The sequence below is a fragment of the Coregonus lavaretus genome, assembly GCF_964263955.1.
Source record: "Coregonus lavaretus genome assembly, contig: HAP1_SCAFFOLD_255, whole genome shotgun sequence".
Classification (NCBI taxonomy): Eukaryota; Metazoa; Chordata; class Actinopteri; order Salmoniformes; family Salmonidae; genus Coregonus; species Coregonus lavaretus.
Window position 1 is genome coordinate 169,459 of NW_028157546.1, and position 63,070 is coordinate 232,528.

Here is a 63,070-nt window from a genome sequence, read left to right on the forward strand (position 1 = left end):
AGTCAAAAAGGGTTTGGTACTGGTCTGTTTACAAAATCTTCCCCTACAAGATATTTGATGTTATGACAATTTCACATAGGCTTGGCAAATACTGATTTATTAAAAATTGCATTTTGAAGTCTCTGTGCATCACTTGGGTTGATTGGAGTTGTGTTGGGAATCAAGGACTGACATTATTCTGTAAAATTAAGATAATTAGGTGCTTATAGAGCAAGGGGGTTTATGGGAATTGTAGTGTTGTAGGATTAGAGGGCTTTGTTTTTAGGATTGCTGTGAAGTTGACTACTTGTATTCACTTTCCGGATGGGTTATGGTAAGATAGCCACTAATTGATAAATTGGCAAGATAGGATATAGAAATAAAAAATTGGTTTTAATTATTCATAATTTTTAATTGATTTTTTAATTGATTTTTTATTTTAGTTAAAAATATTTTTTGAATAAAATTTTAAATTGAATTTTTTAAATATTCATATTTTTGTTGATTGATTTAAAAAAAATAAAAAAATTGGGGGTTGTTTAGTTTATATTAATAATTAAAGGGGGGAAGCCATAGGCTATATAGTCTAAAATAAAATAATTCACAATAAAGGAATATAAACGGGTTGTTACAATGGGGAGAAAGGACAGCAAGGCTATGAAAGTCATTACACCGGTTGATATAGTTGAGAATAGTAATCCTTTAGTTAAGGGTATTGCGAGGTTATCCGGCAAATGAAACAAAAGTTGCCCTTCATTCTCAAACAAAAACTGATAAAAGATTCCAGCGATAAGATAAACAAAGGTATAGAGAAAATGCTAAAGGAAGAGAAGGCGACAGAAAAACTAATGGCAGAAGTTTGTACACCTTTCTCACATACGGATTCAGCAAAAAGACCCCCACCTTATGAGAAGGAAGTAGAGCTTAGGGATGTTTATCCTCAGCTTCCAGTGATCATCCAGGAGGGTGATTATTGCATCAGAGATGAAGATGAACGAATAATAGATAGAGAACAAGCAGAAACGACCAGAAAGATGAATCCAAAACTCCAGAAGGAAGAAAATGAGATGTCTGGAAGAGAAGAGTGAGGTTAAGGAAGATGGAACTTGAAGAAGATGATGAAGATGAAGATCAGAGTGATTGAGAAGAGATCATGGGTGGATATGACTCTGTGATCAGAAGGAAGTTGGCAAGAGAGGAAAGAAGAAGGATACTAGAGATTTGATCTCTGATGGAAGTTGAAGGAAGAAGGATACAAGAGATTCGAGTTCTGATGAAAGTGATGAAGATTTGGAGATTAAAGGTGCTTCATGTTCAAGAGGATTTTATCCTACAATGACTAGCAAAGAAGAAATAGAGATATAGACCGATGCGTATCATGCCTGGATAAAGCAAATAGTTTAGAAGAAGTAACACAGCTGAAGATACAGAAGAGAAGAAAAACTGCTGAGAAAAGAATCCCAGGAATTGGAGGAGAAGAATACATTGAGGCCAAGGAAAAAGGCCACTAGTAAGAAGATGATGGAAGATGATATTTCGAGGACAGAACTTAGAATATAACCTTTTGAAGAATACTGATATGTCAACAATCACTGCCACAGCTTCAACAGGACCAGTTCCAACCGCAATGGTACCAGCCACCAATGGGGGTACCAGTTGTGTCATATCCACAGACAGGTTCTGGACAGACGCAGAATTGGAGAGGAAGAGGACGAGAAGGCTTAGAAGGAGGAGGAAGATTCCAGCTACACTTCCAGCAACTTTCAGAAGAGTGTTATAATTGTGGACAGATTGGTTACTTTACCTGTGACTGCAATGCGCCAGGAGGAAACAACAGAGGACATTTCTAAGGAAGATAAAGGGGCCAGTCAAGATCATCTGGAGGACAGGTGAACCCTAAGGATTCTAGAGCCTAGAAGATACGAAGGGGGGTGTCCGCTGATAGCACCGATTAGAGAAGAAGGGAAAATATCCAACAATTGAAGTGAAAACAAAGGACTATGAGAAATGATGGTGAATAGTGGAAAAGCTTTTATCTGTGTTCAGCCTAAAGAGGTTAAACATCTCACTATGTACAATTAACTAATTAGGATAGGGATTTGAGGTAGTAAAACAGTTAATTACTCTTAAGGAACCAATTGAGCTCTGCTATAAAAATCAAAGAGAAATTAAAATAGACATACTAATATTAGAACATATACCTATTGCATTGTTGGAAAGAGATGCATTGTGTAAATTGAACTGTACAATAAGACGTACACTAGACGGCTGTCTGGTAGAAGATTTTAAAAAGAATAGGGTTTTTGGGAATCATATTTGCTTGAAAAGATAATATCATAGGAAGGATGATAATCTATTAGACTGCCTATTAGACAATATGTCTGAAAAATAAAGTTAAAAGGGGTGACTGTTATTCTGGGTTACATTCCTACACCAAGAGATTTCAAACTAGGCTAAAAGGTGTTTAGTCGTTTGCCAAGTCTGTGTGTAAAGAAGTCAGAAGCAGGTGGGGACTTCCCAATCACATATTCTAAAAATTAGTGGTAAAGGATTTTGTGAATAAATCAGTGGAAAAGGTTTTTAAAGGTTAGGAGAAAAGATTAGATTAAAAAAAGTTAGGAGAACTAGGGTTGAAGGAACTCTAAGACAGTAAACTAAGTTTCAAAGTTAGTAGTAAGAGAGAAAGAACAGTGGTGAAGGACATTTTAGAGTTTAGTGGGAAGATAGATATGGTAGGAGTTTAGATCTGTTAGGAGCAGATGCGTTGCTGAATGATAAGAGAAGATTGAGGGTGATTGAGTATCTATACTTACAGTTCCCAGCAGGAAGATCAAGGTAATTGTGGGTGTATTTTTTATAATCAAAAGTTTGAAAGTCAGGGATTAGAGGTAGGACTGAGAGTTTAAAAAAAAGTGACACTAGTGGTGATAGAGGGAAATACAAGTAAGGAGTTAAAAGTCTTAGGGAAAATAGATGAAGTAACAACAATGACATTAACACTTCAGTATATTAAAACAACAGTGAGAAGCAATTTAACTCTTTCAACATTGATAGTTATTAAAGCCATAAATATATCGCAATTGATTATAAGGGAACCAATAGCTCCAGCACCAATTTTAGGGGAACGCTGTTTTTATGGTACGGATGGAGAGTGCTGTCAATGGTAGTAAGGATAGGGTTAAAATAGGAGAGCAGATAGTGGTAGAGAACAATATAGATTCATCTGAAATAGTGAAGGATACTATCATGGAGGTACAGGATGAGGTCTTTGATTTTAATGACAGACAAGGAGAGGTATCTGATCAGTACCGCTCGTTAGGGAAGAGAGAAACTAAATGCATATGGTTTGATTCTTCTGTTGTGAAAATTCAAGATGGATGGGCAGGTAGGAATCTTTGGTTCCAGCAGCTAGCTCATTCTGTAAGATCAGTGAGGAATCTTGAGGGTCCATGTCTGTTGAGAATTCCAGCACCAAACATTTTAGAGACGGTCGCTCGACCTCTATCAAGTATGTGTCAATCTTATGCTTTGTCATGGCTGTTGTATCAGCAACGAGCCTTGACAGATAAAGTAATGTCGTTGTCAAAACATTTGTTTAAACCTAGGTTTAGGTGTTCTTGGTTAAATGAATTACCCTATGTGAATTTGTTAGATGGTAAGGAAAATCAGGTAACAGCGAACCCTGAAGCATTGGAGGTGAAAGCAGTGAGGGCTAAAAGTTGTTTTTGTTCTAATAAAATATATGATGGAAAGGGTATGTTCATGGGAATATCAGATTGTGATGATTATATGATAACTTTGGGTATGCATGACCTTAAGGGTAGTAATGAGAAATATAATGTTACTTTTTATGTTCCAGGTAGTAAGAACAGCAAGACTTTGATGGTGAAAAATTAGCTTTTGCCTGACAATGTGACAATTGGGAATTTTAGAGATATTTGGAGGGTTTGTGGTGATAAAGCGTATATATTCTTACCCTATGGATGGACAGGATGTTGTTACATGTCAACGTTGAAGCTTCCATATGAGGCTTTTACCATTAAAAGAGGAATAGCACCGGACACAGATAAATCTAAATCTAGGTTTGGAAATAGGGTGAAAAGAGACATGGCGACATGTCATAGTCTTCAGCCTATCATTGGAGGATAAGGCTAAGAGAGAAGGGGGGACTTTTTCCATGGTATGGTGTAACATTTTTGGCAGATCATATTGATAATATTAGCTATACTTTGATTCCAGATAGTTCAGATAGTATCACTATGCGTTGAAGAATATAAGGGATGCGTTTGGTAGATCTGAAGGAGCTGGATGGTCAGCGAAGACTTGGTTGCAAGATCAGTTAGGCCCAGTAGGAGCAGTGATGGATCAGATTTTAATAGCAGCTTTGATAGCACTGTGTGTGATGTTTGTGATTTGTTACTGACCTTTGCGAAAGCTATGATATTAAGATGGGTTGGAGTTGTGATGCCTGGAGACAACACTCAGATGCCGTTGTTGACTGTTCCTGATCTGGATGAAGATGGACAAGGGGGTCTGGATGGAGTATTAATGGATAAATATCCTTTTTGATTATTTGATCATTTTTCAAATTTGTTTTCAATAGTAGTGTGATTTTTAGTATGATTTTATGAATCAAAGGGGGGAATGGGATAATGTGATTCATACATCATTTATATATCATTTTTATATTCTTAGTTGATCTTGATGTTTAATTTGAAAGTGTTTGTTTTGCAAAAGATACTGTTTGGTCTTTTCTTTTCTTCCAGAAGCGTTTGGGGGAAAATGTAAAGATTGAAATACTCAAAGAAAGGACAATATGAAAGGACAATGACTGGAGGAGATGGAACCAGGAAGGAGTGGAAAGGTTCTGATTCCATCATCAACAATGCATTGGAAGTCGAGACTACGGGGGAGATGAAGTGTAGTGGACTACATTCCAGTGTCTGCAATGAAATATAGACATATTTGCATGTGTAATACATAATTTGTGTCATAGTCTTAGGTATTAATTTTTGTAGAAGGATATTTGATGTTATTGAATACATGTGGGGATCTTAGATGTTTTTGTTTATTTCGTGAATGCTTAGGGACAGGGAGTCTAGGCAGGGAGAGGTCCACTGTAGGATCCGATGGGTTGACCAGCCTTAGAGTGGACATTTTTTGGATAGTATTTTGTTTGCAGGGGCTTACATGTGTATTTAATTGCATCATAGTTTCAAATGCATTGATAAGGATTTATGAGTTTATCTGGAGTATCTAGGTGGTTGCCTGGGGCAGAGGGACCGTGAGAGAATTTTACTGTCTTGATTGATGGATCTGGAAAGATGGCTGCCAGACAGTTTTTCGCTCTCACACTGTTAGGCCTACTGCTGCTAGGTAGCTCTCTCTCTGCTCTCCCCCTCCCCTCTGTCTGTCCTTGATTGCAGGAGTGAAGTCTGGTGTGCGGGAGTCAGGGTTCCAGCTGCAGCTCATTCACCATAATCACCTCAGCCTTTAAGACCCGGTCAAACTTGCCACTCATCGTCAGATCATAGTCAAGATGACCATGTTAGTCTCGCTGTCGACTCAACCTGTTTGTTTTCGCTCTTTGTGTTTTTGGCCTGTTCTATTTACTTTTCTCCTGTGCCACAGATTGTTGGAACCTGACTCCTGCCTCCGCTTCACTCCTGCCACCACCATCCTGCTTTCCACTACCGGACCTCCCTTTTGGACTCACCACGGACACTAGGACATTACGGTACCACACCTGCCCTGACCTGGATCTGTCACCCTCCCTGTAACCTGGACTTGCTCTTCCCCTATTATTGGAAACCTGGACTAATTGAACATTGTAAATAAACCTGTTAAACCTTCTCTGGCTTGGTGTAGTTGTCTGCATTTGGGTTCAAAACCTGTTAAATCATGACAGTATGATCTGACCAACATGAACCCAGCAGACAGTAGCTCGGATACCACCCCAGAGTGCACTCAAATTTGGACTGCCATAGCCAATCAGGGCATTTTACTTGGCCAACATGATACCCTGTTTAAGACTATTGCTGAGAACAGTCAGGTGCTGCTTAATCAGGTTCAATTACTCACCAATCAAGTGTCTGCCCTTACTACCCAAGTTAATAATGCACCCCTCGGGCATGGCATACAAACTGCTCCTTCTCCTGCTCCACCTGTTTTTCCTACCCCTTCAGCCCAGATCAGAGAGCCTTTTGTTCCTGCTCCAGAGCGCTATGACGGGAACATGGGAACCTGTGGCGATTTTTTTGACTCAATGCTCGTTAGTGTTTGAACAACAGCCCCTTACCTACGCCTCAGAAAGAGCCCGTATTGCCTACCTTATCAACTCTACTAGCGGTTCCGCTCGTGCCTGGGGATCCGCGGTCTGGGAGAGTCAGTCGGACATTTGCAACGCTTACGTTGCCTTCACCACTGAGATGAGGAAGGTTTTTGACCACCCCGTACGGGGCAAGGAGGCTGCGAAACGGTTGTTTTCTCTTCGGCAGGGGGCTCGCAGTGTGGCGGAGATGGCAGTGGAGTTTCGGACTTTAGCTGCAGTGAGTGGTTGGAATGACGAGGCATTACAAGGAGTGTTCATCAATGCTTTGTCTGAGACTTTAAAATATGAATTGGTGTCATATGATGAATCGCCTACGCTGGATAATCTTATTTCACTCACCATCAGGTTGGATAATCGGATTCGGGAGCGCCGCCGGGAGAGGAGTGTTAGTTCCAAGCAACCTGTCTGTCGTCAACAAACTCCTCCCCGCATCTTCCCTACGGAGAAAGCCGTGTCTTCCCGAGTCGATACGAGGAGCACTGAACCCGAAGCCATGGAGGTGGGTCGTGCACGGTTGTCCTCAGAGGAGCGTGCACGTCGTATTCAGGCTCGGGTCTGCCTGTATTGTGGAGAAGCTGGTCATTTCGTTCCTTCCTGCCCAGTTCGTCCGGGAAAAGGGCCGGCTCATCATTATTGGGAGAAGTTTTGGTGAGCCGAGCAGCGGATTCTTCCTCTTCTCCCCGCATTCTGCTCCAGGCATCCCTCCAGTGGCAGTCCCAGAATTTCTCTGTTAGTGCGCTGGTTGACTCTGGTGCCGATGAAAGCTTTTTGGATAGAGAGTGGGCTCAACAAATGGATTTGGAGACTGTTCCTATGGACTGTCCGCTGCAGGCTAAGGGTCTAAATGGACAATTGTTGACCCGTATTACTCATCAGACTGTTCCTGTTTGTCTCAGAGTGTCGGGTAATCATCAGGAGAACATTCAATTCCATATAATCGACTGCCCACAGACCCCCCTGGTCCTTGGTATCCCCTGGCTCATAAGACACAATCCACACATTGATTGGGTGACAGGTAGAATTGTTTCATGGAGCACATTTTGTCATGTGAATTGTTTGTGTTCTGCTCAGACCCCTGCCAGCACTGTGCCTCAACCTCCACTGGAGTCCATGGATCTTTCTGCTGTCCCTGACGTGTATCATGACCTGGCATCCGTTTTCTGCAAACACAGAGCTACTTCTCTTCCTCCTCACCGGCCTTACGACTGCGCCATTGACCTCCAGCCAGGAGCCCCGCTCCCCAGCAGTCGCCTGTACAATCTCTCCCGCCCGGAGACGGAGGCTATGGAGAACTACATTCGGGACTCCTTGGCGGCAGGTATTATTCGTCCTTCCTCGTCACCTGTAGGAGCGGGATTCTTTTTTGTTGCTAAGAAGGATAAGACCCTCAGACCCTGTATTGATTTCCGTGGACTTAACAACATCACCATTAAGAACAAATATTCTCTGCCATTAATTAATTCTGCTTTTCCCCTCCTTCATGGTGCAACTATCTTTACCAAACTGGATCTACGAAATGCGTATCACCTGGTGCGCATTCGTAAAGGTGATGAATGGAAGACTGCCTTCAACACACCCTTGGGACATTTTGAGTATCTAGTTATGCCTTTTGGGTTGTCCAATGCCCCTGCTGTTTTTCAGGCACTAGTCAATGATGTCCTTCGGGACATGTTGAATCGGTTTGTTTTTGTCTATCTGGATGATATCTTGATTTTCTCAGAGTCCTCCCAGGAACATGAACTGCATGTGCGCCAGGTGTTGCAAAGGTTGTTGGAGAACAAACTGTTTGTGAAGATGGAGAAATGTGAATTTCATGTGTCTGAGACCTCTTTTTTGGGTTACATCATAGCTCAGGGGGAGTTGCGGATGGACCCAGCTAAGATCTCTGCTGTCACGGACTGGCCAGCCCCCTCCACCCGCAAACAACTTCAACGATTCCTGGGGTTTGCGAACTTCTACAGGAGGTTCATCAAGGACTACAGCCGCATTGCGGCGCCACTCACCGCTCTCACCTCCATCTCACAACCGTTCGCTTGGAATGAAGGGGCCGAATCAGCGTTCGAAGAACTGAAACATCGCTTCGCCTCGGCTCCCATTCTGATGCAGCCGGACCCCGACCGCCAGTTTGTCGTGGAGGTGGATGCATCCGACACTGGGGTAGGTGCGGTGTTGTCACAACGTTCTCCTGAAGATGACAAACTGCATCCCTGTGCTTTTCTTTCAAGGAAACTTTCTCAGGCAGAGAGGAATTATGATGTTGGCAATCGTGAACTGCTCGCCGTTAAGCTGGCTCTCGAGGAGTGGCGACATTGGTTGGAGGGGGCGGAACAACCCTTCATCGTTTGGACGGATCATAAGAATCTGGCTTACATCCAGTCAGCGAAGCAGCTCAACCCCCGTCAAGCCAGGTGGGCACTATTTTTTGGGAGATTCAATTTTTCTCTGTCTTACCGTCCTGGGTCACGCAACGTCAAGCCTGACGCCCTGTCTCGAGTTCATTCGGCTGTTGATACTGGTAGTAACCCTGAACCCATCTTGCCTCCTACCTGCAGTATTGCGGCCATCACATGTGACATCGAAGGGATTGTTAGACAGGCTCAACATCATCAAGCTGACCCTGGGAGGGGTCCTCCTAACCGGTTGTTTGTCCCTGAGTCTGCTCGCTCCCAGGTACTTCAGTGGGCTCACTCGTCTCCCCTTACCTGTCACCCTGGAGTTTCGCGGACCCTTGACTTTGTGCGAAGGAAGTTCTGGTGGCCCACGATGGAGGCGGACACTCGAGCCTTCATTGCTGCTTGTACGGTATGTGCACGAAGTAAGAACTCCACCCAGGCCAGCGCTGGTCATCTACGACCTCTACCTATACCCAGCCGGCCCTGGTCGCACATTGCTATGGATTTTGTCACTGGACTTCCCCCCTCGTCTGGTAAGACTGTCATTCTTACTGTGATTGATCGTTTTTCGAAGTTCGCTCATTTTTTGGCCCTACCTAAACTGCCCACTGCCAGAGAGACGGCTGATATTTTGGTTGAACATGTGTTCCGCTCTCATGGTCTACCCACGGATATTGTCTCTGACAGGGGTCCCCAGTTTGTCTCCCAGGTATGGAAAGCTTTCTGTAAAGCTTTGGGCATCACATCCAGCCTGTCCTCTGGATATCACCCCCAGACCAACGGGCAAGCCGAGAGAGCGAACCAGGAGATGGAGACCGCTCTCCGCTGTGTCACAGGGTCTAACCCTGGGTCATGGAGCTCCATGCTCCCCTGGGTGGAATATGCTCATAACACCTTGACTAACGCTTCCTCTGGTTTGTCTCCCTTTCTGTGTGCTCTGGGTTATCAACCACCCCTGTTCCCTTCTCAAGAAAGGGAACTGGCGGTACCCTCGGTGCAGTCCCACATGCGCCGCTGCTTCAAGGTCTGGAGGAAGGCCAGGGTAGCTCTGTCCCGAGCTTCGGCGTACATGCAGAGGCAAGCCAACCGTCACCGGTCCCAGGCTCCCGGTTACTCTCCTGGTCAAGAGGTATGGCTTAAGTCACGTGACCTTCCATTGAAAGTGGAGTCTAAGAAGATGGCGCCTCGTTTCATAGGACCGTTCAAGATACTGTCTATTGTTAACCCCTGCGCGGTTAAGCTACAGCTTCCTGCCTCCCTACGGGTTAATTCCACCTTTCATGTTTCCCAGATTAAGCCTGTGTCGGTTAGCCCTCTGTGCCCGCCCTCTCGTCCCCCTCCTCCGCCCAGGATCGTGGGTGGGGGTCCGGTCTACACTGTCCGGCGACTTCTGGATGTTCGCCGCCAGGGTCGTGGTTTCCAGTACCTGGTGGATTGGGAGGGTTATGGTCCTGAGGAACGTTCCTGGGTGCCCAGGAGCTTCATTGTGGATTCTGCTCTGGTCCGTGAGTTTCATAGGTTACATCCTGATAAACCCTGTCGGCCGCCAGGTGGCGTCCGTAGAGGGGGGGGTACTGTTAGGCCTACTGCTGCTAGGTAGCTCTCTCTCTGCTCTCCCCCTCCCCTCTGTCTGTCCTTGATTGCAGGAGTGAAGTCTGGTGTGCGGGAGTCAGGGTTCCAGCTGCAGCTCATTCACCATAATCACCTCAGCCTTTAAGACCCGGTCAAACATGCCACTCATCGTCAGATCATAGTCAAGATGACCATGTTAGTCTCGCTGTCGACTCAACCTGTTTGTTTTCGCTCTTTGTGTTTTTGGCCTGTTCTATTTACTTTTCTCCTGTGCCACAGATTGTTGGAACCTGACTCCTGCCTCCGCTTCACTCCTGCCACCACCATCCTGCTTTCCACTACCGGACCTCCCTTTTGGACTCACCACGGACACTAGGACATTACGGTACCACACCTGCCCTGACCTGGATCTGTCACCCTCCCTGTAACCTGGACTTGCTCTTCCCCTATTATTGGAAACCTGGACTAATTGAACATTGTAAATAAACCTGTTAAACCTTCTCTGGCTTGGTGTAGTTGTCTGCATTTGGGTTCAAAACCTGTTAAATCATGACACACACTCCATAAAGATTTGTTCATATTTCATAGTAATGTATTCACACTTCATAAACATTTATTCATATTTCATATAAAGGTATTTACACTCTAGAGGGAAAGTTTTTTTGGTTTAATGTTAAAGATACTCAATAAGATGAATTGTTACTTGTCATAATCCTATTCTGTTTGTTTTCGAGACTGTTTAGTCTCGAAGGGGGGAATGTCGTATATGAAGATTATGACGTTGTTAATGTTTTAAGTGGAATCGGAGAGAATGTTTATTTTAGTTCAAAAGTAGCCAGTTGTAGGGTGACGCCCCAGGGGAGACAGGTGATTGGACAGCAGAGGGAGCAACCCATATTTTTACATTGTTTATAAGTATATGCTGGAGGAAAAAGAGGTTAGAGCAGCCATTGCAATCTGGGACGTTGCTCTCCGGGTGATCTTGACACCTGTAACTCATGCTGAAAGCTTGTGATATGAATAAACTTATGATCAAAGGTTCAGTATGAGCAGACTCCTTTGTTTGACAGCAATGAGCACCAGCAGCGACAAGATACGACATCATCTTATTCAATTATTTTATATATATTACATGTAATCACTGGCCACTTTAATAAATGGAACACTAGTCACTTTAATAATGCCACTTTAATATTTTTCTTATTTTATTTAACCTTTATTTAACCAGGAAAGCCAGTTGAGAACAAGTTCTCATTTACAACTGCGACCTGGCCAAGATAAAGCAAAGCAGTGCGATAAAAACAACAACACAGAGTTACATATGGGGTAAAACAAAACATAAAGTCAAAAATACAACAGAATATATATACAGTGTGTGCAAATGTAGCAAGTTATGGAGGTAAGGCAATAAATAGGCTATAGTGCAAAATAATTACAATTAGTATTAACACTGGAATGATAGATGTGCAAGAGATGATGTGCAAATAGAGATACTGGGGTGCAAATGAGCAAAATAAATAACAATATGGGGATGAGGTAGTTGGGTGGGCTAATTTCAGATGGGCTATGTACAGGTGCAGTGAGCGGTAAGGTGCTCTGACAACTGATGCTTAAAGTTAATGAGGGAGATAAGAGTCTCCAGCTTCAGAGATTTTTGCAATTCGTTCCAGTCATTGGCAGCAGAGAACTGGAAGGAATGGCGGCCAAAGGAGGTGTTGGCTTTGGGGATGACCAGTGAGATATACCTGCTGGAGCGCATACTACGGGTGGGTGTTGCTATGGTGACCAATGAGCTAAGATAAGGCGGGGATTTGCCTAGCAGTGATTTATAGATGGCCTGGAGCCAGTGGGTTTGGCGACGAAAATGTAGTGAGGACCAGCCAACAAGAGCGTACAGGTCACAGTGGTGGGTAGTATATGGGGCTTTGGAGACAAAACGGATGGCACTGTGATAGACTACATTCAATTTGCTGAGTAGAGTGTTGGAGGCTATTTTGTAAATGACATCGCCGAAGTCAAGGATCGGTAGGATAGTCAGTTTTACGAGGGCATGTTTGGCAGCACCTAGGTATTTGTAGTTGTCCACATACTCTAGGTCAGACCCGCCGAGAGTAGTGATTCTAGTCGGGTGGGCAGGTGCCAGCAGCGTTCGATTGAAGAGCATGCATTTAGTTTTACTAGTGTTTAAGAGCAGTTGGAGGCAACGGAAGGAGTGTTGTATGGCATTGAAGCTCGTTTGGAGGTTTGTCAACACATTGTCCAATGAAGGGCCAGATGTATACCAAATGGTGTCGTCTGCGTAGAGGTGGATCTGAGAGTCACCAGCAGCAAGAGCGACATCATTGATATACACTGAGAAAAGAGTCGGCCCAAGAATTGAACCCTATGGCACCCCCATAGAGACTGCCATAGGTCCAGACAACATGCCCTCTGATTTGACACATTGAACTCTATCTGAGAAGTAGTTGGTGAACCAGGCGAGGCAGTCATTTGAGAAACCAAGGCTGTTTAGTCTGCCAATAAGAATGCGGTGGTTGACAGAGTCGAAAGCCTTGGCCAGGTCGATGAAGACGGCTGCACAGAGTACTGTCTATTATCGATTGCGGTTATAAATATGTTTACATATCTTGCATTAGCCATCTCATATGTATATACTGTATTATACACAGTGAGGGAAAAAAGTATTTGATCCCCTGCTGATTTTGTACGTTTGCCCACTGACAAAGAAATTATCAGTCTATAATTTTAATGGTAGGTTTATTTGAACAGTGAGAGACAGAATAACAACAAAAAAATCCAGAAAAACGCATGTCAAAAATGTTATAAATTGATTTGCATTTTAATGAGGGAAATAAGTATTTGACCCCCTCTCAATCTGAAGGATTTCTGGCTCCCAGGTGTCTTTTATACAGGTAACGAGCTGAGATTAGGAGCACACTCGTGCTCCTAATCTCAGTTTGTTACCTGTATAAAAGACACATGTCCACAGAAGCAATCAATCAATCAGATTCCAAACTCTCCACCATGGCCAAGACCAAAGAGCTCTCCAAGGATGTCAGGGACAAGATTGTAGACCTACACAAGGCTGGAATGGGCTACAAGACCATCGCCAAGCAGCTTGGTGAGAAGGTAACAACAGTTGGTGCGATTATTCGCAAATGGAAGAAACACAAAAGAACTGTCAATCTCCCTCAGCCTGGGGCTCCATGCAAGATCTCACCTCCTGGAGTTGCAATGATCATGAGAACGGTGAGGAATCAGCCCAGAACTACACGGGACGATCTTGTCAATGATCTCAAGGAAGCTGGGACCATAGTCACCAAGAAAACAATTGGTAACACACTATGCTGTGAAGGACTGAAATCCTGCAGCGCCCGCAAGGCCCCCCTGCTCAAGAAAGCACATATACATGCCCGTCTGAAGTTTGCCAATGAACATCTGAATGATTCAGAGGAGAACTGGGTGAAAGTGTTGTGGTCAGATGAGACCAAAATCGAGCTCTTTGGCATCAACTCAACTCGCCGTGTTTGGAGGAGGAGGAATGCTGCCTATGACCCCAAGAACACCATCCCCACCATCAAACATGGAGGTGGAAACATTATGCTTTGGGGGTGTTTTTCTGCTAAGGGGACAGGACAACTTCACCGCATCAAAGGGACGATGGACGGGGCCATGTACCGTCAAATCTTGGGTGAGAACCTCCTTCCCTCAGCCAGGGCATTGAAAATGGGTCGTGGATGGGAATTCCAGCATGACAATGACCCAAAACACACAGCCAAGGCAACAAAGGAGTGGCTCAAAAATAAGCACATTAAGGTCCTGGAGTGGCCTAGCCAGTCTCCAGACCTTAATCCCATAGAAAATCTGTGGAGGGAGCTGAAGGTTCGAGTTGCCAAACGTCAGCCTCGAAACCTTAATGACTTGGAGAAGATCTGCAAAGAGGAGTGGAACAAAATTCCTGCTGAGATGTGTGCAAACCTGGTGGCCAACTACAAGAAACGCCTGACCTCTGTGATTGCCAACAAGGGTATTGCCACCAAGTACTAAGTCACGTTTTGCAGAGGGGTCAAATACTTATTTCCCTCATTAAAATGCAAATCAATTTAAAACATTTTTGACATGCGTTTTTCTGGATTTTTTAGTTGTTATTCTGTCTCTCACTGTTCAAATTAACCTACCATTACAATTATAGACTGATCATGTCTTTGTCAGTGGGCAAACGTACAAAATCAGCAGGGGATCAAATACTTTTTTTCCCTCACTGTACTATCTATTGCATCTTAGCCTGTGCCACTCTGATAATGACATTGCTCATCCATATATTTATATATTCTTATTCCATTCCTTTGCTTAGATTTGTGTGTATTAGGTTTTTGTTGTGGAACTGTTAGATATTACTTACTAGATATTGCTGCACTGTCGGAACTAGAAGCACAAGCATTTCGCTACACTCGCAATAACATCTGCTAACCATGTGTATGTGACCAATACATTTGATTTGATTTTTTGATTTGATTTGATAAGGCCACACATAATTACACACCTGTGACAATCTGAAGTACCAAAAGGGCCACTAGATGTGTTGTGATAGATTACATAAAATCCTTGAAAGATACCACATTTCTGGTAGTTTAGTGCTAAACTTTGAAAGTTTCCAGTGATATACCCTCCTTTACCAACCCTAGTTATGGGTCTCTGGGATATTGCGGCTTAAATATTGTCATATTAAGTCTCCTCTTCCTTGTCGCATTCATCCCATCGCCATGGAAACCATCTCCCAGAAGTCCCCTCTCTGTACAGAGAGAAGAATGATAATTGTGAGCTAGACTCGGCTGGAAGCAAAGAACACCCCTCTCCAGGTTTCCTAGACTCATAAAACTAACTTCAAGGTTTCATTTGATTAACTGAGTAGTGTTGTCTTTTCTCAACATTCTTCCCCAGTGTGATTATCCATAGGCTACAATGACTGTGGGGACTCCATACTGTTTCGCTTCTTCTATCTATCTATTCTATCTAAAGCACGACAGCAAATAATGAAAAGGAAATGGCATAAAAACAGCAGAATGGCTGTTTAGATAGCAACCCCACAGATAGTAACTTGTGTTATGTTCATAGGTCCTTTGAGGTGAATGCTGTCTGTCGTGTTCATTTATGATGCTGGTTGAGAAACATATGGCCTTCATAAAGATATTCCTTCTACGAAAATGCACTCACTGTTGGATAAAAGCATCTGCTTAAATGGTATATATTATCTTCCCTGAAGTAGCTATGTTGAAGTAGCAAGCACGCGCAGGGTTAAAAGCATACCTGACTGGTATATCTTCACTTCCATGTTGACTGATGCCTTTTGCACATACTGTCCCTACAAGAGAGATCATGAAATATAACTCATATTCCCCACTACTATTAACCTTTCGCCTTTCCTACAGGTGTTGGATCTTAATTTGATCACCCTGTTGCAGGAGAACTTTCCTGCAATGCAGGACATCTAAAACTTGTCGTGTATTTGAGGTTTAAAAAGGTTTCTGAAGTTTGTAATTTCCACTTTGAAATTTCAGACTTGATTTTCACTTAAGAAAAATGTATCAACCCCTACAAACATTTTCATAAATTATAATCCACACAATAATTCACATTTCCTGTTGCTGCAGAAATATTTTCCTGCTGTAGCAAACTGGCTAAAATGAAGATCCTACATCTGAATGGAACCACTTTACATGTAAATGTATATGGCTTCTATAAGTGTTCAGCAAGGTTTAGCATCGTGACTTTTGTTATTTGACCCGGCATTATAAAGGAACATTTTCAATCGTGGGCTTTTCTGCACATGGCCCTCTGGAGAACAAATGAACACTGTGTGTGTGTGTATGTATGTGTGTGTGTGTGAGACTGTGCACATATGCATATGTGTGTGTGTGCGCGTGCGTGTGTGTGGGTGTCACACAGCTATCAGTCAATCTCTTAGATTATTATCACTAATGGCCATAATAATAAAAGAGAAACGGAATCATAGAATATGCAAATGACTCACAGTGGAGAGAATAGCAATGCAGGGGTCATCTCTCTCTCTCTCTCTCTCTCTCTCTCGCTCTCTTCCTGAGTAATGACGGAGGAAAACAGTCCTTAGAAAAACAGTTTTAGAGAACAGTTTTTTCCGTTTAGTTATAATCATGTTTTGTAAGATTGTACCAGTGACCATGCGTCGCTAATGGCAACCAACTGGTACCCAAGGGAGTTGGGAATAGCTAAAACCTTATTTGAAAGATGTATAGTCATATTTATAAGACATTAGCACTCACCACTAGGGAGAAAATTTGAGAAAATGGAATTGTTGATTCACCCAAACATACTGTACAGGTGGTACAAGGCTAATCATTTTAAATATATATATACAGTGGGGAAAAAAGTATTTAGTCAGCCACCAATTGTGCAAGTTCTCCCACTTAAAAAGATGAGAGAGGCCTGTAATTTTCATCATAGGTACACGTCAACTATGACAGACAAAATGAGAAAAAAAAATCCAGAAAATCACATTGTAGGATTTTAAATGAATTTATTTGCAAATTATGGTGGAAAATAAGTATTTGGTCAATAACAAAAGTTTCTCAATACTTTGTTATATACCCTTTGTTGGCAATGACACAGGTCAAACGTTTTCTGTAAGTCTTCACAAGGTTTTCACACACTGTTGCTGGTATTTTGGCCCATTCCTCCATGCAGATCTCTAGAGCAGTGATGTTTTGGGGCTGTCGCTGGGCAACACGGACTTTCAACTCCCTCCAAAGATTTTCTATGGGGTTGAGATCTGGAGACTGGCTAGGCCACTCCAGGACCTTGAAATGCTTCTTACGAAGCCACTCCTTCGTTGCCTGGGCGGTGTGTTTGGGATCATTGTCATGCTGAAAGACCCAGCCACGTTTCATCTTCAATGCCCTTGCTGATGGAAGGAGGTTTTCACTCAAAATCTCACGATACATGGCCCCATTCATTATTTCCTTTACACGGATTAGTCGTCCTGGTCCCTTTGCAGAAAAACAGCCCCAAAGCATGATGTTTCCACCCCCATGCTTCACAGTAGGTATGGTGTTCTTTGGATGCAACTCAGCATTCTTTGTCCTCCAAACACGATGAGATGAGTTTTTACCAAAAAGTTCTATTTTGGTTTCATCTGACCATATGACATTCTCCCAATCCTCTTCTGGATCATCTAAATGCACTCTAGCAAACTTCAGACGGGCCTGGACATGTACTGGCTTAAGCAGGGGGACACGTCTGGCACTGCAGGATTTGAGTCCCTGGAGGCATAGTGTGTTAATGATGGTAGGCTTTGTTACTTTGGTCCCAGCTCTCTGCAGGTCATTCACTAGGTCCCCCCGTGTGGTTCTGGGATTTTTGCTCACCGTTCTTGTGATCATTTTGACCCCACGGGGTGAGATCTTGCGTGGAGCCCCAGATCGAGGGAGATTTTCAGTGGTCTTGTATGTCTTCCATTTCCTAATAATTGCCCCCACAGTTGATTTCTTCAAACCAAGCTGCTTACCTATTGCAGATTCAGTCTTCCCAGCCTGGTGCAGGTCTACAATTTTGTTTCTGGTGTCCTTTGACAGCTCTTTGGTCTTGGCCATAGTGGAGTTTGGAGTGTGACTGTTTGAGGTTGTGGACAGGTGTCTTTTATACTGATAACAAGTTCAAACAGGTGCCATTAATACAGGTAACGAGTGTAGGACAGAGGAGCCTCTTAAAGAAGAAGTTACAGGTCTGTGAGAGCCAGAAATCTTGCTTGTTTGTAGGTGACCAAATACTTATTTTCCACCATAATTTGCAAATAAATTCATTAAAAATCCTACAATGTGATTTTCTGGATTTATTTTTCTCATTTTGTCTGTCATAGTTGACGTGTACCTATGATGAAAATTACAGGCCTCTCTCATCTTTTTAAGTGGGAGAACTTGCACAATTGGTGGCTGACTAAATACTTTTTTCCCCCACTGTATATAGTGCTTCGGGGAGTATTCAGACCCCTTGACTTTTTCCACATTTTGTTAGGTTACAGCCTTATTCTAAAATTGATTAAATTGTATTTTTTCCTCATCAATCTACACACAATAAGAATTCAGACCCTTTACTTAGTACTTTGTTGAAGCACCTTTGGCAGCAATTACAACCTCGAGTCTTCTTTGGTATGACGGTACAAGCTTGGCACACTTGTATTTGGGGAGTTTCTCCCATTCTTCTCTGCAGATACTCTCAAGCTCTGTCAGGTTGGATGGGGAGCGTCACTGCACAGCTATTTTCAGGTCTCTCCAGAGATGTTCGATCGGGTTCAAGTCCGGGCTCTGGCTGGTTCACTCAAGGACATTCAGAGACTTGTCCCAAAGCCACTCCTGAGTTGTCTTGGCTGTGTGCTTAGGGTCGTTGTCCTGTTGGAAGGTGAACCTTCGCCCCAGTCTGAGGTCCTGAGCGCTCTGGAGCAGGTTTTTATCAAGGATCTCTCTGTACTTTGCTCCGTTCATCTTTCCCTCGATCCTGACTCCCTGCCACTGAAAAACATCTCCACAGCATTATTCTGCCACCACCATGCTTCACTGTAGTGATGGTGCCAGGTTTCCTCCAGACGTGACGCTTGGCACATCTGGAGTTCAATCTTGGTTTCATCAGACCAGAGAATGTAGTTTCTCGTGGTCTGAGAGTCTTTAGGTGCCTTTTGGCAAACTCCAAGTGGGCTGTCATGTGCCTTTCACTGAGGAGTGGATTCTGTCTGGCCACTCTACCGTAAAGGCCTGATTGGTGGAGTGCTGCAGAGATGGTTCTCCTTCTGGAAGGTTCTCCCATCTCCACAGAGGAACTCTAGAGCTCTGTCAGAGTGACCATCGGGTTCTTGGTCACCTCCCTGACCAAGGCCCTTCTCTCATGATTGCTCAATTTGGCTGGGCGGCCAGCTCTAGGAAGAGTCTTGGTGGTTCCACATTTCTTCCATTTAAGAATGATGGAAGCCACTCTGTTCTTGTGGACCTTCAATGTTGCAGAAATTTTTTGGTGCCCTTCCCCAGATATGTGCCTCGACACACTCCTGTCTCGGAGCTCTACGGACAATTCCTTCGACCTCATGGCTTGCTTTTTGCTCTGACATGTACTGCCAACTATGGGACCTTATATAGACAGGTGTGTGCCTTTCCAAATCATGTCCAATCAATTGAATTTACAAAAAATCTGAAAACCTGTTTTCGCTTTGTCATTATGGGGTATTGTGAGTAGATTGCTGAGGGTTTTTATTTATTTAATCCATTTTAGAATAAGGCTGTAACGTAACAAAATGTGTAAAAAGTCAAGTTTTATTTTCTTTTATTGGCCTTCAGTTAATAAATAAATAAGTAAATAGGTATATAAAATATTCACAGTTGAATCCGTAGCAGTTTATTCAAGAGCACTCATCCAAACTTATAAAAGTTATCTAGACATTATGGTTAAATTATTTAAATAAAAATCTGTATTCAAATCGCTATCAAGCTCTGTAACTGAAGTTTGAATGTAGATGATCTAACTGTTGACTGTTCAGTAAAGGTTATAGATTAATCCTTTATGGTGGAACGGCACACACACATACACACACACACTTTGATACTGGTAGGGACAGTTCAGGGATCCTTCTATCTCTCTTTTCTGTTTCCAGGTTGAGGTTTGGGGTTGGGTGGGGGACTAGGGTGGGGGGGGGGGGGTTGACATTGTAGTTCACCTTTTCTTGTCGTTCTAAACTTTTATTAAAACAAACTTTATTGGGTTTAAAAGATGTAATGAATAAAGAAGATATTGACATAAAAGTGGGGGTAGGTTGGGTATAGGATACAGACCCGATTTAGGGTTTAGGTTTGGGGGTAGGGTTGGGTTGGGTTGGGTATAGGATACGAACCCAGTTTAGGGTTTAGGTTTGGGGGTAGGTTTGGGTTGGGTATAGGATACGAACCCAGTTTAGGGTTTAGGTTTGGGGGTAGGGTTGGGTTGGGTATAGGATACAAACCCAGTTTAGGGTTTAGGTTTGGGGGTAGGGTTGGGTTGGGTATAGGATACGAACCCAGTTTAGGGTTTAGGTTTGGGGGTAGGGTTGGGTTGGGTATAGGATACGAACCCGATTTAGGGTTTAGGTTTGGGGGTAGGGTTGGGTTGGGTATAGGATACGAACCCAGTTTAGGGTTTAGGTTTGGGGGTAGGGTTGGGTTGGGTATAGGATACGAACCCAGTTTAGGGTTTAGGTTTGGGGGTAGGGTTGGGTTGGGTATAGGATACGAACCCAGTTTAGGGTTTAGGTTTGGGGGTAGGGTTGGGTTGGGTATAGGATACGAACCCAGTTTAGGGTTTAGGTTTGGGGGTAGGGTTGGGTATAGGATACGAACCCAGTTTAGGGTTTAGGTTTGGGGGTAGGTTGGGTATAGGATACAAACCCAGTTTAGGGTTTAGGTTTGGGGGTAGGGTTGGGTTGGGTTGGGTTGGGTATAGGATACGAACCCAGTTTAGGGTTTAGGTTTGGGGGTAGGGTTGGGTTGGGTATAGGATACGAACCCAGTTTAGGGTTTAGGTTTGGGGGTAGGGTTGGGTTGGGTTGGGTATAGGATACGAACCCGATTTAGGGTTTAGGTTTGGGGGTAGGTTGGGTATAGGATACAAACCCTATTTAGGGTTTAGGTTTGGGGGTAGGGTTGGGTTGGGTATAGGATACGAACCCAGTTTAGGGTTTAGGTTTGGGGGTAGGGTTGGGTTGGGTATAGGATACGAACCCAGTTTAGGGTTTAGGTTTGGGGGTAGGGTTGGGTTGGGTATAGGATACGAACCCGATTTAGGGTTTAGGTTTGGGGGTAGGTTGGGTATAGGATACAAACCCGATTTAGGGTTTAGGTTTGGGGGTAGGGTTGGGATGGGTATAGGATACGAACCCAGTTTAGGTTTGGGGGTAGGGTTGGGTATAGGATACGAACCCAGTTTAGGGTTTAGGTTTGGGGGTAGGTTGGGTATAGGATACGAACCCAGTTTAGGGTTTAGGTTTGGGGGTAGGGTTGGGTTGGGTATAGGATACGAACCCAATTTAGGGTTTAGGTTTGGGGGTAGGGTTGGGTTGGGTATAGGATACGAACCCGATTTAGGGTTTAGGTTTGGGGGTAGGTTGGGTTGGGTATAGGATACAAACCCAATTTAGGGTTTAGGTTTGGGGGTAGGATTGGGTTGGGTATAGGATACGAACCCAGTTTAGGGTTTAGGTTTGGGGGTAGGGTTGGGTTGGGTATAGGATACGAAACCAGTTTAGGGTTTAGGTTTGGGGGTAGGGTTGGGTTGGGTATAGGATACGAACCCAGTTTAGGGTTTAGGTTTGGGGGTAGGGTTGGGTTGGGTATAGGATACGAACCCGATTTAGGGTTTAGGTTTGGGGGTAGGTTGGGTATAGGATACAAACCCGATTTAGGGTTTAGGTTTGGGGGTAGGGTTGGGATGGGTATAGGATACGAACCCAGTTTAGGGTTTAGGTTTGGGGGTAGGGTTGGGTTGGGTATAGGATACGAACCCAGTTTAGGGTTTAGGTTTGGGGGTAGGTTGGGTATAGGATACGAACCCAGTTTAGGGTTTAGGTTTGGGGGTAGGGTTGGGTACATGATAGGAACCCAGTTTAGGGTAAGGGTAAAGGTTTGGGGGTAGGGTTGGGAATGGGATACGGACCCGGTTTAGGGTAATGGGTTTGGGTTGGAGGAGATAAATAACTTTATTAAAAAAGGAGTAGAGAAGAAGTACATTAATGTAGATCCCCCCCATACATGTCTATTATATACAGTTGAAGTCGGAAGTTTACATACACTTAGGTTGGAGTCATTAAAACTTGTTTTTCAACCAAGTCCCCTGTAGCTCAGTTGGTAGAGCATGGCGCTTGCAACGCCAGGGTTGTCGGTTCGTTTCCCACGGGGGGCCAGTATGAAAAATGTATGCACTCACTAACTGTAAATCGCTCTGGATAAGAGCGTCTGCTAAATGACTAAAATGTAATGTAAAATGTAATTCCAGCGGGTCAGAAGTTTACATACACTAAGTTGACTGTGTCTTTAAACAGCTTGGAAAATTCCAGAAAATGATGTCATGGCTTTAGAAGCTTCTGATAGGCTAATTGACGTCAATTGGAGGTGTGGATGTATTTCAAGGCCTACCTTCACACTCAATCCAATGCCTCTTTGCATCATGGGAAAACCAAATAAATCAGCCAAGACTTCAGAAAAAATATTGTAGACCTCCACAAGTCTGGTTCATCCTTGGGAGCAATTTCCAAACACCTGAAGGTACCACGTTCATCTGTACAAACAATAGTATGCAAGTATAAACACCATGGGACCACGCAGCTGTCATACCGCTCAGAAAGGAGACGCGTTTTGTCTTCTAGAGATGAACGTACTTTGGTGCGAAAAGTGCAAATCAATCCCAGAACAACAGCAAAGGACCTTGTGAAGATGCTGGAGGAAACAGGTACAAAAGTATCTGTATCCACAGTAAAACGAGTCCTATATCGACATAACCTGAAAGGCCACTCAGCAAGGAAGAAGCCACTGCTCCAAAACCGCCATAAAAAAGCTTTTTGGAGAAATGGCCATAATGTTTGGCCATAATGACCATCGTTATGTTTGGAGGAAAAAGGGTGTGCTTGCAAACCGAAGAACACCATCCCAACCATGAAGCACCGGGGTGGCAGCATCATGCTGTGGGGGTGCTTTGCTGCAGGAGGGACTGGTGCACTTCACAAAATAGAATGGCATGATGAGGAAGGAAAATGATGTGGATATATTGAAGCAACATCTCAAGACATCAGTCAGGAAGTTAAAGCTTGGTCACAAATGTGTCTTCCAAATGGACAATGATCCCAAGCATACTTCCAAAGCAAAATGGTTTAAGGACAACAAAGTCAAGGTATTGGAGTGGTCATCACAAAGCCCTGACCTCAATCCTATTGAACATTTGTGGGCAGAACTGAAAAAGCGTGTGCGAGCAAGGAGGCCTACAATCCTGACTCAGTTACACAAGCTCTGTCAGGAGGAATGGGCCAAAATTCATCCAACTTATTGTGGGAAGCTTGTGGAAGGCTACCCGAAACGTTTGACCCAAGTTAAACAATTGAAAGGCAATGCTACCAAATACTAATTGAGTGTATGTAAACTTCTAAACCCACTGGGAATGTGATGAAAGAAATAAAAGCTGAAAGAAGTAATTCTCTCTACTATTATTCTGACATTTCACATTCTTAAAATAAAGTGGTGATCCTAAATGACCTAAGACAGGGAATTTTTACTAGGATTAAATGTCAGGAATTGAGTTTAAATGTATTTGGCTAAGGTGTATGTAAACTTCTGACTTCAACTGTACATGTCTATTCTTTATCAAGTCCTTCTCCCACTGTTCTATGCATTATTGCATATATTACAGGACCACAAAGGCATGTAATTCTAACCACTGGGAGAATAAAGCATTGTTGGCGGCTCTGTGAATAGATTTCCACCTGGTGTGTGTGTGTGTGTGTGTGTGTGTGTGTGTGTGTGTATGTGTGTGTGTGTGTATGTGTGTGTGTGTGTGTGTGTGTGTGTGTGTGTGTGTGTGTGGGTGTGTGTGTTAATATCTGCCTGGAGCGGATCAAGTCTCCGTTACCTAGACAAAGAGAGAAGTATTGCACTGAAGGTATTTCCCTGTAACATATCCCCTGAAGGTATTTCCCTGTAACATATCCCCTGAAGGTATTTCCCTGTAACATATCCCCTGAAGAGGTCACAAGAGGTGTAGTGGAGTAGACAATGCTGTGTCCCGAATGGCACCCTATTTCCTACATAGTGCACTAATTTGGACGAGGGCCCATAGGGTGCCATTCGGGCTACACACAACACCTCTGCCATCCTCAAATACTATACAGTTGGTGGTGTCCCCCCCCATACACACACACGTTTTTCTTCTACAGCTCACTTTGATCTATTTCCCACTCCACCCAGTGAACCACAGTTGGACGCCTCACATAAAGGAATGTCAAGTGATGATGAGGTGTTGAGAGGGAGAAAACAGAAGGAGAAACTTCCTCCTCATGTGTGTGTGTGTGTGTGTGTGTGTGTGTGCGTGCGTGTTTGGGGGGAGGGGAGGGTCTTGTTGTTGTTTTCTTGTGTCTCTGAACTAAGAGTTAAACTTGGAAACAGATAAAGTATGATAAGCATGATGGAAGTTTCCAGAGTTAGATAAGCATGATGGATGTTTCCAGAGTTAGATAAGCATGATGGATGTTTCCAGAGTTAGATAAGCATGATGGATGTTTCCAGAGTTAGAACTTGACACATTCCAACAAACCCAACCCAGTGGGTCATTCACAAGAACAGAACAGCCCGCTAGAACTGCCTGTTTAATTCCTATGACTTCTGCTCTACCCCCATGGTGATCCCCTATATGGTGCACCCTGTGTGCGTGCGTGTGTACGGATGTGTTATTGTGCGTGTGCCTGCGTGCTTGACTGTGTGTGTGTATGCATTAGAACACCCTCTTCAATTCCTCCTACAAGAAGAACCTCAGGTCGACCCCCACTGTTCCACCTTGATGGTGTCCTCCCCCGCTAATCACCGCAGCAACAAACAACGGCAGATAATGCTACCAGACAGTAACCAGCAGATCATGCTACCTTTAGGGCCATTTGCTGCCTGAAAGGCCCAGCCAGACGTGAGGGGACACGAATGGGAAGGTTTTTTGAAAATGCATTAGAACTTTATCTCATGAAAGAAAGATGAACCGGTGACCTCGACCCCCTTCGTTCATCCATCCCTCTACTGATCGATTTGAGGCACTCTTGTAAAAAGCCTCTCTCACAGCAGGTCACACGGACACGCCCGCAAGCACTCACACACACACTCACACACACACACACACACACACACACACACACACGGCGGGTTGCTCATCCACTCTCCGATCTCAGCAGTGGACATACTCCAGCCGTCTAGCATTAAATAAAAATTAAACATTATCTGGTAGAGTTTATATCATTGATAGAGGGTATAGGGCTACTTAATGGCTGCATCCCTATGGGCCCAGGTCAAAGGTAGTGCACTTAATAGGGAACAGGATGCCATTTGGGATGTAGACAATGTCTATTCTGTTTGTTTCAGACTTTGCACTAATGTCATAGCATTAACAAAGGTCCTACTTAGCCAAAATACAGATACCTATAGATCACCTATAGACTGATATTACCCATCGGCTACAAGCACAGCAGACATTGTTATTTTCTGTTTTGTTTACTCATTGAAAGTGAGTGCATGTCATAGCATTAGTAAAGGTTATGCTACTTGAAACCTAATATGTTAATGTCAAACTTTCCACTAATGTCTTAGCATTAGTAGCAAATGTTCTACTTTGACCGAAACAGCCTATGCACTGACACTCCCCATGGGCTAAAAGCACAGCACTGTTATTTTTTCTCCTTGATGGAAGTTGATGTGTTTTGTTTTTGTTTTTCCCACAGAGGCAGAATTATTGAAGCACCCATGCACCTGCTCTGAATGCATATTTCAATGTTGATATACACTACATGGCCAAAAGTATGTGGACACCTGCAGGGACTTGCTTCCATTTAGCCACAAGAGCATTAGTGAGGTCGGGCACTGATGTTGGGTGATTAGGCCTGGCTCGCAGTCAGCATTCCAATTCATCCCAAAGGTGTTCGATGGGGTTGAGGTCAGGGCTCTGTGCAGGCCAGTCAAGTTCTTCCACACCGATCTAGACAAACCATTTCTGTATGGGCCTCGCTTTGTGCACGGGGGCATTATCATGCTGAAACAGGAAAGGGCCTTCCTCAAACTGTTGCCACAATGTTGGATGCACAGAATTATCCAGAATGTAATTGTATGCTGTAGCGTTAAGATTTCCCTTCACTGGAACTAAGGGGCCTAGCCCGAACCCCAAGACCATTATTCCTCCTCCACCAAACTTTACAGTTGGCACAATGCATTCGGGCAGGTAGCGTTCTCCTGGCATCCGCCAAACCCAGATTCGTCCGTCTGACTTCCCGATGGTGAAGCGAGCTTTACACCACTCCAGACGACGCTTGGCATTGCGCATGGTGATCTTAGGCTTGTGTGCAGCTGCTTGGCCATGGAAACCCATTTCATGAAGCGCCCAACGTTCTTGTGCTGACGTTGCTTCCAGAGGCAGTTTGGAACTCAGTAGTGAGTGTTGCGACCGAGGACAGACGATTTTTACGTGCTACGCACTTCAGCACTCGGCAGTCCCCTTCTGTGAACTTGTGTGGCCTACCATTTCACAGCTGAGCCGTTGTTGCTCCTAGATGTATCCATTTCACAATAACAACACTTACAGTTGACCAGGGCAGTTCTAGCAGGGCAGAAATTTGACAAACTGACTTGTTGGAAAGGTGGCATCCTACTGTATGATAGTGCCACACTGAAAGTCAATGAGTTCTTCAGTACGGACCATTCTAATGCCATTGTTTGTCTATGGAGATTGGAGGGCTGTGTGATCGATTTTATACAACTGTCAGCAACGGGTGTGGCTGAAATAGCCGAATCCACTAATTTGAAAGGGTGTTTATTTCCCCATTGCAATTTTCCGCTTCTTTATTTGTCTTCAGTATATTGATTTGCTACACCTTATTTAATTGCTTTTTGCTAACCATGGAGCTTATGGCATAGTTTTTCATTACTTCATAGTTTAATCTAACGTTTTATTTACTTTCATCTGTTTTGGCAGCAGCATGAAATCCGATCCGGGTTCAAATAGTGTTTAAAACTTTTTTTGAGCTGGGCTTGATTGAACTTGCCTGGCGCAATGGAACCAATAGAATAGTCGCAAAAGAGCACACCAAGGTCATCTGGCACTCCAGGCAGGCTAAAGCAAATCCAAAAGTTTAGAAAGATTTCAAATAGTATCTGAATCCAGGTCTGCCTGAAATCCAGATCACATTTGTTTAATGATAGTGACACAGCAGTGACTCAGATATCCAAATCAAATAACTGAACGTGTTAACACGTATTTACACCCATCACGTTTCTCAGAGGGCTGTCATTTACTGCATATGATGCATGTTATGTTTCTTGGTCAAACATTTAATAATAAGCAGACAGCTAGCAGAGGGAGTGGAGGTACAAAGGTTGGTTTGTTGACACGGTGCAACAGGAAGTAGATCGTCTGTCTACTGACCAGACATTGGTAAATACGGTTGGCCAAAGACCTCCAGAAGTGGAGAGCCTTTGTTGCTTACTTATTTCCCTCATTAAAATGCAAATCAATTTATAACATTTTTGACATGCGTTTTTCTGGATTTTTTTTGTTGTTATTCTGTCTCTCACTGTTCAAATAAACATACCATTAAAATTATAGACTGATCATTTCTTTGTCAGTGGGCAAACGTACAAAATCAGCAGGGGATCAAATACTTTTTTCCCTCACTGTATACTTGGTTTGACCTGCATTATGTACCAATTTCAGTTCAACAAAGGCTTTCTGCAAAGAAATTAAGGCAGATTGAAGCTCTGAAAGAGCCTGGTCAACCGTGGGGGCAATAGCATACACAACAGTGTCATCTGCATACAGGTGTATGTAAAAAAAAAAAAAAATCTGATAGACCAACATTGTTTATATAGGCAGTAAAAAGAACAGGACCTAAAATCGATCGATGTGGGACACCTTTCATAATATCAAAGAACTTATTGCAGACAATCTTTGAATCAACAAAGAGCGGTCAACAGCATCGAAAGCCTCCGATAAATCAATAAAGAGGTCAGCATAATGCTTCCTCCGATCCATACCCTTTATCACATAATCACATAACCCTTTATCACATCATTTAACACCAAGGTTCCAGCAACCAGACTGGTGAACACTTAGAATATGTCTCGTAACTGGGAAGGATCTAAGCTGACAGTTGTTTGCTAGGCAAGACGATTTCGAGATAGGGCGATACTTATTTAGGTCGGAGGTGTCACCACCTTTGTGGAGAGGGAGCACAAGGGACCTCTTCCAAACCCTGGGGAAAGCACACAAGTTATTTGGCAAAAGTGTTTTGGAAACCTGTTCTTTCTCATTCAATATTGAAATCAAAACATCTTACCTGCATATGACTCTGTAGGAGGACTTGAAGAAGTCACCTTTTGGCGCTTCGGACAAAAAAATGACTTGTCCTCTTAAAACTGCCATTTACACAAATGATGTTTGTGACATCAAAATTCTAACAACATACGTGTGTTAAATCAAATCAAATTGTATTTGTCACATGCTTGGTAAACAACAGGTGTAGACTAACAGTGAAATTCGTACTTCCAGGCCCTTCACAACAATGCAGAGAGAAAGAACATAGAGAAAAAATAGAAAGGTAAAACAAGTAATAATACTGTAAATACACAATGAGTAACGATAACTTGACTATATACACAGGTACCAGTACCGAGTCAATGTGCAGGGGTACGAGGAAATGAAGGTAGCTATGTACATATAACTAAGAATAAGTGACAGATAGTAAACAGTAGCAGCAGCGTTATGTGATGAGTAAAAAGGTTAGTACAAAAGGGTCAATGCAGATAGTTTAATAGTTAACCAAATAGCTACCTGGACTAACTATTTAGCAGTCTTATGGCTCGGGGGTAGAAGCTGTTCAGGTTCCTTTTGGTTCCAGACTCTGTGGTAGCAGAGAGAACAGTCTATGACTTGGGTGGCTGGAGTCTGACATTTTTTAGGGCCTTCCTCTGACACCGCCTGGTATAGAGGTCCTGGATGGCAGGGAGCTCGGCCCAAGTGATGTGATGTACTATTGTTAAATAGACTTATTTAGGAAAAGTCAAGGGTGGAGTGGGGTATGACTTTAAAAATGGCAGAGATATTTCAATTTTAAATTCATATGCAGTCAAAATGACTGCCTTGGCACTTCTGGTGTTAAATATTCAGAAACAGTATCAACAGCATCTGCCAGTGCAGCAGGGGGGCAGTAAAACCCCTATGGCACAGCCAGGAGGGGGGCAGTAAATCCCTATGGCACAGCCAGGAGGGGGGCAGTAAAACCCCTATGGCACAGCCAGGAGGGGGGCAGTAAATCCCTATGCCACAGGGGTGCAGCTGGTTGTTTTAACAGGGGCAGTAAATCTCCTATACCACAGCCGGGCGCTACGAGGATGAGTGATGAGCCTTTCGGAGCTGTCAGTGTGGGAGCTTGAGGGAGCAATGCTATTCAGTTGGCTAATTAGAGAAATATAGGGAAATACAGAGAAAATAAATATGCCTACACGTAATTCAATGATGACTCAGTGCATTCGGAAAGTATTCAGAACCCCTCCCTTTTCCCACATTTTGTTACTTTACAGCCATATTCATGTGCCTTTTACTGAGGAGTGGCTTCCGTCTGGCAACTCTACCATAAAGACCTGATTGGTGGAGTGCTGCAGAGATGGCTCTCCTTCTGGAAGGTTCTCCCATCTCCACAGAGGAACTCTAGAGCTCTGTCAGAGTGACCATCGAGTTCTTGGTCACCTCCCTGACCAAGGCCCTTCTCCCCCGATTGCTCAGTTTGGCCGGGCGGCCAGCTCTAGGAAGAGTCTTAGTGGTTCCTGTCACGTACGTTGAATGACGGGTCAGACCAAGGCGCAGCGTGATATACGTACATGTTTATTAACTTATAAACACAATGACAAAACAACAACCGAAACGAAACGTGAAGTCTAAGGTAGAACACACAACATACCTTACAAGGAACAAGATCCCACAACTAGACAGTGCCAATAGGCTGCCTAAGTATGGTCCCCAATCAGAGACAACGAGCGACAGCTGCCTCTGATTGGGAACCACACCGGCCAACATAGATCCACACATACTAGATCGACAACATAGAATAAACACAACAAAGAATATACACACCCTGACTCAACATATACGAGTCCCCTGAGTCAGGGCGTGACAGTACCCCCCCCCCCCCCCAAAGGTGCGGACTCCGACCGCACAACCTTCACTTAACAGGGTAGGGGCCGGGTGGGCATTCCGCCTCGGAGGCGGATCCGGCTCCGGGCGTGACGACCTCATACTCTCCGCCTCCCTGTTGTGCCCCTGGTCTGGTCTGGACCTCGGCGCGCTGCTTCCCCTCTCCTTCCTCCCACGATACGCCAGGCCCTGTCTGGACCCTGGTGTGGGAGACCCCGAACCTGGAGAGGGGCTGACGTCATGGACCGGAGCTGGACCGGGCACCGGTGGAGCGGAATGCTCAGGCTCCGGACTGGAGCCGCTGACCGGAGCTGGACTAGGCACTGGTGGAGCGGACTACTCTGGCTCCAGAGTGGAGCCGCTGACCGGAGCTGGATCAGGCACCGGTGGAGTGGACTGCTCTGGCTCCGGAGTGGAGCCACTGACCGGAGCTGGATCAGGCACCGGTGGAGCAGACTGCTCTGGCTCCGGAGTGGAAAAGCTGACCGGAACTGGATCAGGCACCGGTGGAGCCGACTGCTCTGGCTCCGGAGTGGAGAAGCTGACTGGTGCCGGACCAGGCACCGGTGGAACGGGCACGGGCCGTGCCGGACTGGACAAACACACCACTGGTCTGGTGCGAGGAGCAGGCACGGGCCGGACCGGACTAGGAACACGCACCACTGGCTTGGTGCGAGGGACAGGAACGGGCCGGACCGGACTGGCGACGCGCACCACTGGCTTGGTGCGAGGAGCAGGAACAGGCCGGACTGGCGACGCGCACCACTGGCTTGGTGCGAGGTGCAGGAACAGGCCGGTTCGGAATGGCGACACGCACCACTGGCTTGGTGTGAGGAGCAGGAACAGGCCGGGCCGGACTATGGAGGCGGACTGGAGGTCTGGAGCGGAGAGCTGGCACCACCCATCCTGGCTGAATGCCTACTTCCGCACAGTATGTGTGAGGCATCAGCACAGGACGCACTGGGCAGTGCACGCGCACTGGCGATACAGTTCGTAGAACTGGCACAGGATATGCGGGACCGAGGAGGCGTACTGGAGACCAGGAGCGTTGAGCCGGCACACCCCGTTCTGGCTGGATGCCCATCTTCGCACGGCACGTCCGTGGTGCAAGCACAGGACGTACAGGACTGTGCCGGTGCACTGGCGACACAGTACGTAGCTCCGCATAACACAGAGCCTGCCCAGTCATACGCTTCCTCGCGTGAGTACGGGGAGTTGGCTCTGCTCTGACACTAGGCTCCGCCAACCACCCCGTGTGCCCCCCCCAAAAAAATGTATTGGGGCTGCTTCTCGGGCTTCCTCTTCGACCGGCCTCCTCCGTGTTGCCGTTGCACCTCTCCTGCCTGGGCATCTACCTTAGCCCATGGTCCTCTCCCCGCAAATATCTCTTCCCATGAACACAAATTTCCCACCTGTGACAGGGCTATTCGCTCCGCCTGGGCACGCTGCTTGGTCCTCGTTTGGTGGGATCTTCTGTCACGTACGTTGAATGACGGGTCAGACCAAGGCGCAGCGTGATATACGTACATGTTTATTAACTTATAAACACAACGACAAAACAACAACCGAAACGTGAAGTCCAAGGTAGAACACACAACATACCTTACAAGGAACAAGATCCCACAACTAGACAGTGCCAATAGGCTGCCTAAGTATGGTCCCCAATCAGAGACAACGAGCGACAGCTGCCTCTGATTGGGAACCACACCGGCCAACATAGATCCACACATACTAGAATCGACAACATAGAATAAACACAACAAAGAATATACACACCCTGACTCAACATATACGAGTCCCCTGAGTCAGGGCGTGACAGTTCCAAAGTGCTTCCATTTAAGAATGATGGAGACCACCGTGTTCTTGGGGATCTTCAATGCTGCAGACATTTTTTTATTATTTTTATTATTATTATTATTATTATTATTATTTGTTATTTTTTTTGGGGGGGTAGATCAGCATAATATTGCAGATAGATTGTAACTTCCATCAATGTAATTGTCTGCATCACCTCCAATCCCCCATGTTTTTTTAAATATATATATATATATATATACACATATATACACACATATACATATATATATATATATACACATACATACACTGCAGAAATATTTTGGTACCCTTCCCCAGATCTGTGCCTCGACACAATCCTGTCTCGGAGCTCTACGGACAATTCCTTCTACCTCATGGCTCGGTTTGTGTTCTGACATGCACTGTTAACTGTGGGACCTTATATAGACAGGTGTGTGCCTTTCCAAATCATGTCCAATCAATTGAATTTACCACAGGTGGACTCCAATCATGTTGTAAAAACATCTCAAGGATGATCAATGGAAACAGGATGCACCTGATTTCAATTTAGAGTCTCATAGCAAAGGATCTGAATACTTATGTAAATAATGTATTTATGTTTTTTATGTTTAATACATTTGCAAAAATGTCTAAACAAGTTTTCACTTTGTCTTTATGGGGTATTGTGTGTAGATTGATGAAAGGTGCAGCTTCCTACCAGTTCTAAGCCTATTATTCTCTCAGAAAACCGTTCCCAAATTATTGTTTATCAAATTATTGTTTATCCAATTAGCTCTGTTTCTCGCTGAGTCTCTAACCTGGCAAGCGAGGTAGGCTACGGAAAATTAATTGTCCACACACACACGCGCGCAGCGTACGCAGCACACACACATACACACACTGTAGACCCATAGTCCCTGACTGCATATAGTGCAGCTGGTGAAAATGAATACTCACTCTCTCTCTCTCTCTCTCTCTCTCTCTCTCTCTCTCTCTCTCTCTCTCTCTCTCTCTCTCTCTCTCTCTCTCTCTCTCTCTCTCTCTCTCTCTCTCTCTCTCTCTCTTTCTCTCTCTCTCTCTCTCACTTTCTCTGTCTTACCTTTCTCTCCCTCTCTTTCACTTTCTTACCTTTCTTCCTCTCTCTGTCTCACCATCTCCCTCTCTCTCTCTGTCTCACCATCTTCCTCTCTCTGTCTCACCATCTCCCTCTCTCTCTGTCTCACCATCTCCCTCTCTCTGTCTCACCATCTCCCTCTCTCTGTCTCACCATCTACCTCTCTCTGTCTCACCATCTCCCTCTCTCTGTCTCACCATCTCCCAATCGTAATTTAAACCCCGGTCTGAATCACTGAGCTCCAATCCTCTCGCTGCTTGTGAGGCAGGATAAGGAGAGGGAGGGTGAAGAGAGGAGAGGCAGGATAAGGAGAGGCAGGGTGAAGAGAGGAGAGGCAGGGTGAGGAGAGGAGAGGAGAGGCAGGGTGAGGAGAGTTAGGATAAGGTGAGGCGATACAGGATGAGGAGAGGAGAGGCAGGATGAGGAGAGGAGAGGCAGGATGAGGAGAGGAGAGGCAGGATGAGGAGAGGCAGGATGAGGAGTGGAGAGGCAGGATGAGGAGAGGAGAGGCAGGATGAGGAGAGGCAGGATGAGGAGAGGCAGGGTGAGGAGAGGCAGGATGAGGAGAGGAGAGGCAGGGTGAGGAGAGGCAGGGTGAGGAGAGGCAGGATGAGGAGTGGAGAGGCAGGGTGAGGAGAGGCAGGATGAGGAGAGGCAGGATGAGGAGTGGAGAGGCAGGATGAGGAGTGGAGAGGCAGGATAAGGAGAGGAGAGGCAGGGTGAGGAGAGGCAGGATGAGGAGTGGAGAGGCAGGATGAGGAGAGGAGAGGCAGGGTGAGGAGAGGCAGGATGAGGAGTGGAGAGGCAGGATGAGGAGAGGCAGGATGAGGAGTGGAGAGGCAGGATGAGGAAAGGAGAGGCAGGGTGAGGAGAGGCAGGATGAGGAGAGGAGAGGCAGGGTGAGGAGAGGAGAGGAGAGGCAGGGTGAGGAGAGTTAGGATAAGGTGAGGCGATACAGGATGAGGAGAGGAGAGGCAGGATGAGGAGAGGAGAGGCAGGATGAGGAGAGGAGAGGCAGGATGAGGAGAGGCAGGATGAGGAGTGGAGAGGCAGGATGAGGAGAGGAGAGGCAGGATGAGGAGAGGCAGGATGAGGAGAGGCAGGGTGAGGAGAGGCAGGATGAGGAGAGGAGAGGCAGGGTGAGGAGAGGCAGGGTGAGGAGAGGCAGGATGAGGAGTGGAGAGGCAGGGTGAGGAGAGGCAGGATGAGGAGAGGCAGGATGAGGAGTGGAGAGGCAGGATGAGGAGTGGAGAGGCAGGATAAGGAGAGGAGAGGCAGGGTGAGGAGAGGCAGGATGAGGAGTGGAGAGGCAGGATGAGGAGAGGAGAGGCAGGGTGAGGAGAGGCAGGATGAGGAGTGGAGAGGCAGGATGAGGAGAGGCAGGATGAGGAGTGGAGAGGCAGGATGAGGAAAGGAGAGGCAGGGTGAGGAGAGGCAGGATGAGGAGTGGAGAGGCAGGGTGAGGAGAGGCAGGATGAAGAGAGGCAGGATGAGGAGTGGAGAGGCAGGATGAGGAGAGGCAGGATGAAGAGAGGCAGGATGAAGAGAGGCAGGATGAGGAGAGGAGAGGCAGGATGAGGAGAGGCAGGATGAGGAGAGGAGAGGCAGGATGAAGAGAGGCAGGATGAGGAGTGGAGAGGCAGGATGAGGAGAGGCAGGATGAAGAGAGGCAGGATGAAGAGAGGCAGGATGAGGAGAGGAGAGGCAGGATGAGGAGAGGCAGGATGAGGAGGGAGAGGCAGGATGAGGAGAGGCAGGGTGGAAGCAGAAGAGCAGCATACTCCTGGATGGCCTGACTGCCAACACTAAGGCCACATACTGTACATAACAAGCTTATTGGGATATTTCTAGAGAATAGCAGAAAGCGATAGGGCTAGATACTATTTGTATGATTTCATTTGTATGTCTGCACTGTCTTTATGATATAGGCAAATCAATGTGTCAAGGATGAGAAGGTAAGGCAGCACAGCAGACTCCTGATCTGACTGGAAACTCCCTAAGTACCACACACTATACCATGCATGAACATATTACAAGGCATATAGTGTGAAATAGGCTGGGGATGTTCTACAACAAAGACACAGCTATATGTGATTTCTAAGGAGGGTTTATGGCTATAGGCTACTTGTTTCTATCTGATTAAATCAATATGGAAAGTAATGGAAGACAACACAGCAGCATACTCCTGGGTTGACTGGAAACCCCCAAGACTGACCACCTACAGACCACACAGATAATACTGTATATAACAAGGTTAGTTTAGTTTATTAGGATCCACATTAGCTACTGCATATGCAGCAGCTACTCTTCCTGGGTCCACATAAAATACAAATACATGACAAAGTACAGAACAGTTCTAGACAAGGTCATTCAATCCCAAATATAATTAAAAAAAATAAAAAAATAAAAAAATAGAGATTTTAGATTATATACAGAATATACACTATTACTAGGGTTTTGTACAGTATGCCTTTGCTTTCTTTGGGAATCAATGTGGAAGGCAGGGCAGGCAGGGAGCACAGGTTTGGTCTGGAAACCCCCGACAAGAACGCCAAGTCCCAACACACATAACAAGATGTGTGTGTGAGATTTTTTATTTACACAATACAGTTGATAGTTTTCCATGATATTTCATTGTTAAACATTGCCACAATATAAGAGATGCTTACATCAGACTTCCAAACACACTTGCAAAGCACGCACACACACACTCCTTCACACAAAAGCTCTCTCTCTCTCTCTCTCTCTCTCTCTCTCTCTCTCTCTCTCTCTCTCTCTCTCTCTCTCTCTCTCTCTCTCTCTCTCTCTCTCTCTCTCTCTCTCTCTCTCTCTCTCTCTCTCACCTTCCTCCCCCTCTCTGTCTCTCCATCTCTCTCTGTTAACTTGCCTTGTTATTCAGTGTGAGGGAGGCTGCCATTTTACCAACTAAACAGCCACTTCTAAACTGGGTTCAAATACTATTCTAAATCATTTCCAATACTTTATCTGTGCTTGATTGAGCTTGCCTGTAGCAATGGAACCAATTACAAAGCCTCACATGTGCAAACCCCACCCACCTGGCACTTGAGGGCAGACTAAAGCAAACGCTCAAAGTATTTGAAATATTTCTAATCGTATTTAAACCCAGGTCTGAGTCACTGAGCCCCAATCCTCTCGCTGCTTGCCTTCATTAATTTGACTAAATGTCAATGGCTGCCGGCGATTAAAGACGGCGATCATTTACCGGCCATGATTTTGATAAGGGCAATTAGCCCACAAGCTGCTGGAGAAAATCAATGTGGAAAGTAAATGCAAGAAAGAGAAGACAGGATGAGGAGAGGAGAGGCAGGATGAGGAGAGGAGAGGCAGGATGAGGAGAGGAGAGGAGAGGAGAGGAGAGGAGAGGAGAGGAGAGGAGAGGAGAGGAGAGGAGAGGAGAGGAGAGGAGAGGAGAGGAGAGGAGAGGAGAGGAGAGGAGAGGAGAGGAGAGGAGAGGAGAGGAGAGGATAGGCAGGATGAGGAGAGGCAGGGTGGAAGCAGAAGAGCAGCATACTCCTGGATGGCCTGACTGCCAACACTAAGGCCACATACTGTACATAGCAAGCTTATTGGGATATTTCTAGAGAATAGCAGAAAGAGATAGGGCCAGATACTATTTGTATGATTTCATTTGTATGTCTGTACTGTCTTTATGATATAGGCAAATCAATGTGTCAAGGATGAGAAGGTAAGGCAGCACAGCAGACTCCTGATCTGACTGGAAACTCCCTAAGTACCACACACAAAGGCCATGCATGAACATACAATATTACAAGGCATATAGTGTGAAACAGGCTGGGGATTTTCTACAACAAAAACACAGCTATATGTGATTTCTAGGGGGGGGTTATGGCTATAGGCTACTTGTTTCTATCTGATTAAATCAATATGGAAAGTAATGGAAGACAACACAGCAGCATACTCCTGGGTTGACTGGAAACCCTCAAGACTGACCACCTACAGACCACACAGATAATACTGTATATAACAAGGTTAGTTTAGTTTATTAGGATCCACATTAGCTACTGCATATGCAGCAGCTACTCTTCCTGGGTCCACATAAAATACAAATACATGAACAGTTATAGACAAGGACATTCAATTCCCCCCCAAAATGTAAATTAAAACACACACAGATATATATATATATATATATATATATATATATATATATATATATATATATATATATATATATATATATATACAGTGGGGAAAACAAGTATTTGATACACTGCTGATTTTGCAGGTTTTCCTACTTACAAAGCCATGTAGAGGTCTGTAATTTTTATCATAGGTACACTTCAACTGTGAGAGACGGAATCTAAAACAAAAATCCTGAAAATCACATTGTATGATTTTTAAGTAATTAAAATGCATTTTATTGCATGACATAAGTATTTGATCACCTACCAACCAGTAAGAATTCCGGCTCTCACAGACCTGTTCGTTTTTCTTTAAGAAGCCCTCCTGTTCTCCACTCATTACCTGTATTAACTGCACCTGTTTGAACTCGTTACCTGTATAAAAGACACCTGTCCACACACGCAATCAAACAGACTCCAACCTCTCCACAATGGCCAAGACCAGAGAGCTGTGTAAGGACATCAGGGATAAAATTGTAGACCTGCACAAGGCTGGGATGGGCTACAGGACAATAGGCAAGCAGTTTGGTGAGAAGGCAACAACTGTTGTCGCAATTATTAGAAAATGGAAGAAGTTCAAGATGACGGTCAATCACCCTCGGTCTGGGGCTCCATGCAAGATCTCACCTCGTGTGGCATCAATGATCATGAGGAAGGTGAGGGATCAGCCCAGAACTACACGGCAGGACCTGGTCAATGACCTGAAGAGAGCTGGGACCACAGTCTCAAAGAAAACCATTAGTAACACACTACGCCGTCATGGATTAAAATCCTGCAGCGCACGCAAGGTCCCCCTGCTCAAGCCAGCTCATGTCCAGGCCCGTCTGAAGTTTGCCAATGACCATCTGGATGATCCAGAGGAGGAATGGGAGAAGGTCATGTGGTCTGATGAGACAAAAATAGAGCTTTTTGGTCTAAACTCCACTCGCCGTGTTTGGAGGAAGAAGAAGGATGAGTACAACACCAAGAACACCATCCCAACCGTGAAGCATGGAGGTGGAAACATCATTCTTTGGGGATGCTTTTCTGCAAAGGGGACAGGACGACTGCACCGTATTGAGGGGAGGATGGATGGGGCCATGTATCGCGAGATCTTGGCCAACAACCTCCTTCCCTCAGTAAGAGCATTGAAGATGGGTCGTGGCTGGGTCTTCCAGCATGACAACGACCCGAAACACACAGCCAGGGCAACTAAGGAGTGGCTCCGTAAGAAGCATCTCGAGGTCCTGGAGTGGCCTAGCCAGTCTCCAGACCTGAACCCAATAGAAAATCTTTGGAGGGAGCTGAAAGTCCGTATTGCCCAGCGACAGCCCCGAAACCTGAAGGATCTGGAGAAGGTCTGTATGGAGGAGTGGGCCAAAATCCCTGCTGCAGCGTGTGCAAACCTGGTCAAGACCTACAGGAAATGTATGATCTCTGTAATTGCAAACAAAGGTTTCTGTACCAAATATTAAGTTCTGCTTTTCTGATGTATCAAATACTTATGTCATGCAATAAAATGCAAATTAATTACTTAAAAATCATACAATGTGATTTTCTGGATTTTTGTTTTAGATTCCGTCTCTCACAGTTGAAGTGTACCTATGATAAAAATTACAGACCTCTACATGCTTTGTAAGTGGGAAAACCTGCAAAATCGGCAGTGTATCAAATACTTGTTCTCCCCACTGTATATATATAAAGAGTTATATATTGGAAAGACACCAAGAGACAACAAAAATATTATTTACACACTATTCATATATACATATTCATATTCTTATATATAGTAAAGTTAAAATACATCTTTAGAAAGAGGAGAGGCGCTGTGATACAATATGTTTTTTACCTGTTTTTTTTAGCTAAACTTGTTGCCTGAGTAACCTCTGGTGGCAGCATTAAATCTGTTTTTGTTTTGTGTACCGTGAAGAAACCCATAGTGTCGTGTCTGGTGGGGTATGTATGTCTGTTTGAAAGTCTTATATTGGAGAGATTTTAGATTTGATACAGAATATACACTATTACTAGGGTTTTGTACAGTTTGCCTTTGCTTTCTTTGGGAATCATTGTGGAAGGCAGGGCAGGCAGGCAGCACAGGTTTGGTCTGGAACCCCCCGACAAGAATGCCAAGTCCCAACACACATAACAAGATGTGTCTGTGAGATTTTTGATTTACACAATACAATTTATCGTTTTCCATCTTGTATTAATTCTGTTTTATGTCCCTGGAATCCCCCAATACCGCCAACTTAAGACACCCCCAAGTATAAGGTGTCAAGTATTGTATTGTGTTATTACTGCTAACCTTGGCCACACAGAACACGCAAGCCTTCTGTGAAAGAGATTTGTCTACAGAGTACAATAAATAGACAATAGCTGACGTCTGTGTGACTTCTAAGTGTTTTTTTGTGTGTTTTTATTTATTAACTTTATTTAACCAGGGGAACCCATTGAGACCAGGGTCTAATTTCCAATGGTGCCCTGAGAACAACAGTTCAAGCAATGTGAGCAACACATTTAAGAATGATCACTACAAAATGACAGTTAGAACATTTCAAATAAATTACGTTACATTCAAAAGGGCAGTAGAAACAACTATATACAATCAATCAAAACAAGTGCATTTTTCATTGGTCTTTTTTTAAATCAGAGCCTTAAATTAATATTTTGGGTCCAAAGAATCAAGTTTTAGAATGACCTGTAAGACTGAGGGACATCGTAACTGAAAGCAGTTTTTTCCCTAACTCAGAGGAGAACCGTGGAACCTCTAGAACCATCCAGTCTAAAGAGTCTTATAGTTACTAGATTTCCAATATAGAAGTAAGGTGAGGTAGTATGGGAGTTTCCGGAGAAGCCAATGTTGGGCCCTTCTGGTAGTCAGAGACTCCCAGCCAACAGAACTATTTAAGAGACAATGATGTGTACGGAAATTATCACCAGTGATAAAACGCAAGGCTGAGTGGTAGACTGAATCTAGAGGTTTTAACACAGAGGCTGCATGTAGATTGAGTCGCCATAGTCAATTACTGGGAGGAGTGTTGCTTGAACAATCTTCCTCCTGTTTTCAAAAGTCAGACAGGACTTATTTCTATACAGGAAACCAGTCTTTACTCGCAACTTTTTAGTCAGCTTATCAATATATGTTTTAAAGGACAGCTTATCATCATTCCAAATACCTAGATACTTATAATGGGGCTAAATTTGGGCTCCTCTCAAGGTACAGATATGCAGGTCATTAGGATCAATACGAGACATGGAGAAAAATATAAACTTGGTTTTATCAACATTTAGCACTAATTCAAGATCGGTGATCAATTCTTGAATTGAATCAAAGCTAAGCTGAAGGCTGTGAATGGCCTTATCTGCAATATACACTGAGTATACCAAACATTAGGAACACCTTCCTTAATATTGAGTTGCACTCCTCTCCCCCCCTTTTGCCCTGAGAACAGCCTCAATTCGTCAGGTCATGGACTCTACAAGGTGTGGAAAGCATTCCACAAGGATGCTGGCCCATGTTGACTCCAATACTTCCCACAGTTGTGTCAAGCTGGCTGGATTTCCTTTGGGTGGTGGACCATTCTTGATACACACTGGAAACTGTTGAGCGTGAAAAACCCAGCAGCATTGCAGTTCTTCACACAACCAAACAGGTGCACCTGGCACCTACTACCATACCCCGTTCAAAGGCACTTAAATATTTTGTCTTGCCCATTCACCCTCTGAATGGCACACACACAATCCATGTCTCAATTGTCTCAAGGTTTTAAAATGATTATTTAACCTGTCCCTTCCCCATAGTCTACAGTGATTTGAAGTGGATTTAACAAGTGACATCAATAAGGGATCATGGCTTTCACCTGGATTCACCTGGTCAGTATGTCATGTGAAGTTGGATATTGGCATCAACAGACCTTTCTGTAACACAGGAGTGGAGATAGTTGAGATATAGGCCTACATGATCTAAAGTGGACAGTTAAATAATTAGTCTTTGAGGCTTTCAAATGTTTTCATTTTACAACAAATTGCTCTCAAGCCATACTATTGTTTGTCGCAATCATATCATCTCCCAATAATTTTAGCCAGTTTTCCAAAGAGATAAAAAACACACAATAACTAATCATGGTTCTGGTTTCTATCCACCATCCACCCCTTGTTAAACATGTATCTCCCTGTCATTACGATTGGCTTTGTGTCTGACTGTGTAGTTACATGAAACAATAACTATTTAATTGTTCTGGTTTTATTTCAACAATTAAAACATTAATTTCAGAGCTGACTTCCATTCATCTACTATACAACTGCCATCATCCCCCTTTATTTTCATTATCCCCCCTTCTTTTCCTCATCCCACTTTATTTTCGTCATCCCCCTTCTTTTCCTCATCCCTTTCTTTTCCTCATCATCCCCCTTCTTTTCCTCATCCCCCCTTCTTTTCCTCATCCCCTTCTTTTCCTCATCCCCCTTCTTTTCCTCATCCCACTTTATTTTCCTCACCCCACTTTATTTTCCTCATCCCCCTTCTTTTCCTCATCCCCCTTCTTTTCCTCATCCCCTTTCTTTTCCTCATCATCCCCATTATTTTCCTCATCCCCCCTTCTTTTCCTCATCCCCCTTCTTTTCCTCATCATCCCACTTTCTTTTCCTCATCCCCCTTCTTTTCCTCATCCCCTTTCTTTTCCTCATCATCCCCCTTCTTTTCCTCATCCCCCTTTCTTTTCCTCATCCCCCTTCTTTTCCTCATCTCCCTTTATTTTCCTAATCCCCCTTTCTTTTCCTCATCCCCCCTTATTTTCCTCATCCCCCTTCTTTTTCTCATCCCCTTTCTTTTCCTCATCATCCCCCTTCTTTTCCTCATCCCCCTTTCTTTTCCTCATCCCCCTTCTTTTCCTCATCTCCCTTTATTTTCCTCATCCCCCTTTATTTTCCTAATTCCCCTTTCTTTTCCTCATCCCCCTTATTTTCCTCATCCCCCTTCTTTTCCTCATCCCCTTTCTTTTCCTCATCATCCCCCTTTCTTTTCCTCATCCCCCTTCTTTTCCTCATCCCCCTTTATTTTCCTCATCCCCCTTTCTTTTCCTCATCCCCCTTCTTTTCCTCATCCCCCTTGTTTTCCTCATCCCCCTTATTTTCCTCATCCCCCTTCTTTTCCTCATCCCCTTTCTTTTCCTCTTCCCACTTCTTTTCCTCATCCCTTTTCTTTTCCTCATCCCCCTTATTTTCCTCATCCCCTTTCTTTTCCTCATCCCCCTTCTTTTCCTCATCCCCCTTCTTTTCCTCATCCCCCTTCTTTTTCTCATCCCCCTTTCTTTTCCTCATCCCCCTTTCTTTTCCTCATCCCCTTTCCTTTCCTCACCCCCCTTATTTTCCTCATCCCCCTTCTTTTCCTCATCCCCCTTCTTTTCCTCATCCCCCCTTCTTTTCCTCATCCCCCCTTCTTTTCCTCATCTTCCTTTCTTTTCCTCATCACCCCCCTTTCTTTTCCTCATCCCCCTTTCTTTTCCTCATTCCCATTTATTTTCCTCATCCCCCTTTCTTTTCCTCATCCCCCTTATTTTCCTCATCCCCTTTATTTTCCTCACCCCCCTTTATTTTCCTCATCCCCCTTTATTTTCCTCATCCCCCTTATTTTCCTCATCCCCGTTTCTTTTCCTCATCCTCTTTATTTTCCTCACCATCCTTTCTTTCTACTTTTATATCTCCGTCATAATGATTATCTGTGTGCAGCTGCCTAATTATATGAAACAATAGCTATTTCATTGTTCTGGTTTTGTTTGAACAATAAAAAATTATAATACTTTCAAAGCTGACTTCCATTCACCCCCACCCCTCTCTTCTGCCTATCATTATGACTACCTCTGTGTGTGATTGCCCAAAACACAGACACACACACACTCACACCGACAATGCACTCACGCACATACACACACACACACACACACAACCTCCCCCCACCCCCACACACAGAACCCCCCCCTGCCCCCCCACCCCACCACACACACACATATCCCCCACACACACACCTGCCCCCTCCCCCCTAACAGACACACATCCCGCCATTCTAAATATGTACTATCTCCCTATCAATGTGATTGCTTCTCTCTGAGTGACTGATTTACATCAGTGACTCACAGAGCTGATAACCCAGCCCAGGGTAATGAAATACTCACCGGCTGACAAATGACATTCTTCACACAGCAGTCCTTATTAGATTTGGCCCCATATTAAATGTCTTCCACTCTCTGTGGCTTGTGTCGGTTTGGTTCAGCCCTGCTTTTGTTGTGTGTCTCATATGCACCAACTATATAATAAGGTTTAAAAAACTATTACATTTACATTTAAGTCATTTAGCAGACGCTCTTATCCAGAGCGACTTATAAATGGTCTTGATTGACATTTTGCTTGGTCCTGCATGCTCATCACACATTTTCTGGATAAGATTTGGCCCACTCTTAAATGTCTCCTCCTCTCTGAGGATTGGCTTTAGCCTGGTTAAACCAACATGATTGATGTTCTCATAATGGTGAACACAGCATTCCGTTTGGTTTAGGCTAGCCTGGCTCAGCCTTACGTTTTACACTGCTGTTCAGACAGATTCGGTCTCCCTCTTTAAATGGCTTCGTCTTTTGTTTGGCTAAGACTCATGTTTAAGACCCATATCAACCCACAGGCCTATCCATACTTTTATTAAGTTTTAAAGCGAGGGGGAAAAGGAATTAAAGCCACAATCTGGAGTTGAGTTGCGGGGGTATCTTACTGTATTTTCACCAGCAGGAAACATCCCAGTTACTTTAATGGGGATTTTTTTTTTATGGTACCAATCTACACTATGTTGTTCCAAATTTCAGGCATTTATGGATAAAGATTTTAATCCAGTTAAACTTTGTGGTAAAAGTCACCCTCTGTGGGAACATAGAGCACAAGCTCAAATCTGTTCTGTTCCGCAGTGTGGTGCACGGTGGGTATTTTTCTCGGATAATTCCAGGAAAAGAGCACAGTGTTTCTACCCAGGAATTGCTTTCTCTCACCTTTTGTACCCACTAGCCAGCAGCACTGACACATGAGGACTGATTTTGCAGATGGTAGCTATTTTGCAGAAAGTCTTACTTGCAATGATTGTGATATGTGGTTATACTACCATATGTGATTATACTACCTATAGTTGAATGCACTGTTTACCAGTAGTTCTGGATACGAGCATCTGCTAAAGGACTAAAATATAAATGTAAAGACTTGCCTAAGGATTGCCCATGTAAGAGCTAAGCGACCAGCAAGGGAAAAGGGTGTTTTTATGTATTCTGTCCATGTGCTAAAGATATGTCTGCCCTTGGTATGTAAATAAAATAATGACCTTGTGCTATTTACACACTGATGAAGATGTAGTGTGTGTATGTGAGCATGAGGGTATACGTTTGAGCATGTGTCTCCGTGTGCGTACGTCTGTGTCTCGTAGACCGAGCCACTTGGCGATCTGATGAGGTGTGCTACTGCCCATTAGCTTCTTTTTTTCCCGTCCCTTGCTGAGTAGCAAAGTCATTTTCCCCGCACGTCGCCTGGGATTACGACATCACCTCAGCAGGTGCTCGTCTACATTACAGGAACTCGACAGCGAGGCCATCAGAAATGGCAGCATCGCATTAGTGGAAATCAAGACTGTTCTCAGGGCAGGCCTGGTTGTAGCTAGATATGTTCGAGTCGCGTCGGGGACAATTTTAGCATTTTAGCTAAACCTTTTCCTAACCTTAACCTAATTATCGTAACCTGCCACGTTATTTCTCCTAACCTGCTATGGAAAGTAACTTCTGCTAATCAAAACTGCCAGACCTGCCCCGAGAACAGTCTTGGTTTTCACTAACTAACTAGAGAGATAACAGGTGGAGGAGAAGAGTGAGGAGCGAGGTAGAGGCAGAGAGGGAGACTGAAGGAGAGAGAGAGAGAGAGAGAGAGAGAGAGAGAGAGAGAGAGAGAGAGAGAGAGAGAGAGAGAGAGAGAGAGAGAGAGAGAGAGAGAAAGAGAGGGGAGAAAGAGAGAGAAGGAGAGAGCGAGAGAGCGAGAGAGAGAGAGAAAGAAAGAGAGGGGAGAAAGAGAGAGAAGGAGAGAGCGAGAGTGATAGAGAGCGAGAGAGAGAGAGAGAGGGGAGTGAGAGGTGAATGAGATAGAGACAGTGCAAAAAAAGAGAGACACAGAAGGAAAACAACCCCTCTGGTTGGTCTAAGAGGATGATTGGTCTACGAACCATTATCAGAGAGGACCAGAAATACCACACACACATACACACATACACACACACAATACACACACACCATACACATGTCCATCATCTAGGTCTAGGAGGATCAGAGAGGTCAACATGACTAACGACGCTAATGCTCCATGAGTACGTCCTCACTGTCACCACTGCTCTCTATCTCGCTCTCTCTCTCTCTCTCACACACACACACACACACAACACAACACTGGGCTGCTAATCACTGCTACCTAATTAGCACCCATTGAGTGGGACTTGTCGTTCCATTGGATGAAATTGGAACGTTCAAATGGGAACAACAAATTAATGTAGGTTAATAAATGCTATCTCTCATCATGGTGGTTGGTGTAATTAGGAGAGGGTTAATAGTTTGACATGTTGTACTATCCGAGTGAGAAGAGAGAAAACATGAAAAGAGACTTGAGAAGAAGTGTGTTCTTTCAGATATGACATCCTATGACATGATTATAACCAATAACCTATCTGGACTGCAGATAAATTAGGCTACATTAAATCTAGATGTCACCGCGTAACCCCGACAGCGAGGCCATCAAGAGGGAGGGGGAGGCGGGAGAGGGACAACTTAGGAAAGGCCATGTTTTATGTTGTACCGTGTTACCGTTCGCTTGAATACCAACCTAAGTGATTTGGTCATGTGTACATTTACATTTTAGTCATTTAGCAGATGCTCTTATCCAGAGCGACTTTCAGTTAGTGAGTGCATACATTTCCCATACTGGCCCCCTGTGGGAATCAAACCCATAACCCTGGCGTTGCAAGCGCCATGCTCTACCAACTGAGCTACAGGTGTACCTACAATGGGATTTATTTTTTGTGTGAAATATTTGCTGTTCATAGGGGCTGACGCGTTCGAACACACACACACACACACACACACACACACACACACACACAAAGCATCTCGTTAAACAGAGTGACATTTAAGTTTCAGGTTTTATTTGTCACACGCACAAGTACAGTGAAATGCTTAACTTGCATTTCCTTGAGTTAGACCAGTAAGATGGAAGACTGTTGCTGCCATCCTCCGAGTGTAAAGAGGTTCTGCACTAAAATAATAAGCATACAACCTAGGGGAGCCAGAGGATGGGACAACATATCCCATGAAGCACTGTTCACCACATGAGGGTTACGTCAGAGATTCCGCGCCAAAATTGACTGACCACCAGACAGGAACATCAACAGCACACGGGGTGAGTTGGACTTTATGTGCGTATGTTTTATTTTCACTTGCTAAACAGCGTGCATTATTCAACTCAACGCAAGTAAGACACTAAAATGTTGCTAACATGCTTTAAACAAACTGCTTAGCTAGACAGTTAGCTCACAACTAGCCCTAGCCCTTGATCACGACTCTCAGTCAGTTCCCTTACATTACTGGTACACCGAAGTCATTGGACGAAGCCGTCTTCTGTATGGGGTGAAATATATTTTCGAAAAAAAAAAGAAAAGATTTTCAGCTGTTTGAAGCTGGTGCACAAAACCGAAAGTAAAAAAACGAAACTTAAGCACCAGAAGCATAGAGACCGGAAGTAAAGGACGCAAAAACTAAACTAAAGCACGGGATGCATAGAAATCGCAGCACATAACAGATCTACCGCCTATTAGACTTGCTTTCAATGAAAATTAAATATCTATAACTCACATTTCTATGTGAATCTGGGCCACCCAAAAAGTTACAAAATGAAGCTTTAAAGGTGCACTATGCAGAAATCCCTCTGCCATTTTCTGGTTGCTAAAATTCTAATAGTTTGCATAGTTTCAGTTTATGTGACAACACAAGCAAGTTTTTTTAAAAGTTATTTTATTTAACCTTTATTTAACCAGGTAAGCCAGTTGAGAACAGGTTCTCATTTACAACTGCGACCTGGCCAAGATAAAGCAAAGCAGTGCAATAAAAACAACACAGAGTTACATATGGGGTAAAAAACATAAAGTCAAAAATACAACAGAAAATATATATACAGTGTGTGCAAATGTAGCAAGTTATGGAGGTAAGGCAATAAATAGGCTATAGTGCAAAATAATTACAATAGTATTAACACTGGAATGCTAGATGTGCAAGAGATTATGTGCAAATAGAGATACTGGGGTGCAAAAGAGCAAAATAAATAACAATATAGGGATGAGGTAGTTGGGTGGGCTAATTTCAGATGGGCTGTGTACAGGTGCAGTGATCGGTAAGGTGCTCTGACAACTGATGCTTAAAGTTATTGAGGGAGATAAGAGTCTCCAGCTTCAGAGATTTTTGCAATTCGTTCCAGTCATTGGCAGCAGAGAACTGGAAGGAATGGCGGCCAAAGGAGGTGTTGGCTTTGGGAATGACCAGTGAGATATACCTGCTGGAGCGCAGACTACGGGTTGGTGCTGCTATGGTGACCAATGAGCTAAGATAAGGCGGGGATTTGCCTAGCAGTGATTTATAGATGGCCTGGAGCCAGTGGGTTTGACGACGAACATGTAGTGAGGACCAGCCAACAAGAGCGTACAGGTCACAGTGGTGGGTAGTGTATGGGGCTTTGGAGACAAAACGGATGGCACTGTGATAGACTACATCCAATTTGCTGAGTAGAGTGTTGGAGGCTATTTTGTAAATGACATTGCCGAAGTCAAGGATCGGTAGGATAGTCAGTTTTACGAGGGCATGTTTGGCAGCATGAGTGAAGGAGGCTTTGTTGCGAAATAGGAAGCCGATTCTAGATTTAACTTTGGATTGGAGATTCTTTATGTGAGTCTGGAAGTTGAGTTTACAGTCTAACCAGACACCTAGGTATTTGTAGTTGTCCACATACTCTAGGTCAGACCCGTCGAGAGTGGTGATTCTAGTCGGGTGGGCGGGTGCCTGCAGCGTTCGATTGAAAAGCATGCATTTAGTTTTACTAGTGTTTAAGGGCAGTTGGAGGCTACTGAAGGATTGTTGTATGGCATTGAAGCTCGTTTGGAGGTTTGTTAACACAGTGTCCAATGAAGGGCCAGATGTATACAAAATGGTGTCGTCTGCGTAGAGGTGGATCTGAGAGTCACCAGCAGCAAGAGCGACATCATTGATATACACGGAGAAAAGTGTCGGCCCAAGAATTGAACCCTGTGGCACCCCCATAGAGACTGCCATAGGTCCAGACAACAGGCCCTCCGATTTGACACACTGAACTCTATCTGAGAAGTAGTTGGTGAACCAGGCGAGGCAGTCATTTGAGAAACCAAGGCTATTTGGTCTGCCAATAAGAATGCGGTGGTTGACAGAGTCGAAAGCCTTGGCCAGGTCGATGAAGACGGCTGCACAGTACTGTCTATTATCAATCGCGGTTATAATATCGTTTAGGACCTTGAGCGTGGCTGAAGTGCACCCATGACCAGCTCGGAAACCGGATTGCATAGCGGAGAAGGTACGGTGGTATTCGAAATGGTCGGTGATCTGTTTGTTAACTTGGCTTTCAAATACTTTCGAAAGGCAGGGCAGGATGGATATAGGTCTGTAGCAGTTTGGATCTAGAGTGTCACCCCCTTTGAAGAGGGGGATGACTGCGGCAGCTTTACAATCTCTGGGGATCTCAGACGTTATGAAAGAGAGGTTGAACAGACTAGTAATAGGGGTTGCGACAACTTCGGCGGCTAGTTTTAGAAAGAAAGGGTCCAGATTGTCTAGCCCAGCTGATTTGTAGGGGTCCAGATTTTGCAGCGCTTTCAAAACATCAGCTGTCTGAATTTGTGTGAAGGAGAAGCGGGGGGGGCATGGGCAAGTTGCAGCAGAGGGTGCAGAGTTGGCGGCCGGGGTAGTGGTAGCCAGATGGAAAGCATGGCCAGCTGTAGCAAAATGCTTGTTGAAATTCTCGATTATTGTAGATTTATCGGTGGTGATAGTGTTTCCTAGCCTCAGTGCAGTGGGCAGCTGGGAGGAAGTGCTCTTATTCTCCATGGACTTTACAGTGTCCCAAAACTTTTTGGAGTTAGTGCTACAGGATGCAAATTTCTGTTTGAAAAAGTTAGCCTTTGCTTTCCTGACTGCTTGTGTATATTGGTTCCTAACTTACCTGAAAAGTTGCATATCGCGGGGGCTATTTGATGCTAATGCTGTACGCCACAGGATGTTTTTGTGCTGGTCAAGGGCAGTCAAGTCTGAGGAGAACCAGGGGCTATATCGGTTCTTAGTTCTGTATTTTTTGAATGGGGCATGTTTATTTAAGATTGAGAGGAAATTACTTTTAAGGAACAACCAGGCATCCTCTACTGACGGAATGAGATCTATATCTATCCAGGATACCTGGGCCAGGTCAATTAGGAAGGCCTGCTCGCTAAAGTGTTTTAGGGAGCGTTTGACAGTGATGAGGGGTGGTCGTTTGACCGCGGACCCGTTACGGACGCAGGCAATAAGGCAGTGATCGCTGAGATCCTGGTTGAAGACAGCTGAGGTGTATTTAGAGGGTATGTTAGTCAGGATGATATCTATGAGGGTACCCATGTTTACGGATTTAGGGTTGTACCTGGTAGGTTCGTTGATAATTTGCGTGAGGTTGAGGGCATCTAGCTTGGATTGTAGGATGGCTGGGGTATTAAGCATATCCCAATTTAGGTCACCAAGCAGTACAAACTCTGAGGATAAATGGGGGGCAATCAATTCACATATGGTGTCCAGGGCACAGCTGGGGGCTGAGGGGGGTCTGTAGCAAGCGGCAACAGTGAGAGACTTATTTCTGGAAAGGTGGATTTTTAGAAGTAGAAGCTCAAACTGTTTGGGCACAGACATGGATAGTATGATAGAGCTCTGCAGGCTATCTCTACAGTAGATTGCAACTCCACCCCCTTTGGCAGTTCTATCTAGACGGAAAATGTTATAGTTGGGGATGGAAATTTCAGAATTTTTGGTGGCCTTCCTGAGCCAGGATTCAGACACTGCTAGAACATCAGGGTTGGCAGAGTGTGCTAACGCAGTGAATAACTCAAACTTAGGAAGTAGACTTCTGATATTTATGTGCAAGAAACCAAGACTTTTGCGATTACAGAAGTCAGAAAATGATAGCGCCTGGGGAGTAGGAGTGATACTGAGGGCTGCAGGGCCTGGGTTAGCCTCTACATCACCAGAGGAACAGAGGAGGACTAGAATAAGGATACGGCTAAAGGCTTTAAGAACTGGTCTTCTAGTGCGTTGGGTACATAGAATAAAGGGGGCAGATTTCCGGGTGTTATAGAAAAGATTCAGGGCATTATGTACAGACAAGGATATGGAAGGATATGAGTAAAGTGGAGGTAAACCTAAGCGTTGGGTAACAATGAAAGAGATAGCATCGCTGGAGGCATCAATTGAGTCGGTCTACGCGTGTATAGGGGGTGGGACAAAGGAGCTATCTAAGGCAGGTTTAGCTGGGCTGGGGGGTCTACAGTGAAATAGTACAATTAGAAATAACCGAAACAACAATAAGCTAACCATGTTTGGGCTGAGGCTAAACATAAACAGGATGTAGTACCGTAAAAAGGAACAGTCCAGCAGACATCAGCTGTATAGCTGAGTTATCATACGGTCCGGTGGTAAAGCACTAGCGAGTAAGAGGCCACGGCTAGCGTGTGCTAGCGGGCCGGGGCTAGCAGTACCATCTAAACCGCTGGTAAATATATTTTCCATAACCAGAAATAATTTATTTTCAGCTGTTTGAAGCTGGTGTATAAAACCAAAAGTAAAAGATTAAGAAAACAAAACTTAAGAACGGGAAGCATAGAAATAATAGCGCACATAGAACTGATCTACAGCATACTAGACTTGCTTTCGATGAGTGACAGATCTATAACTCACATTTCTATGTGAATTTGGTTGGGTTGCCTAATAAGTAACATATTGTAGCTTTAAGAGCCACGATGCTTGGTCTGAACATTAACATGCATCGCTTGTGGTATGGTTTTGGAACCATAAGGACCTTATCTTTCTTATCAGCAAGAAATAATTTTCAAAAAACTAAAGGTTAAATTGATACACACCTTTTTATAGGGTTGGGGTTAGTGTTCCCACAAGGCCATATCGCCATGTTACAGCGCTTGTTTACTGGAAATTGATAGAAGACAAGGGTGACCACCTGTGTCAATTAGCTATCTAGCGTGCTCCGAACCCCTGTGTGCACCACCCTATGGGACTCACGATCACGGCCGGTTGTTATACAGCCCGGGATCGAACCCGGGTCTGTAGTGATGCCTCTAGCAGTGCAATGCAGTGCCTTAGACCGCTGTGCCACTCGGGAGCCCAAAGTTGTTTCTGCTGGTCGCAAAAAGCTAAATTAACATGACACAAGTGGAATTAAATGTAAAAGGCTTTGAAAATAAAAAAACTTGCGGTATGCTCAGTGTTCCGTTGACATTTCAGAGATATGCTTGTTTTTGTGAGAAATCTTAGAAAAAAAAACAGGAATTTCGCATTAATATGAAAAGCGTTTACTAAAATATGAAAATACTACATGTTGTCTCAAAATCGATATCTACCATACCTCTATATTGTTTTATGTCCTCCGGATTTGAGAAGAAGGATGACTAGTTGAACGGTGAGCCTGTCAGTTGGCCTTAATTCTCTCACAGCATCCAGCCTAACTGACACAGTGCTATTTTCCAGATTTTTTACCACTTTCTTTCTGGCCTCCATTGAATTATTCACCCTAATTTTGGCCATCCTAAAAGGGTGATAACTCAATTAACTTTTGAACGGATTATGATAGACACATGAGGTTTGGACCATTGGTTTTCTTAGAGGAAAACATTATTTTACCCATTGGTCAAAAGATGCGTTTTTTAATTGGACACCCTAATAAGGGCCATATGTTTCGAAAGCCGTATCACAAGCGATGATTGTTGACATTTCTAAACGGTTAAACACAATGCCGGGATTGTATACTGAACAAAAATATAAACGCAGCATGCAACAATTTCAAATACTTTATGGAGTTACAGTTCATATAAGGAATTCAGTCAATTGAAATAAATTCATTAGGCCCTAATCTATGGATTTTACATGATCGGGAATACAGATATGCATCTGTTGGTCACAGATACCTTAACAAAAGAGGTAGGGGCATGGATCAGAAAACCGCTGTATCTGGTGTGACCACCATTTGCCTCATGACACATCTCCTTCGCATAGAGTTGATCAGGCTGTTGATTGTGGCCTGTGGAATGTTGTCCCACTTTCTATTCAATGGCTGGGCGAAGTTGCTGGATATTGGCGTGAACTGGAACACACTGTCCTACACATCAATCCAGATCATCCCAACCAATGGGTGACATGTCTGGTGAGTATACAGCATTATCATGCTGAAACATGAGGTGATGGCGGCGGATGAATGGCACGACAATGGGCCTCAGGACCTCGTCACGGTATCTCTGTGCATTAACATTTCCAGCGATAAAATGCAATTGTGTTTGTTGTCCATATCTTATGCCTGCCCATACCATAACCCCACCATGGGGCACTCTTTTCACAACGTTGATATCAGCAAACCGCTCGCCCACACAACGCCATAAACGTGGTCTGTGGTAGTGAGGCCGGTTGGACGTACTGCCAGATTCTCGAAAACGACGTTGGCTTATGGTAGAGAAATTAACATTTACATTCTCTGGCAACAGCTCTGGTGGACATTCCTGCAGTCAGCATGCCAATTGCACACTCCCTCCAAACTTGAGGCATCTGTGGCATTGTGTTGTGTGACAACTGCACATTTTAGTGGCCTTTTATTGTCCCCAGCACAAGGTGCACCTGTGTAATGATCATGCTGTTTAATCAGCTTCTTGACATAGCACACCTGTCAGGTGGATGGATTATCTTGGCAAAGGAGAAATGCTCACTAACAGGGATGTAAACAAATTTGTGCACAACATTTGAGAGAAATAAGATTTTTGTGGGTATGGAACATTTCTGGGATCTATTATTTCAGCTCATGAAACATGTGACCAACACTGTACATGTTGCGTTTAGATTTTTGTTCAGTATAGTTCACATGAGCCAGTCGTGCCGCTGAAAACTGTAAGGCAGAATGCCGCCTAGAGTTTGAGAGCTAGCTCTGGCCCAGGGCGTCGTTCGGCTGCGCTCTTACTATTGGCCTGACTTTTTTAGTGACTGGCTTAAATATACTTTCGTAACTCACCAAAGTAAAGATGTTAGAGTGCTGGGTCACGGTTGTCATTTCTCTAAAATGCTTTGTATACTGCCAGACTAGCTTAAGTCGTCGTGCATGCATTGGATTTGCACTACTACCGACACATGCACGTGTTACTTCTACTATAATGGTTCACGGGTCAGCTGTTTGTTCACCCACACCCGCCCGGAATTGCTAATAACTCATCCGCAACCGCCCGACTATATATGATAAAGTGAAAATCTGAGGCCAGCACCCGACCCTAACCTGCTAGTATAGAAAATGGGCTGTGGGCTACAGTCAGAGACCGCAGAACGATTTTTTTGGCCTGATTTAGATAAGCAGAAACACACCCTATAATTTCCGACATTTTGATAGGCTATTTGTTAGTCAACTTGTCTATAATTAGATACATGCAACTTCTCTTCTGTCATTATGTTGCTCTAGAAGACTAAATAAACCCTTGCTCACCAGAATGTCATATATCCATAGAATGAATGCTTCATTCTAGTTGACATCATTCAAGTTTTCTTTGTCATTTTTGCTTCTTTCACGGAGCAAAGACATTTAGGGACCGGGAGAAAATGTAATAACCCCCCAAAAAACTGGAAAGATTTTCTGTGCAAAATTTCCAAATTACATCAGTTTGACCGGTTGTAAGGAAATAGAATGCAGTGAAAATTTCAGTGTCCAGATTTCAGTTTTCATTTAACCCATCTGAACAGTACGTTCACTTGACCTGCCATAGAACTATTGGAAGTCCCTGTCTTGTGACTGTCGAATTTGTATAGTGCCTCACAATCATCACACATACAGTGGGGGAAAAAAGTATTTAGTCACCCACCAATTGTGCAAGTTCTCCCACTTAAAAAGATGAGAGGCCTGTAATTTTCCTCATAGGTACTCAACTATGACGGACAAAATGAGAAAAAAAAATCCAGCAAATCACATTGTAGGATTTTTAATGAATTTATTTGCAAATTATGGTGGAAAATAAGTATTTGGTCAATAACAAAAGTTTCTCAGTACTTTGTTATATACCCTTTGTTGGCAATGACACAGGTCAAACGTTTTCTGTAAGTCTTCACAAGGTTTTCACACACTGTTGCTGGTATTTTGACCCATTCCTCCATGCAGATCTCCTCTAGAGCAGTGATGTTTTGGGGCTGTCGCTGGGCAACACAGACTTTCAACTCCCTCCAAAGATTTTCTATGGGGTTGAGATCTGGAGACTGGCTAGGCCACTCCAGGACCTTGAAATGCTTCTTACAAAGCCACCCCTTCGTTGCCCGGGCGGTGTGTTTGGGATCATTGTCATGCTGAAAGACCCAGCCACGTTTCATCTTCAATGCCCTTGCTGATGGAAGGAGATTTTCACTCAAAATCTCACGATACTTCCTTTACACGGATCAGTCGTCCTGGTCCCTTTGCAGAAAAACAGCCCCAAAGCATGATGTTTCCACCCCCATGCTTCACAGTAGGTATGGTGTTCTTTGGATGCAACTCAGCATTCTTTGTCCTCCAAACACGACGAGTTGAGTTTTTACCAAAAAGTTCTATTTTGGTTTCATCTGACCATATGACATTCTCCCAATCCTCTTCTGGATCATCCAAATGCACTCTAGCAAACTTCAGACGGGCCTGGACATGTACTGGCTTAAGCAGGGGGACACGTCTGGCACTGCAGGATTTGAGTCCCTGGCGGCGTAGTGTGTTAATGATGGTAGGCTTTGTTACTTTGATCCCAGCTCTCTGCAGGTCATTCACTAGGTCCCCCTGTGTGGTTCTGGGATTTTTGCTCACCGTTCTTGTGATCATTTTGACCCCACGGGGTGAGATCTTGCGTGGAGCCCCAGATCGAGGGAGATTATCAGTGGTCTTGTATGTCTTCCATTTCCTAATAATTGCTCCCACAGTTGATTTCTTCAAACCAAGCTGCTTACCTATTGCAGATTCAGTCTTCCCAGCCTGGTGCAGGTCTACAATGTTGTTTCTGGTGTCCTTTGACAGCTCTTTGGTCTTGGCCATAGTGGAGTTTGGAGTGTGACTGTTTGAGGTTGTGGACAGGTGTCTTTTATGCTGATAACAAGTTCAAACAGGTGCCATTAATACAGGTAACGAGTGGAGGACAGAGGAGCCTCTTAAAGAAGAAGTTACAGGTCTGTGAGAGCCAGAAATCTTGCTTGTTTGTAGGTGACCAAATACTTATTTTCCACCATAATTTGCAAATAAATTCATTAAAAATCCTACAGTGTGATTTTCTGGATGTTTTTCTTCTCAATTTGTCTGTCATAGTTGACGTGTACCTATGATGAAAATTACAGGCCTCTCTCATCTTTTTAAGTGGGAGAACTTGCACAATTGGTGGCTGACTAAATACTTTTTTTCCCCACTGTAACATAGCCGGCACTGCTATCATCCTCTTTTACCACTTCACCAAATCTTTCCCAAACATTACATTTCAGGCCCTCCCTTCTCTTTATTTTCAACTCTCCTTTCGCAGCTTTTCTCTTATCGAATTAAACTCCGACATTGTCCGTTTTGCCTCCTTGGATCAATATTTCTGCCCGTTCCTAAAAGCATTTGGTGATTGGCTGTAGGCTATTTGGCGCGCGTACAGTTAAACCCTAGAGCTTAGGCTTATGCACTAATGCCAGATAGCCTGAAATAATGAAATAAGAAGCTCAATGTAGCCTATAGATATAAATTGCACAATTATTTTTTTAAAGGTATTGTTTTCTCTTTATTCAACCCACCTGCCACCCACGCACCCTTTCTCCACAGAACATTTAATAACCCTAAACCTGCCCCTCCCTGCGGATATAACCGTGGGGACTGCGGGTTATGAGTCATCCCGCGCATCACTATTCTACTGTTATTTCTAGCTGGCTATATCTTGTCATTGCTTGCTTACAATTTGATTGCTATTTCAGGTTTCATAATGTCAACATAGCCAGCTACCAAGACCCTTGAAATGTTGCTTACAGTTGTTTAGGCTACTTATCCTGTTTACAGATCACTTGTTGTTTACAGTGTATTTTCTCTGTACAGTTGTTTACATTTCCTGTTTGTTTACAGTTGATTATAGACTTACAAAAGCAGACAGTGGAAGGTCGCCATGGATCTCGATGAGTTTGAAGCAGACAACTCGGTGAGCTGTCGCCTGGCTTCAGCGATACCCGATGTCTGCAAGACAGAAGACTGCTGTTTGGGTATCGATGAAGCCGGCAGGGGGCCTGTACTGGGTGAGTGGGTCTCAACCATGAAGATATGGGGTTTCTACCTCCTGTTCAAATGTCATGGATCACTAGTCCATGTTATCTAATCTATTTTTACATTTAGGTCATTTAGCAGATTTTTTTGGCTCCTATTCAAACGTCATGGATCACTTAGTAGATCACTGAATGTCTGTTATCTAGTTGCTTGGTCATCATTTGATGTTGCTTGTTAATATCATGCGTTTGCTCCACCAGGACCCATGGTCTACGGAATATGTTTCTGTCCCATCGGCAAAAAGGAAGATCTGAAGGACTTGAAAGTGGCAGGTAAGTTCATGATGTAGGTTCATGAAAGTTTAAAAAATATATATATACATAAACATTCAAGAGGAATCCACCGTTAAATAATTCATTCATTAATATCATACGTGTTCTGCAGGATGCCTGTGTGACTGTATTGTACATGTCTGTGTCTCTACTGACAAACCTTTGAGGATCAACAAAGTTGATTCATTCATCTGTTTATTGTACAATGATGAGTTACTGTGTCTCCTTTTCTAGACTCGAAGACATTGACAGAGGCACAGAGAGAGCATCTATTCCGCAAGCTGGACGAGGCCAAGAGCTTTGTAGGCTGGGCTCTTCAGATCCTCTCACCCAACACTATCTCTACCAGCATGCTGCAGAGGTATTTAAACACATACTGTACTACACACACACACACACACACACACACACACACAGAGACACAGAGAGAGAGAAAGACAGACAGAGAGCGAACAAGAGAACCCACACACAGATGATTCTAACCGTTCTACTCTTCCACAGGTCCAAATACAACCTGAATGCTCTCTCTCATGACGCAGCCATTGGCCTGGTACAGTTCGCCCTGGACAGTGGAGTACAGCTCAAAGAGGTACGGTACAAAGCATCTTGATTCTTGTAAACCATGCATACAAACACACCACTATCATCAATACACCATTACAAACCCTCTAAATGTCCTTTCTGCCCTACTCTTTTCTCTCACTCTGTCTTTCTATATTCCTTTTTGTCTCTCTCCCTCGTTTTCTCCCTTTCTCTCTATCATATCCACCACCCTTCCAACTATATAGACATGTTATTTTTACTCCTCATTGTTATTCACTGTGTATTTATACCTCTGGTCACTATTTCAGTTTTTCTTTATCTTAAACTCTGCATTGTTGGGAAGGGCCTGTAAGTAAGCATTTCACTGTTAGTCTACATCTGTTGTTTACGAAGCATGTGACTAATGAAATGTCATTTGATTGATTTGACCGACCTTCTATTACTACCCTGTCCCTTGTCCTCCCTCCCTCTCCGTGTGTGTGACAGGTTTTTGTGGACACGGTGGGTCCTGCAGAGAAGTACCAGGAGAAACTGTCCCAGCGGTTCCCCGGGGTGGAGGTGACCGTACGACCCAAAGCTGACTCCCTCTTCCCCATCGTCAGCGCTGCCAGTATCTGTGCCAAGGTCAGAGGTCACGCTAACTCTCTCATTTTCTCTTATAGTTTCCTCTCTTTGTCTCCTGTACCTCGAGACCAGGGATCTGAAAGTACTGGAGTGAAGGGTTTTGTCCCAGATTAGCAGGATTGAGGTAGCCTGAGTGCCAGTCTGTCTGTGCTATCATGCCAACTCCTTGTCAATCCTAGACAGCGATTGAGTTGGCAGGAGCACAAACAGACCTGGGACCAGGCTAAGAAGGAGGATCACTGGCCTAAATGATCTCTGCTGCTCCTTCAGGTGGCCAGGGACCATTCAGTAAAAGACTGGAACTTTCCAGAAGACCTAGGAGAGGTGGATGCAGACTACGGCTCTGGCTACCCCAACGGTCAGTAGGGGAACACGTTAGGGAAAATCTTCTCCCATCACACTCTTTTTAATGGCTTGACAACACTGGAACAATATATGAAGTTCATAATCTTATATTAAATCCTAGTTTAGTCAAATTTGACTCATGTTTTAGTCCTTTATTGGTAGAATTGGTTTAACACTAGAAGCGCAGAAACCATCGTTTTGACATCATATGAATTTAAATGTTGTATAACAATTTTAAAAGTCATGGCTGGAAAAGGATGGAGGTCCATCTTTTCTGTTAAATAGAAGAGTTTGTAGAAGTACAGTGTTTTAGTGCTGTAATGGTAGAATCTGTTTAAAATAAAGTAGAATGTCTTCTTGTGTGTTTCCTCCAGACCCGAAGACGAAGGTGTGGCTGCTGAAGTACCTTGACCCGGTGTTTGGCTACCCTCAGTTTGTCAGGTTCAGCTGGAGCACCACACAGACCCTGCTGGACAGCAAGGCTGTCACCGTACACTGGTGAGGAGAGATGGGGTGGAAGTGGGGGGGTGAGGGTCTGCGGTGAGAGAGGGCTACAGGTAGATGGTGAAAAGTGCTCAGTGTTTACCCTATATTGTACTCATTTATTTTACTACTATAACCCTGTTTACCCCCATACAAGTGTTTGAGGAAAGGGTAGGGGCTATAGCAATGTGAAAGCTGTATCTGTCTCTGTCTATACATTCAGTAGAACAAGTTCACATAACTATTTGTGTGTTATCAGGGATGATGATGAGGAGGATGGGGAGAAGGCTGCAGCACGTCAGAACAACACCTCCATGTTGTCCTACTTCAAGGCCGGCTCCAAGACCTCTGCCCAGCAGAGCAACACACACCAGACACACCGCTTCTTCACCGAGAGGAGACTGCAGAGCCTGGCCACACTCTGAGAGGAGGAATACACCCACCCACTGAGACATGGTGCAGGGCACACACACACTCTGTTTAACTGTCCAGTGTTTCCAGATTTCTATCAAATATGACCTATAGTTATTTACAATATTACTGAAATAGTGTTCCTACCCAATTTTTGTTATTAAGTGTGTTAAAAAGCAGCTTTTCTGAGTTAGAATGGTGTGGGCGTACCCCAACAGCAGAAGGGTGTGAGCGTATACTGGTCATAAAAAATATGAACAGAAGTAGACCGCTGATTGGCCAGCTCATCCTCCTCAGGACGATGACATCATCCTCTATGAGGAAATAGCAAGCATTCTGTTTGAAGTGGGGTTTTTAAAGTTTTTTTTATTTTTTTCCCTCAGATTCATGCTTTGGCCACAAATACGAGTATAGGTCAAGTCAACAACATTATTTGGGTCCGAGTTAACAATAGGAACTTTTAAAAGTTGGATTTTCACTGGACAGTTAATTAAAGATATGGAGAGGAGCACACACACACACTTGCCTGTAGATGCTGTAGAATACAAACCACATGCACACAAGATGAACAGTGCTGTGGGCACAACTGACTGAATGATGGATTGAAAAGGACTTGGAGCCCAACACTTAGGAACTTAATGAACTTTGTTGTCTTTTGAACAATAAATATATATTAATTGTTTCTGAATAATTGTCAATTTCTTTCATAGAGTTCAGGAAAGGAAATAGTGTTTAGTTCAGGTGTGTTTTTATTATTGCATTAGTGAATACTGCGCTCAGTAGGTAGTGCTCAATTTTCATATTCCCACACTGCGCCCAAGTGGTGAAAAACTTACAATTCAAGATATGTTTCACGTCAATTCTCTCCCATCCAATCTTGCTGCAGCCTTTATACTAGTTACATTTTACATTTACATTTTAGTCATTTAGCAGACGCTCTTATCCAGAGCGACTTACAGGAGCAATTAGGGTTAAGTGCCTTGCTTAAGGGCACATCGACAGATTTTTCACCTAGTCGTTATACACCTCGTATATGCCACAGATGTTCCGTAGGCACTGGAAATCACCTTTTACTGGAATAATTAGGAACTGTTCAGGAAGTCATAAAGGTAATACATTGTATAAGCATAAGTAGAAAACTCCCATCAACAGCTGATATTATGACCCTGCCTACTATTATTCTAATGCCTTATTCTCAGTGACAGACTTAAGACAAGTAGTAAATAGGCCTACAGTTATCATGCAAAATGCATATTAATACAAGATATATTATACTGAGTTTCCCTGAGAAAATACCTGTGATATTGGCATAGAGTAAATAAAGTGACAGTTGTGTAAGAATCATTTATACACAATAGATTAGATACACAAGTCTGACTATTGTCTTGTTAACCAAATTTGGCATTGCATCAAGTGTCCGCTGGTAATTTCTGAATCTCTGAACTCAACTCATACAGTCTTGGGCATCCTCTGTTGTTGACATGGCAACCGGGTTTACATCAAATTCCATCTTCTGTTTTCCCCCTGGGAGTTGAGTGTGACTCGGGTAAATTGAAATTCCCTGCTTCTCACCAATTTTCTACCAGGCTTTATTCAGCAGACACTAGTCAACACAGGTGACTATAGGTATGACCAAAATACACACTATAACAAGGTAGCATAAGTGTTTAGCTACGTATCTAAGGCGTTAGCCAGCCTATCCATTGTCCTTTAGCCGTCATTGTCCTTCTGCCTGGAATCCACTATCTTCTTCCCCATGTTCATAGCCACGGTGGACACAGCGAAGGAGGAGAGGATGATGATGGATGTGCCTACGAACTGGGCGGAGGCCCCTCTGGGGGCTACCCTCATGGCCCTCCTGGGGAGGGAGTCAGGGTCTGCAGCCTGGGCCACCATGGTCTGGGCAATGGGCTCCATGGATCTCTCTGGTGGTCTGGTAGAGGCTGGAGCTCAGAGACTTCTGGGACTGATGGTTAAGTCCTCTTGCCCCACAAAGAGAGCTGCTTCTGGGGCTGGGTCTCTCTTTGGTCCAGTGGAGCTCAGACAAACATCCGGGGCCTGGAGGAGGCTAGATCCACCGGCCCACTTCGAGAGCTGCTTCTGCGGCTGGCGTTCAACAGTCACTGCCTGGATCTTTCATCCAGAGACTGAAGGCTAGATCCACCGGCCCACTTCGAGAGCTGTTTCTGGGCCTGGGAACTCAACACTCACTGCCTCTTCTGGAAGCCTCAAATCAGGTAAACATCCAGTCTACAGTCCACACAGTAAGTTATGTCCCAGTTTAGGTCTTGATCCCTCTAGTCACTCCTGTCTGCCTTTTATAACCTCCCTAGCCTGTTCCCATGGAGCTCTACCTCAAATCCCTCTGAGTTAGTCCTGTCTGTGTCCGACTGCGTCAATGGGATTGTAAATAGATTAGGACAATTGGCTGAGACTGGGGGTGGGGCTAAGCTTTATGAGTATACCAGCACCAGCGGCCAAAGTCACTCAATGGGTTTAATAGTATTAGAAGAACCCCTGCTGTGCCAAACAGGAGGAGGTGAATGGAGACGATCAGAGGATACCATTTCCTTCTGTTGCTATGGGTGTTTGTGTGTTATGTTGTCCACTGTATTAACGCCAGGAAGACCACCTGGCGTATCGATCCAGTATCCTCCTGACATAACCTCTGGTAGAGACGCCAGAGGGTATTCTACAAAGCAGGTTCAATGAGTTAGCCAGCTAACTTCAATAAACAACCAGAAACAACTATTGATGTTCTGGGTCATTAAGAAAGCTAAATGTAGATATGTGTTTTTGGTTGTTGAGTCAGTTAGACCATGCCCATTCTAAGCTTATCTTTAAAATAAATAAAAACAATAAAAAATATTTAGGCAAGATAGCTGGCTAAGTTATTGATCCTGCTTTGTAGTATACCCCTCTGGTGGTCCTCCTGGGGTTTATACAGTGGACAACATAACACTAACACCCACAGCAAAGGAGAGAAGGAAATGGTGCAGGTCAGGTCAAGAGAGTAGGCTACCTAGCCATCCAAAAGAGGGGCATTATCAGTGGAGGCTGCTGAGGGGAGGACAGCTCATAATAATGGCTAGAATTAATTCAATGGAGTGGTGTCAACTACATTCTTATTTGATGTGTTTGCCATTCCATTGACTCCATTCCAGCCATTATTATGAGCCGTCCTCCCCACAGCAGCCTCCAATGGGCTTTATAGTCTACTAATATTGCACGTTTTATGTAGGATAATGTCTGTTTATGCTTGTCCTAATAAATAAAGGAAAACACTTATGTAAAACCAGTGGCATAGGTGAGGTTAGGTCACGAGTCTTGTCCAACAGTAATAAATTCCCCTGCAATACTTTTTTTTGTCCTTGAACCAAAACAAGTGGTGGGGAATTTAATCAGTGGAATAGGATCACGTGTCAGTGTGAAATAAACATTTCCAAGGTAACCCT

At 44.2% G+C, this 63,070-nt stretch overlaps 1 protein-coding gene across 1 annotated transcript; it reads left to right on the forward strand.

Moving 5' to 3' along the window:
* Positions 1-46,713: 46,713 nt before the first annotated feature.
* On the forward strand, positions 46,714-60,297 carry LOC311125295 (ribonuclease H2 subunit A-like). The gene is made up of 9 exons (XM_084199346.1): positions 46,714-46,752; positions 56,743-56,909; positions 57,138-57,209; positions 57,444-57,570; positions 57,711-57,798; positions 58,239-58,376; positions 58,647-58,734; positions 59,096-59,219; positions 59,464-60,297. The coding sequence occupies exons 2-9, from the start codon at positions 56,783-56,785 to the stop codon at positions 59,627-59,629; spliced, it is 930 nt and encodes a 309-aa protein (XP_084055472.1). The 5' UTR covers positions 46,714-46,752; positions 56,743-56,782; the 3' UTR covers positions 59,630-60,297.
* Positions 60,298-63,070: the final 2,773 nt, after the last annotated feature.

Excerpts from the sequence above, each read along its gene's own strand:
- LOC311125295 (XM_084199346.1), top strand. The coding sequence starts at position 56,783 with ATGGATCTCGATGAGTTTGAAGCAGACAACTCGGTGAGCTGTCGCCTG. Across the intron at positions 57,799-58,238 it reads GTGGAGTACAGCTCAAAGAG|GTTTTTGTGGACACGGTGGG; the intron begins GTACGGTACAAA and ends TGTGTGTGACAG. Across the intron at positions 58,377-58,646 it reads CTGCCAGTATCTGTGCCAAG|GTGGCCAGGGACCATTCAGT; the intron begins GTCAGAGGTCAC and ends CTGCTCCTTCAG.